At 39.6% G+C, this 72089-nt stretch overlaps 3 protein-coding genes across 3 annotated transcripts in view; 2 read left to right on the forward strand and 1 right to left on the reverse strand.

Moving 5' to 3' along the window:
• Window positions 1–1515: 1515 nt before the first annotated feature.
• On the forward strand, window positions 1516–9236 carry bag2 (BCL2 associated athanogene 2). Its single transcript, XM_039738775.1, has 3 exons — window positions 1516–1851; window positions 5983–6092; window positions 8540–9236. The coding sequence occupies exons 1-3, from the start codon at window positions 1727–1729 to the stop codon at window positions 8929–8931; spliced, it is 627 nt and encodes a 208-aa protein (XP_039594709.1). The 5' UTR covers window positions 1516–1726; the 3' UTR covers window positions 8932–9236.
• Window positions 9237–17397: 8161 nt separating this feature from the next.
• Window positions 17398–40185, reverse strand: rab23 (RAB23, member RAS oncogene family). Its single transcript, XM_039737993.1, has 7 exons — window positions 39848–40185; window positions 32957–33192; window positions 31011–31096; window positions 29692–29848; window positions 26935–27017; window positions 22350–22442; window positions 17398–19058 (listed from the first exon to the last, which is right to left on the reverse strand). The coding sequence occupies exons 2-7, from the start codon at window positions 33109–33111 to the stop codon at window positions 18919–18921; spliced, it is 714 nt and encodes a 237-aa protein (XP_039593927.1). The 5' UTR covers window positions 33112–33192; window positions 39848–40185; the 3' UTR covers window positions 17398–18918.
• A 19085-nt stretch (window positions 40186–59270) lies between these two features.
• Window positions 59271–72089, forward strand: part of prim2 (DNA primase subunit 2) — a 438807-nt gene continuing 425988 nt past the window's right edge. Inside the window, exons 1-4 of the mRNA XM_039738199.1 lie at window positions 59271–59460; window positions 61957–62145; window positions 66490–66602; window positions 69398–69483. Of these exons, the coding sequence (XP_039594133.1) occupies window positions 61995–62145; window positions 66490–66602; window positions 69398–69483 (350 nt within the window). The 5' untranslated portion in view covers window positions 59271–59460; window positions 61957–61994. The remainder of the gene's footprint in view (window positions 59461–61956; window positions 62146–66489; window positions 66603–69397; window positions 69484–72089) is intronic.

Raw genomic sequence — 72089 nt, forward strand, 5'->3', positions numbered from 1 at the left:
CCAGGAAGATTCATGGCGATTTGCTGAAAAAAATAAAATCCTCCTTCGAGTGGCGAAGGTGAGGCATTTAAAGCCAGTAGAGGATGGTTTGAAAAGTTTTGCAAAAGAAGTGACATTTCATTTTTTTCCCCAGTGCATAAAACTCATTAAAAAAAAAAAAAGTGTTTACAGCGAGCGGTTCGTAAGTGTGTAGTGCAAACTCTTACGAGGTTAAGTTTCCCTGTTCAAGGTTTTCTCAGTGTTGTGCAATGTTTTTACATTTAGTTTACTATTAAACTGCATTCTATGGTATAATTAACTATTTTTGTACTTAAAAAAAACAATATATATATATATATATTTACATACAGTTTGTACGGTCTGGAACGGATTAATTGTATTTACATACAATCTTATGGGGGGGAATTACATTCTTGTCGCAACCAAATTGGGTCGCGTCCAGAGTTTTGGAACGAATTACGGTCGTGACCAGAGGTAGGACTGTACTTCTATAAGTGACAATGTTCCGCTCTCTTTGATTTTTACTGAATTTCATTATTGTTAGCTGATTGGCAAAAACATTAAATGTATCCATTTGAAGTTAAACTTACTGTATTTCTTGTTAGCAGCTAACATTGCCCTACAGCCAGACACAAAATGGTGTCTTGCACCTTGAATACCACAAACAATTCATTTTATTGTCTTTCTGTTTGTTCTGCACACATTTGTTTATGCTTTCCTTTTAGCATATTTTATCATATTTTATATTATGGCATTTGTGTTGGCTCTGACACTGTTCCTTAATGTCACTATGCTGCACTGAATGTCAAGTTGTGTCACTGGCTGTGACTGATATTATAGTGAAGGAATAGTTTGCCTTGTAGAAAATATAGAATATTTTTGCAATGATCTTCAAATACAAAACGCTGCAGTAGTGGAAAAATGATGAGTTTTGATTATATTTCTGTTATATTTCTCAATTTGTTCATTTATATTGGGCTAGTTTTGGTAGTTTTGGGCTACTTTTTGGCCTAAGTTTTGCAAGAAAAATGCAGACCCTCTGGCAACCCGGGGTCTATGGGGGAACTAGAGTACACTCTAGCAGTTTAAGGCACGATGCAGGGTCCACGTCCCCCTCACTCTTAATTGGGCCACTTTATAGTCGCCATATAACTAGGGAATGACATGCGGGATTCCCGAATAAATGGATAAAAAAAGTCCGGGAATGGATTCCCTTCGTATACCTCTAAAAGATTTGTGAGCAAGCAGAAGAGCCCCCAGAACAAAAACTGCTCAAAGACAAGGGCCAGGCTTCATTCAGATCCCTGGTTTTCTGAAGCTGGCAGAACACCCCCACTCCAAGTTTTCCTCACGACCTTACCGGTACAAAGTTAAGGCGGAGATGTGCCAATGTGTTCGTTTTCGGGGTTCGACGGTGACGGCGACTGAGCCCGCAGCCTTCTGACCGGCGCTCGCCAGGAGTGTGGAAAAGGCGCGCGCGGGAGTGTTTAAGAGCGCGCGCGCGGGGGAGAGAGAGAGAAAGCGCGTGCGCCTGCCTTCAGCGGTCGGTGCGAGGCCACAGGCACGTGTGGCGGGTGACGCTCCAGCCCTTGTTTGGAAATGTTGGCTTCAGGCGGTCGGCCCCTGAGTGACAGCCCCCGGAGAGGGGAAAAGGACTGGAAAGATTTGCACTCGCTAACTTGGCAGTCTCAGGGGATCGGGAGTAGAGACTTCTACGCGCACAGGCATGGCACAAGCTAAAATACAAACGAAAATGCTTGATATGGAGAAGAACAGCCGCTTCAGCCGCTCCGTCTCCATGGCGGACCGCTCAAGTCAGTTACTCGAGTGTTTGGATCAGCTGGAGCTCAGGTAATGAAGAAAAAAAAAAAAAGGTGGTCGGAATTCTGCGTCCTCGGGGGGCTTCCGTGCATCTCATTGAACACGAACAGATAAACACCACATGCATGATGCCTGGACATTCTCGTCTCGCAACACGTACGCCTTTAAGACGCGTATACAGCAAATAGCGCTCAATGAGCAGGCAACAAGTGTGTGTGAGTGAGAGTGTGAGTGAGTTGAGTGTGTTTATGTGTAATTGTTCAACCGGGTCTAAAAATAGATACCGCAATTCAAGCAGCTGTCCGGATGAGTATCCCGAGTTGCTAAATATAACGAATCCGAGCTGCTCGTGACACAAGGGGGAAGCCAAGCGGGGACGACACGCCCGTTACTAACACACATTGGCACCGCGAGCGAGCGAGGCAGGCAGGCACTTTATAAAATGCCCGATACGCGTTATGCCTTTCATATGTTTAAAAGCAAAATCGGGCCGCTATTAAAAAGCAGCGATGGTTAAGTAAGCGCTAAGTGCGCGATAGCCTTCAGACCCCGCCGCAAAGCTCGTTGTTGGAGGGGACAGTCGGTGGTGTCGATAGCGCAGGTCGGAAATTGTAGGCGTGCTTTATTGATTTAAGGGAAATCCGCAACAGAATTACGCTCCAGTTTTTGAGAGACGATGGTTTTTAAAATGGAAAAAAAAAAAAAAAGTCAGAATTAGCGTGAGGCGCACACATTCCTGGTGTTTGGTGATGTAAAGATTTGCATCAAAAGGTAGAAGTCCGTAATAAGCAAGAATAGTTGCAAGTTCACATTGGAAATATGACAATGTGTGCTTCCATTTAAGTGGCATAATATTCTCTATTGTAATACAAATCAGTAATAGTTAATAGGGTATGACGTTAAACTGCATCCAGCCCAGCATGTAGGCCTTCCAACCCTCAGGGAAAAACCTGGGGGTTAGTGGCAGAACTGGCACTCCAACCGCCATAAAAAAACTCTCACTGGTTCCATTCCATCTGAACTAGTGTGGTGCTGAGGTGTCACCCGTCGCATGGCTGCACTCGGGTCCGAATCTGGGATCCTGAGGTGGTTTGTCATGTGATGGATGTGGTGATGCGTTATATTAGCTCGTGCTCCTAACCTCAACCTCAACCCCAACTCCAGTCCTGGAGAGCCTCAGTGGCTGCAGGTTTTCATTCTAACCCCTTTTCTTAATTAGTGACCTGTTTTTGCCGCTAATTAACTCCTTCTGAATTAATTTTAATTGACTTGTTGTTTTAAGATTTTTTCCCCCTGAATTTCTTCATCGTTCCTCTGAATTGTTTCATTTCTTTCCTTAAATGGCACCCAAACAGAAATGAAATGAGAAGTGAGGGAGCCAACAGAAGACCAACTAAGTCAGGGCCTCAAAAGCCAAAAAATTTCACTCCAACCAGTTGCTCAATGAGACGCAGAGTCTCATTGTTAATTAAACTTGTTCTTTATTCCGTGGCTTGTTGCTGCTTTCATCGTACAACAGCAGACATTTCTGAAATTGTTGATTTCCTCTTTTCTAAGAGCACTGCAAAAAATATTTTGGGGTCCTGAGCCGACCAGCTTTCCTAAGAGCTTCATCTTTCTTTCTTTTTTTTTGTAGATACTATATGATGGACACCAGCTGTTTTGGCTCATTTTGTATCTCATTGTTTGGCAGCTAATTAAGGAAAAAGAAACAATTGAGGGGTCTGAGTCTTCAAGAGCAAGTCAATTAAAATGATTTCAAAAGAAGTTAATTAGCAGCAAAAACAGGTCCCTAATTAAGAAAAAGGTTAGAATGAAAACCTGCAGCCACTGGGACCCTCCAGGACTGGAGTTGGGGACCCCAGCCATAGATGGTAGATCTTTAGTAAAGGATCAAAACTCAAAAATAACTTCATATTTGTAATCACTGACTAAAATAATACCCCGCTTATTTGTGTTGTAACCTTCTGGGAATGGCCTTCAAAGGGCTAGGACTATGGGTGTCATTGTGTATTAATTACCCAGGGTGCACTGTGTGGGGGGTCCTTGAAGCCTGCAATGAAATGTTTGTTGTCGACAGGAAGGGGCCCACAGAGACTGCTTATGTATGGGGCCCAGAGTTTTGTGGTACACCCCTGGCTAGGACCACCAGTAAAGAAAAAAAAAATGAAATATCAAAAATGTTATGTTTGTGATTAGCCAAAACATCCTCTGAGAGCAACTTCTCCCTACCATCAAAGAACAGTTTGGTGACCAACATGATAGAGCAAAAGTGAGAAGTAAGTGGCTCGGGGAACAAAACATTTGGGGTCCATGGCCAGAGGCGAGTGGACAAACAAAAAACCACAAATTCTGATTCTGCAAGAATGGACAACTGCCATCAGTCAGGATTGGGCCCAGAAGCTGAATGACAGCCTGGCAGGGCGAACTGCAGAGGTCTTGAAAAAGAAAGAAGGGCCAACACTGCAAATATGGACTCTTAATGTTATTGTCAATAAAAACCTTTGAAACTTCTGAACTGCTTGTAATTACATTTCAGTACACCAGAGAAACATCTGACAAAAAGATCTAAAAACACTGAAGCAGCAAACTTTGTGAACACCAACACTTGTGTCATTCTCTAAACTTTGGGCCACGACTGTATATCCTATTAGTTCTGCCATTTTTGTAGTACTGCATTTAAACTGGCATGTGTTGCTGACTTCAGTAATGAAAGTTAACGCTGAAAGGTAAAATTTAATATTGGTAAGAACACTGGTAAAGGTGCCCGTGTAATCGACTTTCTCCAAAGGAGAAGAATTCAACAGATTTACAGTAAGTTTAATTAGTACAGGACGTTCACCGGTAGAACGCTTCATCTGTAACGCAGTCACTGCCAGAATTCCAGTGAGACATCGAGGGCACAGGACTAAAATATTCTGTCATTGGGTTCTTGATGATGTCGGGCGTATTCTGCAATAGCTTAATATTGGGGTCATGTAAAAAGTGACCAAATATGGAAGAAAAAAAAAACGCTTCCCTGATAGTTTTCTGCTGAGCATTATAAAAAGTAACATTAATGAATTGTTGCAGGGTATCACGGTGGTGCAGTGGTTAGTGCTGCTGCCTCACAAGGGCATCGTGGGTTCATATCCTGCGCCTTGTCATAATCCCTGTGTTTGTTCTCTCCATGTTGATGTGATGTTTTTTTCAGGTTTTCTGTTTTTGTTCATCACCACTCAGAGTTGTGTGTACTGCGTTGGTTGTCAGTCCTATATTGGCCTGGCGTGTGCATGTGTGTGTGTTGGTGCGGTGGGCCGACACCTCATCCACAACTGGTTTCTGTCTTGTGCCAGATTTTGCTTCAATAGGTTGCTGTATCCCTGAAATAAAACAAGTTTGAGAGTTATTTGTTCATAATAAAAATCATTGTTTGGCCTCAACTGTAGCCTGCTCTTTTGTAGTGAAGGACGACCAGACCATATATTTGTTATTTCTTTCACTTTTCCTACATGTCTGATTCTAGGCAGGTAGATTGATACTTTATTAATCTCAAGGGGAAATTCACATGCAGCAGCATACAGATAAAGATATACAATATTAAAAGGTCTGGGTCACTGGAGGAACTGAAGCATATCATTGTAGTACTGATCAATGGATGTAAGCCAGGAACTTGCCCAATAATGAACATTGATCAGTTAAATACTTATTCTCATTATAAACCACTAGGACTTTAGAATATAATAAAAAAAAACAAATAAGGCAAAACTTAATGTGCTCTCTAAAAGCCAACATCGGTGTGGACCACTTAAATGTGATCTTACACTTCCACTGTAATTCACAAAGTTGTTCATTTTTTGTATTTATATTTTTGTAATTTTAATCTGACTTTTAATACTATAGTCCTTAATTGTTATACTAACCCTAGAAAATGTTAAATACATTTGGTTCATACTTTACACTGCTGTGCTGCTAGAAAATGCAGAACGACACCGAACTAGAAAAGAACAGAATTACTGAATGTAATCTGGTTTTAATAGTTAAAGTAAAATGTATTATGTAGAATAATAATCAATGTTAGGACTGTCCATGAAATAATTTAACATTTTATCTCCACTTTTTGAAGTTTGATGTTTTTCATGAGTTGAATAAACTTTGTTTACTTGTGTCTTTTTAAAACAGGGTTGAAGCGTTACGTGATACAGCTACTGCTATGGAGCAGGAGAAGGAAAGCCTGTTGGAACAAATTCAGTCTCTGCAAACAAGTCAGGAAATGCGGACCATTAGCGACGGTAGGAGCTCTCTGATGCGTTTTGCATTTCTGTTACACGGACACGACTGTTTAAACAGCTCCTTATACAGTAGAGGAGACTGGTCCTAATAAGTAATGCTACCCTTCCATAACTCACATCACCACTTGAAAAAACCAGGCTTCCAAATCTGACTCTGTCTTAGCAAAACGGATCATTATTTGATCATTCTTGGAGACATAGTTATGATGCTTTGGAGAATGGACAAAACTAGGAGGATTTCCAAGACATCTTGTCATGTCTGCCCAGAGAGGGGAGTCAGCAGTTTATTTATAGAACAGATCTTCTCATCCATGTTGCAGTAAATTACAGCTTTTTCTTTTTTTTGTTACAAACTTTGAACTTAATTATATAAATGGCATTGAATTTGTTTTTGGCAACCGTACATCTACTTCCATAAACTCAAAATAATTACAAAATATGAAAAATACAAAAAATGAAACACAAGCACAAAAAACACGTAGTTAATACAGAATGTGTGTGTATATATGTGTGTGTGTATATATATATATATATGTGTGTGTGTATATATATATATATATATGTGTGTGTGTGTGTACTCCTTGGTGGTCCTCCTTCTCCAAGTAGTGTCTGCCAGCTCCTTTTATAAGGCACCTGGAAGTGCTCCAGATGCTCGGTTTGAACTTCCAGCAGCACTTCCGAGTGTGGCAGAGGTGCTGTGCTCCAGGGCTCAGCATCTGCTGCAGCACCCCCTGGCAGCGCCCACTGACCCCAACAGGGCTGCATTAAACTCCAACTCCCATGGAGCCCTGCGGGAGTCCGAGACACCACTGTCATCCAGGGCAGCTGCCACCTTGCACTCCTGCGGAGGTAATGTTCTGGCCACATCTCCTCCCCGGCTCCTTCCAGTGTGGAGGCATCCCAGCCGACATCCACAACAATTTGTATAATGTGTTTGCCTGTGTGTGTATATTGTGGAAACCAACCCTGACACAGTCGGGCAGAGACATGAGTTCCAGTGCAGCACACGTTTACTTACAAGTAGGGAAGCGTTTTTCCCTCACTCCCCACAGCAGAACATTGCGTCGATACACAGCTCCTTTACTTCTCCTTGCTGCCTCCACTGTCAAGCTCCGTCCCTCTTCCTCCCTGAATGAAGTGAGGCGGCTCCTTTTATGTTTCACCTGGGAGTGCTCCAGGTGGCTCATCTGGGTTAACTGGAACTGCTCCCAGGTGTGATGGAAACCCAAAGTAGGGTTATACCGCTCCCCTGGTGGCTCCCATGGAATCCAACAGGGCTGTGCCAAACTCCAACTCCCAGCGTGCCTTGCAGGAATCCGTGGTGGCACAGCCGCCTGGGATGGCTGCCCTCTAGCGTCCCAGGGAAGGTAGTACCTTGTGGATGCTCTCCAACCCAGCTGCAAAAAGGGGTGTCCGTCATAATACACTGTATGTTTGTGTGTGTGAATGTATATGTATATGTGTGTGTATATATATATATATATATATATATATATATATATATATATATATATATATATATATATATATATATATATATATATATGTATATGTATGTGTATATATATGTATGTGTATATATATGTATGTATATGTGTATATATATGTATGTGTATATATATGTATGTATGTATATATATATGTGTGTATATGCGTGTGTGTGTTTGTGCACACATTTTAATACTAATTAAGTTCTTAAATTAATTCACTGATCACTTATTTATGTAAAAGTAAATAATCCTGCTTTGAACCGTATGCTTGGTGGGATAGGCTCCAGACCCCCTGACCCTACTCAGGATTAAGCAAGCTTAGAAAATAGTATGGTCTTCATTTTTTAAATTGAAACAATGAAAGTTCAATTTAACCAACAACACGTTTAGCTGCTTAGATATTTAACTGTTATTTCAGAGAGAAAAATTAAATGTGGGGTATAGAATTTTGCTCAAGTCATAACATTGTTTCCTACACTTTCATAATTATAAGAATTATTTTCAGCTTGTTTTTATAATATGTTCTGGTGAAAGACTAAAAAGATGTTTAATTTTTGACCAAAACATAAAATGATTTCTTTTTTTGCTGAAAAGAAACAACCGGAAATGCAGATTCCACCATTTCCAGCTCAGGTTAGTCTCTCTGGTTTGGGATTTGTGAGTGGCGTTTTAACCCCGTAGCGCGGTTTTTATCATCATCATTACAAGATGTCCTCTCATTCAAATGACATTTTTTTCATGGGATACGATGCTAGAATCAGATCCGAGTATTCTTGTGCTTGCTAGTAATATTTTGGAACAGTATGATTGAGATCCAAAATTGAACACAGTAATGGCTGTTCACAAAAAAGATTTGATAGTCTTCCTTTGTCATACACATTAAACTAAAACACTCCTTTGTTTGTCTTAAAGCCTTTAGCGGTATCTTAAGGTGATATTTTCCTTTCATTATTTCAGGTGAAAGAGAGGAGCTGACTCTGACTGCCAGCCGCTTGTTAGGCAGGACCCTAACTGTGAACATTTCTGTGGAAACGATTAGAAGTCCACAGCAACAGGATGCCCTGAGCAAAGCAACGGCAATCATTGATGAGATCGTCGGTCAAGTACTGGATGACTTAGAAGGGGCCCGGAAACATCTCCAGGCTCTCCATGCAGCCTGCATTTCTGATGCACACCTGGGGCCAGTTGATCAGAAATTCCAGACCATAGTGATCAGCTGTGCATTGGAAGACCAGAAGAAAATCAAGAGGCGGATAGAGACACTCATGCGAAACGTTGAAAACAGTGGAAAGACCATCAGGATCACAGATAATTATAAGATAGATGCCCAAAAACTTTGTGCCAACTAGAGCATCGTCTATATGGATGGTGTCAGTCAGCCAAGCTTCATGGAAATCGAGCATAGCTGGAAAACTTCAATAATGATGTAAACATTCCACCATTAAGGAAACAGTAACATAATTAATAGACGGTCTTAATGTATCAGAAAGTGCAATACTGCAAGGGCTGTTTCTCATTCAGCTTTTTATAAACAAAGCGGTTTCTTAACAGACCTACCCTGACATGTTATAGGTTGGGGGGCAATGTCGGTCCTGAAGAGCCGTAGTGGCTGCAGGTTTTTGTTCCAGCCCAGTTTCTTAATGAGAAGTCAATTACTGCCGATGAAGCTCTTATTGCTTAAGTGACATTTTGATGCTTCATTTTAGTGGTCTCACTTGCTAAGGTCCCCCCACCCTTAATTGCTTATTTCAATCTTAATAAGGAGCCATTAAAACAGAGACTGCAGCTGTTTAACAATAAGATGTAAAGGACAAAGCGGCCAGCAGTTCACCATCTCGTTTCTTTCGATTTACATCTGTGTGTGTTCATCATGCACTGTTGGATTTAATAAAACAATGAATAGAAAAGGTGACAGACTGAAAATTATCCGTTTTAGGCTTTAAATCATTTGGATGATATCCTTGGAAAGGAAAAGATCTAAGATATAAGAGCCTTACATCACAGACTAACAAACCATAAAATTAAATAAGGTCTGAGATTGGCAAGGATTGGTTTCTAATTAAGGAATTGGGTTGGAATGAAAATCTGCAGCCACTGCGGTTCTTCAGGGCTGACATTGCCCACCCCGTTATAGGCAATATGGTTTTTTCTGTTAAAACACAAAATCTTACAATCTTAGCATGTACTAGGTTAAATATTAACCAAAATAAATTTCATAAACCCACAATATAAGTGAAGATACAAGTTTGATTTAATATACGGTAAGATTTCCTGCAAGAGAACAACATAATGTCCCTAAATAACACATCTTGATGTACCTAAAGTGTTCAGATTAGCTGAAGGTGTGTGTGCTTTTACACAAGGGTTCATTTAGGATCAGTATTGACTTAAAATAAATTCATTTATTCTTTATTTAGTGTAAGATTCTTTTATAATGTTTACTTGATGTGGAAAAAAAAACTGTGCCTTATACTGTATATTTGTAATAATTAACATTTTGCTAATAATTCACCGGCTCATTAAATGTTTAAAGTAATGCTTAACTTAAACTGGCACCATTTTCAAGGCAGGTTGCTGTTGAGGCATCATACGTAGGTTAGGTAAGTGAACACGTTTGCACAGAAAATTAGTTTTGGTTTGCATTTGCTGTACAAAAAGTTATTTTGCATATCAGTGTGGGTTTTTTTTTTTGTTTCTTATAAATGATTTTAAAGATCTACAAAACATCACAAATATCTGTGCTTGTTCACAGGAGTACATTGCTCTAACAGAGTTACCACGTCTTAATGCAAAAGACACAGACAGGAACCTGTGACTGACAACACTCTGAGAATGTCTTCCACTATTTGTGTCACACACGCCAGTTGCTTTGTGTGCTGTGAGGGGTGACACTGCTTTAAACACATGGGTAGCTCCTCAGATAACAAATTAGTGATTAGAAATGTCACTTTCATATTAGACTTGGAAACTTTCAGCACATAAAATGCACTGTTTGGTTTAGTGTAAGTATTTAAGGAGTGTCATACATTTATATATACTGTCATCAAATAGTGGTGTCTAGGGATGTTAATGTGACTTAATTACTGGGATGGAATAAACATAAGCACTTGAGACCATAATGCACAGTGTATGTTATACACCTTTCATAAAAGGTCATTTTCATTATGCACCTCTTAATTGAATACTCTGTGATGTAACAGATAAACCCGGCTAGTATAAATAAAATAGAAATGCTTTATTTTCTTCTTTTTGGGACAGAATGTTAATTTTAAGCCTAACTAACCAGGTCAACAGTCCAGAGTGGGAGATTAGTACTGCTGGGGTAAGGCGGCTCTAGTGCCCCACAACTGTAACTAAACTGTGTGTGAAGAAAATACGGCATAGAGCACTGAAACAATGGCAGTGAAGTGACAGGTGGACAAAAAATAAATATATACATGGTGAGTCAAAATTGTTAACACTAATGGATTATTTTTCTTCGCCATATAGACGTACACCATGGGTGACAGATTAACACTAGAGCAAAGAAGAGTGGTTGCAAGCTTGATGGAAGTCAATTGATAGTTTGCTGACTGAAGTTCATCAAAAGTTTGCGGAACGATTTGCAGGATGAGACCCGTCGAGCCGTTTAACGATTTATCGTGGTTACAAAAAGTCTGTGAAGACTGGATCGGTAGCAGACAACTACAAAGGAAATGTGGAATGAACCAGAACAATTAGAAATGAATTGAACACTGCTGTTGTGCAGCAAGCCATATTGCAGAGTCCATCAAAATCGACCAGACAGTGTAGTTTGGAAACGGAGATTCCACAAAAAAAAAAAAGAAACGTGGGCTTTAAATGGTACTGTTGCTTATTGTTTTTGTGTGTTGAACATGATGGCGAGCAGGTTGAGAAATTCCTGTAAATTATCTTGCACATATGAAGTATGTATTGTGAATAAAGTGTTTCTGCAATTCAAATGTTAACATAATTTTGACTCACCCTGTATATATATATCTATATTATTATTACCACATTTTAACTTCACCTGTTTGTTGTCTGGTACAAATCTTATAAATGATATTTAACCCACTTCCTATTGTCCAAATGACTTGAAATTTTGCACACTAACTCACTTCCGATGACAATACAGTGGAACCTCAGGTCACGAACATCTCAGAACACGTACAAAGCAGGTTACGACCAAAAAGTTTGCCAAACTTTTGCATCTGTTCACGACCATACACTCTGGTGACGAACAAGCCAGTTTCCCTTCCGGTTCATACGCGCTGATGATTTCCGCACGTGTTCAGTCTCTCCCAGTGCATTCGCTGTGAACTCTTTGTGCTCCATTTCGTTTCCCTTCCGGTTCGTATGCGCCGGTGATTTATGCACATGTCCTCTACAGTACATCGTTCTCGGTCAGACGTGCATCGCACAGAGGGACTTTACCTCAAAACTGTAACCTCCTCTCCACCCAGGTTCCTCCTCACTTCCTTCACGCCAGAACTCGAGTCATGCAAGGTTAGTTTTCTTGGTTGTTTATGGTTAGTTTTTGTATAAATTATGGATTTTTCAAATGTTCATTTTTTACCCTGTGCTTAAAACTCATTAAAAAAAAAAAAAAAGTGTTTACGGCAAGCGGTTCGTAAGGCGTGAACTCTTGCAATGTTAGTTTTCTCTGTTGTTCAAGGTTTTCTCCGTGTTATTCAATGCTTTTACATTTAGTTTACTATTACACTGTGCATTCTATGGTGTAATTAACTATTTTTGTGCTTAAAAATATTTAAAAATATATATTTACATACAGCTCGTACAGTCCAGAATGGATTAATTGTATTTACATACAATCCTATGGGGGAAAATTACTTCAGGTTGCAACCAGAGTTTTGTAACGAATTACGGTCGTGACCCGAGGTTCCACTGTACATGAATCAATAATCACTTTCACTAATTTATCAATTAATCCATGTTAATTAAGAAACAAAATTTTCATGAAGAATAAATATTTCACCAATAGATGGCACTAGTAACTGATAGGGATACTAAAGGAAGTATTAAAATATTGATTACAAAATTATACTAAAAAACCCAAGACTAAAAAGTTGAAAAAAAATATATATATATATAAAACGCTTTTCAAAAACCACACTTATATTAAGTTAAAAAGTAAAAAATAAGTCTCTCCTACATCACTCGTAAAATAAGTGTGGGCGCTTTTGCTAACATTAAGAAGTGTTTTTTGAATGTTGATTGATGAAAAGTGCCCACACTTATTTTACGAGTGATGTAGGAGAGACTTATTTTTTACTTTTTAACTTAATATAAGTGTGGTTTTTGAAAAGTATTATACAGGGTGGGCCATTTATATGGATACACCTTAATAAAATGGGAATGGTTGGTGATATTAACTTCCTGTTTGTGGCACATTAGTATATGTGAGGGGGGGAAACTTTTCAAGATGGGTGGTGACCATGGTGGCCATTTGGAAGTCGGCCATTTTGGATCCAACTTTGTTTTTTAATAGGAAGAGGGTCATGTGACACATCAAACTTATTGGGAATTTCACAAGAAAAACAATGGTGTGCTTGGTTTTAACGTAACTTTATTCTTTCATGAGTTATTTACAAGTTTCTCTTTGTTTACAGCCATTGACATGTCGCAGAGGTTAACACGTGAGGAGCGGATAGAAATTGTGTTGATGTCTGGTGAACGCAGTAACTGGGTCATTGCAGCAGATTTCAATGCAAGACACCCTACGAGACCACCCATCTCCCATGCTACAGTTAGCAAACTGCTTGCTAAGTTTCGTGAAACTGGTTCAGTGTTGGATTTGCCAAAATGTGGACGCATGAAAACTGTCACTAATGAAGAAACATCAGTGGCTGTCCTAGCTTCATTCAGCAAGAGCCCACAGCGTAGCACTCGCCGCATGTCACTGGAGAGTGGCATTAGTCGAACATCCCTTCGGCGGATATTAGCTACTCACAAATGGCACCCTTACAAACTCCAGCTACTGCAGCATCTCAACGAGGATGACCCAGATCGGCGCACTGAATTTGCAGAATGGGCAAAACAAAATTGGAACAGGACCCTCAGTTTACGCAGAAGATTTTGTTCAGTGATGAGGCAAACTTTTATGTGAATGGTGAAGTTAACAAACAAAACCACCGCTATTGGTCTGACACTAACCCACATTGGATAGATCCCTCCAAGACTGTTGGAACAAAAAATTGATGGTATGGTGTGGTATATGGGGTACAAAGATAGTGGGGCCATTCTTCATCAATGGAAACCTCAAGGCCACTGGATATGCGAAATTGCTACATGATGATGTGTTTCCCTCTTTATGCACTGAAGCTGGCACCTTCCCTGTGTTTTTCCAGCAAGATGGTGCACCACCACATTATGGGTGTCTGTTCATCTAGGAATGCTCGGACCTGTTTCCTGGAAAGTGGATTGGTCATCGTGGGCCAGTTGAATGGCCCCCAAGGTCTCCCGATCTGACCCCCTTAGACTTTTATCTTTGGGGTCATCTGAAGGCAATTGTCTATGCTGTGAAGATACGAGATGTGCAGCACCTGAAACTACGGATACTGGAAGCCTGTGCTAGCATTTCTCCTGCGGTTATGCTATCAGTGTGTGAAGAGTGGGAGAAGAGGGTTGCATTGACAATCCAACACAATGGGCAGCACATTGAACACATTTTATAAGTGGTCAGAAACTTGTAAATAACTCATGAAAGAATAAAGTTACGTTAAAACCAAGCACACCATTGTTTTTCTTGTGAAATTCCCAATAAGTTTGATGTGTCACATAACCCTCTTCCTATTGAAAAAACAAAAGTTGGATCCAAAATGGCCACTTCAAATGGCCACCATGGTCACCACCCATCTTGAAGTTTCCCCCCTCACATATACTAATGTGCCACAAACAGGAAGTTATATAAGGCAGTTCTGAAGGCGAAAGGGGGTCAAACACCATATTAGTATGGTGGTCCTAATAATCCTTTAGGTGAGTGTATACACACACACACATATATGTGTGTGTGTGTATATACTCACCTAAAAGATTATTAGGACCACCATACTAATACAGTGTTTGACCTTCAGAACTGCCTTAATTCTACGTGGCATTGATTCAACAAGGTGCTAAAAGCATTCTTTAGAAATGTTGGCCCATATTGATAGGACAGCATCTTGCAGTTGATGGACATTTGTGGGATGCACATCCAGGGCACGAAGCTCCCGTTCCACCACATCCCAAAGATGCTCTATTGGGTTGAGATCTGGTGACTGTGGGGGCCATTTTAGTACAGTGAACTCATTGTCATGTTCAAGAAACCAATTTGAAATGATTCGAGCTTTGTGACATGGTGCATTATCCTGCTGGAAGTAGCCATCAGAGGATGGGTACATGGTGGTCATGAAGGGATGGACATGGTCAGAAACAATGCTCAGGTAGCCCGTGGCATTTAAACGATGCCCAATTGGCACTAAGGGGCCTAAAGTGTGCCAAGAAAACATCCCCACACCATTACACCACCACCACCAGCCTGCACAGTGGTAACAAGGCATGATGGATCCATGTTCTCATTCTGTTTACGCCAAATTCTGACTCCACCATTTGAATGTCTCAACAGAAATCGAGACTCATCAGACCAGGCAACATTTTTCCAGTCTTCAACTGTCCACTTTTGGTGAGCTCGTGCAAATTGTAGCCTCTTTTTCCTATTTGTAGTGGAGATGAGTGGTACCCGGTGGGGTCTTCTGCTGTTGTAGCCCATCCGCCTCAAGGTTGTGCGTGTTGTGGCTTCACAAATGCTTTGCTGCATACCTCGGTTGTAACGAGTGGTTATTTCAGTCAAAGTTGCTCTTCTATCAGCTTGAATCAGTCGGCCCATTCATTCTCCTCTGACCTCTAGCATCAACAAGGCATTTTCGCCCACAGGACTGCCGCATACTGGATGTTTTTCCTTTTCACACCATTCTTTGTAAACCCTAGAAATGGTTGTGCGTGAAAATCCCAGTAACTGAGCAGATTGTGAAATACTCAGGCCGGCCCGTCTGGCACCAACGACCATGCCACGCTCCAAATTGCTTAAATCACCTTTCTTTGCCATTCTGACATTCAGTTTGGAGTTCAGGAGATTGTCTTGACCAGGACCACACCCCTAAATGAAGCAACTGCCATGTGATTGGTTGATTAGATAATTGCATTCATGAGAAACTGAACAGGTGTTCCTAATAATCCTTTAGGTGAGTGTATATATACTGTATATTTTATATATATATATATATATATATATATATATATATATATAAACACTGTAGAAAATTCAATTAAGAGAAAATCTTAGAAATAGTCAGAACCTCCGCTAAAGTGGAACCAATTAAAGTTTACTAGTCAGCAGGACAAGCTGTATTATTTGACTAACAGGAAGGTCATATTTTACAGAGGAAATTATTACGACTTATCCCAAATACAGTAATCCCTCGCTATATCGCACTTCGACTTTTGCGGTTTCACTCTATCGCGGATTTTAAATGTAAGCACATCTAAATATATATCACAGATTTTTCGCTGGTTCGCGGATTTCTGCGGACAATGGGTCTTTAATTTATGCTACACGCTTCCTCAGTTTGTTTGCCCTGTTGATTTCATACAAGGGACGCTATTGGCGGATGGCTTAGAAGCTACCCAATCAGAGCATGTATTACATATTAACTAAAACTCCTCAATGCTATAAGATATGCATCCCGCGCGGAGCTTGATTGTTTGCTTGTCTCTGCCTCTCTCTCACCCTCTCTGACATTCTCTGCGCCTGACGGAGGGGCTGTTTGCTTAAAAGATACTGACGATCCTCTAAAAAAATGCCGCTTTATTGTGGTGCTCGGCATATTTAAAAGCACACATATTGATTTTTTGATTGTTGCTTTAATCTCGCTCTCTCCCTCTGACATTCTCTGCTCCTGACGGCGCTCCTTTGAAGAGAAGATATGTTTGCATTCTTTTAATTGTGAGAAAGAACTGTCATCTCTGTCTTGTCATGGAGCACAGTTTAAACTTTTGACTAAAAGGTGTTATTTCATGTCTAGAGGGCTCTAATAATGTTAACAGTGTGGGAGAGTTTATAAGGGTTTAAAATATATAAACTACACAAACATATGGTTTCTACTTTGCGGATTTTCGTCTATCGCGGGGGGTTCTGGAACGCAACCCCCGTGATCGAGGAGGGATTACTGTATTTGGCTGATGTCTTTATTCAAAGCGACTTACAACATTCAGTATAAAATTACAGTTCTGTGGGTTTTTGAAGTGAAATGACTTACTCAGGGTCACACAGGGCCTCAGTGACACTTGCTTTCCCCCCCCCTTCTCCGAGCATCTGTATGGGTGGGCAATGTAACACAAATCAAAATGTTAAAGTACATGATGCAGCTATGATATGAAAGCTTAGGTGGAAGAGCTGTGCATTTGTACTGGTGAATAAGAACAGCATGAAACACAAAGCCACTCTGGACGACCCCCAGGAAAGGGGTCCAGCTGCCGTACTAGACAGACACAAGGCCACACGGTGCCCTTAAAAATCTCAGGTCTGGTTTTAAATGATTTATTAATTACACAGAACGTACAGTTGCTGAGTTACAAAGAGAGTTCCAATCCGGGCTGGTGTGTGGCACATCTCAATATCTCGATACACAGCATGTAAACCCCCCTTCTTTATTTAGCTGCAGGGAGTTTTATCATTGGGTATTTCATACATTTCTATTGTGCCCACTGTACAATAGAAAACAATTTTTTTTTATGTAAAAGGTACATTCAGCATTCACTTAAAATCAAACATTTCTATTTTTATTAAAAAATAAAATGTCATTGTCAATAGTTTACAATTTGTATATTAAAGTACATTGCAAGAAAACAATGGCAAAAAATTAGTGTATGACTTAAGACTTACTAAACACTTTTTTTGTATGTGCGAAGACAACTGAAAAATTAGTAGTTGGATCATAATGGTTAACATTAAAAGAACTAGAAACAAAAATTAAAATAATAAGGTTGGACACTTGGTCAGTATATATTCAGCTTTAAACTTTAAACGCAAAATACTCATAATTAAATATTTTATTGTTACAACCACTAAATAAACAAAAGGTAACCCAACACAATGTTTAAGGTCGATCATGCAGTTAAGAGGTTTTTAAAGTCCGTTAGGAGTGTCAGTGGCCTGCTCCGCACGCGTCACACGTGTCCACAAACAGCCCATCTAAAGGGGTCTTTAAGGCCTGGCTGTCTGTTCACCCTGCTGCCCTGTTCAAGTGTTATGGTGCTATACCCCCCTCAGTGTGCTTATGTATTTTACAAGGCATTTTACAAATATTCCTAGTCATGTTTTTGGAACTTGCAAACCTCAGAAGATGATGCAACAAGTAGTGGTGTTACTATCAGCTTGAGAAGGTGTACACAGATGCTGAATTCAATGTGTTTTTAAAGCTCAATTACAGACTTAAATCATCAAATCTACAAATATCTTGATGTTAGGTTAGTTTTCCTTTAAGACGCTTTTTTTTTTTTGCCAGTTCCCAAATAGACATTTCTTATTTAGCTGGTAAAGCTGCATGAAAATCACAGCCCCAGATTTAGACTGAAATAAAAAATGGCCACCTTTTGCATACTAAAGGAAAATATTGCACTGTAGAAACTTCATATACTGCAATATGCAATACACAAACATCCAAATATCTACTTTAATGAAAACAGTGCTGCAGATTAATTGCAATGTGTTTTATGTGCCGACAAAAATACAGCAGAACTTAAAACGTCATAAAAATCAAAGACGGAGAGGAAAAAAAAAAAATTACGACGTGTGTCACAGGCTGAAGATGGAGGCGAAGGCCGGACTGATTTGGCACTGCGTACATTTAAGAAGTTAGCCATATACATTCATCGGCTACAGTAAACAGCAAAATAAAACCATTGATGCGGTATGGAATATGAGGTGGGATTAAAAAAAGCAAAGTAAAGCACTTTTTATATTAACTGCCAACACCAATTATTATTCATATGGATGTTCTGATCGTAACGATTTTGTGTTTTCTTTAAGGTAAAATGGTGCTGAACGAGTTAACTTTGAAAAGTCAAGTGAAGAACATGTGGAGTAGTACAGAAGAGAAACACACAACTTAAAAGCGCAGGTAGAATGGCTATAGGACAAGTGGTCACTGGAGTCACAGATAAAGCTTCCTAAACCAGCAGCAGAAAGTTGGCGAGTTTCCCCGACACAGAGGAGTAGCCATTATGTCCCAGAAGCATCACAGAGGCCACAATTATTTTGCAAAAGAAAAAAAGGAAATCTAAAGAAGGCTGCAGCTGCTGAAAGGGCTTTTATTTTTCTTGGTCCTCTGTTTATTGGGTCGAAGATTAATGACTTCTCCGCCATTAAAGTTGCTGTAATTTTGACATTCTTGACTTCCAATTGGCGAGTGAAACACACCTGGTATTGAAAGGAAACAAAAAAAAGTGTTGTCTGTTAAAAACATCAACTAAAAAAAATAAAAAAAGGAGCAACTCGCCTCTAACTGCAGTGCCTTCAGACGGAGGTCGGGCATCTTCACTTGTTTCACGGTTTGTTGTGTTGCAGCCTTGTGCTAAAATTATTTCAGCTTACCAACTCTACCCTGAACACATCAAGCAGCAGCCAATATCACAGCATGACAAAACAAAAGCGGGACTTCAGAAACGATCACATATTTATTAAAAATACAAACCTAAAACCTCACGCAAGTATTGAGATACTTTACTCCAGGCCAGAATCCACCAATTCCCGTGTATTCTCACGTCACACATCACAAGCTTCACACACCTCATTTGGAGATTTCCTGCAATTCATCTCTGCAGGTCTTCTCAAACTCTACAAGGTCGGGATGGAGACGGTCGGTGGTCTTTCCAGACACGTTTCAATGGGATCAAGTCTAGGTTCTTGCTGGGCAAGAGTTACCCCCTCACCCATACCTGTGTGGTCTTTGTTTTGTGCTTGGGGTCATTGACCTGTTGGAAAGAAAACTTTCAGCCCAGTTAGAGGTCCAGGTTTTCCTTAAGGAGATTTCCATAGTTTGTTCTGTTCAGCTTTCCCCTTGACAACCTTCTAGTCTCTAAAAACCAAGCCCAAAAATCATGTTGCTCTCACCACCAGGCTTTACTATTAGAATGGTAGTGCATGGTTGATGAGTGGGGCCTGGTTTCTTCCAGACCAGTCTGAGAGACCTTTTAGTGCCTTTTTGGCAAAGTGGGCCTGCATGGGTGCTTTTTCTTTTATTCTTAGGAAAGGCTTCTATCTGGCCCCTCATGGTGGTTTTTCATCTGGTAGTTTCTCCTGCCTACCCACTGATTCTCTGGACCTCAATCAGGTTCATGGAGGTCTCTCTTACGTGGGCCATTCTTCCAGGATTGCTCAGTTTGGTTCAAAGAGCACCGTGGTTGTTCGGCCACTGTGTTCTTAAGTATCTTCAATGCTGCAAAAAATGCTTTGTAGCCTTCTCCAGATCTATGACTCAACCCAGTCCCGTCTCTGAGCTCGGCAGGCAGTTCCTCAGACCTCATGGCTTGCTGGTTGTTGCTCAGCTGTAGGATCTTCTACAGATAGGTGTGTACCTTTCCTGATCAGTCCAGTCATCTGAATTGATCACAGGTGGACTCCAAAAGAATGTGCAGAAATACCTCAACAATGATCAATAGAATGGAATAAACCAGAGACAAGGCAGACAGTCTGAACACTTGTGTCAATGGGATATTTAAGCTGTTTAATAAATTTGTAAAATTCCTAAAATCCTTTCTGGAATATTAAAATGTTGGTTGGTAAAGTAAAAATAAATTAAAATGATTTTAGCACCAGGCTGCAACATAGCAAAATGTTAAAAAATAAATAAAAAATGAACAGGTATGAATGCTTTCTGAAGGCACTGTACATGTGTGACCAAAAGAGATAATCCATTAGCTAAACTGGTAAGTGGTCATCACAGCAAACAACATGAGGTTTATGGAATGGCAAACACACAAGGTTGGTATAAATGGCTTCAGCCTTCTTCGCGTTCAAGTTACCATCTCCATTTTCTGCTACCTTAATGCTCTGTGGGGGGAGGGTCTTGTTTTTTGGTACATGTGGCATTTTAAAAGCAGGGATAAAAAGTGATGAATGTGTGCCACAGTGTACACTCCGAATCCTTGGTTTACATGCCAATAATGGCAATCAGTTTGTTTCTCCTTCTCCACTTTAAGCCCATCTGGGAGTACCCCAAACACAGCGGTTAGTGGATCAGGAGGGATTGTGACACCGAGGCTGTCTGAAAGGCATTTAAAAATTTTTGTCCAGAATGATGTTAATTTGGTGCAGGCCCAAAGCATGTGACCCAGTCAGACTAGAACTTGATTGCAGCGTTCGCAGGTTGGATTTTGCCCTGGGAACATTTTGGACAATTTTAAACGAGACAGATGTGCTCGATATATAATCGAGTTGAATAATTGGATGCTTTGCACATACAGAGCTAGACTTCTCTTGCTCAACTGGAAGAATCCTGACTCTTGCTATTCTAAGTCAGTGGGTAACTGATGCTATAAACTATTTGAAATTGGAAAAAATCTAATTCTCACTTAATGGATCTGTGCACAACTTTTTCAAAACCTAGCAGGATCTGATCAACAACATTTTAGAATAAGCTTTTAAAGCACTGAGGAAGCAGATTCTCTCCCCATTTCTTTTTCTTCTCCATTGATCTTTATTCACTTATTAAATTCTTCTATTTACTAATTTTTTACTAGCTTTAAGTTTTACGCTGCTGGCCATGCTCTCTTTCTCAGGGGTGGGGGTTGATTTGTTTTCAATCCCACTTTTGTAAAAATTTATCTATTTGTATGGAATGTTGTGTGATACAATAAAAGCAATACAATTTAAAAAAAAAAAAAAAAAGAATACTTGGTTTAAAGAGGACAGCTCAAAAATACAAGTTAGATAAACAAAAGGAGGCCATTCAGGCTGTTAAACGTGTTTGGTTAGCTAAAACCTAAAGACAGTGTCACTTTAACACAACTTTTCCAGCGATTTTCAGTCACAGACCTCATTAACAGAGATTCGGGGGATTGGAGTCCGGGCGTATTAGCTGAAGCTTGCTCTCCTAACTATTAGTCATGTAGTTTGGCATCCCCAGTAACTCAAATCAGACCCGTCTGTGACACACCTTGACACAAATCAAAAGTTGTAAGGGTGGGCTTGTGTGTGGGTGTGTGCACAACAGCTGGTACCCAAAGAGAGTGCTTGGCCAGGAGGCAAAAAAAAAAAAAAAGAAATGCAGGTGCTTTGAACCACACAAACAGAAAACGAGGCTCATCTGTCTGATGGCTCATGCTTGTTGCATGTGACAGAATTTAAAAACAAAAATAAAGGGCTGAGGCTGTGACTGCACTCGCCATACCTGGAAGGTCTTCATACACAGTGCCAGCACATTAAACTGGCCGTCATCAACCTTGTAACACTTTGGACATTTGAAACTGGGCTGAAATTTTCGCTGAGAGAATTGTGTAATCGGTCACCCCCTGCGATTCCTAGTACTGTGATTTGCAATCCTCAAAGCAACAAGACCCAGCAACTGCAGTAATTAATTCTGAGAGGCTCACCGACTACAACGTGTGTAGTGAGCTGTTGGCTTTAGGTTCACATGTTAACCAGCAGCCCTGAGTTTGTAAAGCTCACAGCTGTAACTGCTAACCAACGCAGAATATGAAAGACACTTACCTATTTTATTGCTGGTTGAGTGAACTATTTCAGGCTCTTCTGCCGTTTGCCGTTTCAGTCGCTGAAGGTACTTGTCTGCCAAGTACTTAAACACTAAGCAAAACAAAAAAGGTTCAGATATTTAGAAGAATAAAAAAAAAATGAAGTCTTCATAATTACAAGTAGGGTAGAGACACTCAAATCTTGAAATGGTTTTAACTTTCAAATGCAATCCCCGCCCCATAAATACAAGAACCAAAGTCTTTATTGTGTGTTGATAAAAAGGACAAATAACATCTCCTTAAAATAAAAAACACAACAAAAACACAAAGATAGACAGCAGACTAACCAATGTTACTCTAGCTCGGGGTGGGCAGTGTCGGTTCTGGAGGGTCGCAATGGCTGCAGGTTTTCTTCCAACTCAGTTCCTTAATTAGAAACCAAATCTTGGCCAATCTCAGACCTTATTTAATTTTATGGCTTGTTAGTCTGCAATGTTAGGTTCTAATATTGTAGATTTTGATATCCTCCAAAATGATTTAAACCTAAAATGGATAATCTCCAGTCCATTACATTTTTCTTTTACATTTTTTATTAAATCAAACAAGTGCATGATGAACACACACGGATGTAAAATTAAAAAAAAAAAGAAGGTACAACTGCTGGCTGATTTACATCTTATTGCTAATAAGAAGCCATTAAAACAGTGAATGTAGCTGTTTAAGATTGAAATAAGCAATTAAGGGTGGGGAACCTTAGCAAGTGAGACCACTAAAATGAAGTATCAAAATGTCACTTGAGCAGCAAGTGCTTCTTCATCAGCAATAACTGACTTCTCATTAAGAAACTGGGTTAGAACAAAAACCTGCAGCTCTCCAGGACCGACACTGCCCACCCCTGCTCTAGCTGTCCAGATCTCAATGACGATGTATCACCTTGATGGCCATGATCGAGTGTGACTAAGACGTTTACCACTGAATGTGACGAGTCCAAGGCTGCATCCTATCCCTGAAAGCTCCCATTGCCAATCAGAACAGAAACGCTTCCATCGCACAATGTCCAGTGTAAGAGAAGGCCGGCAGCTTAGCCCGGCCAGGACACCACGGGAATAGAAGGATGGGGGAAGGCAGCTACTTTTGGACACTGTCTCCCCCAAGATGCTAGATGGAAGCTCCCCTGGAGTGTAGTGGTGTCCTGGATTCCCACTGGGCATCCTGAGACTTGCAGTTTGGTATCTCAGCCCTGTTGGGTGCCATGGAAGGACCTGGGGAGTCACGTTTCCCTTATAGCCTGGAAGTACTAGGAAGTCATGAGGATGGAAATCCCAAAGTATTTCTGGGCTGATTAAAGAACTTGAATTCTCCATCTGACCCGGAAGTGTGGCAAGTCACGTGGGAGGAAGAACAGAAGCACTTCCAGATCAAGGACTGCTGAAAACCCACCAAGTGAGCCAGAGTCAGGTGGCAGTGGACAAAGCATGCTGGGAGGTGTGGAAGAGAAAGAGAGAGAATATTGTGTATTTGTGCTTAATTACTTGCCCGTTTATTGTGGCCGTGGTGCTGGGAGGGCACTGTTTAAGAAGGAAATAATTAAACACTTATTGGTGTTTTAACCCCATATCCTGCATGTCTGTCTGTTGAGTTTAAGGGGCAACAGTGAGCCCCCTAGCGTCCATGCCAGGACCACTCAGAGCTGTTCAGTAGGTTTTGGCTTGGACTTCAATGCAGTAGGCCTGAAATCTGCCAAGTAATGGCACCCTTCACTGTCTCCAACAACTATACTGGTCTACAGATTACTCTGGGTGTGCACAATGCCTAAAATTATGTCAGAGCTCAGCTTTGTACAAAAGATTTTGAGCCCACATGCTACATAAACATTTACAACAAAAACAAACAAGTTTTTTGCTCAGACTTTAAATAAAGATTTAATAAAAATAAAAAAGCCTAGTTAACAGTACTCTAATCCAGGGGTCACCAACTCCGGTCCTGGAGGATCACCGTGGCTGCAGGTTTTCATTCTAGCCCTTTTGTTAATAAGTGCTCGGTTTGTGCTGCCAATTAACTTCTTGTGAAATCATTTTAATTGAAATGCTTTTTTAAGATTTGTTCCCCTGAATTCCTTCATTATTCCTCGGAGTTGCTTCATTTCTTTCCTTAAATGGCACCCAAACAGAAATGAAATTTGAAGTGAGTGAGCCAACAGAAGACCACCTAAGTCAGTGCCTCAAACTCCAACCGATTTCACTCCAACCAGTTGCTTAATGAGGAGCCAATTCTCATCATTAATTAAACCAGTGTGTTAATTCTGTGGCTGGTTGCTACTCTCGTGGTGAATTAGCAGACATTTCTGAAATTGTTGATTTTCTCTCTCTTTATTTTCAGAAATTGTATGATGGACACCAGTTATTTTGGCTCATTTTCTATCTCATTATTGTTTTGCTGCTAATTAAGGAAAAAAACATTTAAGGGGTCTGAGACTTCAACAGCAAGTCAAATAAAATTAGTTCAAAAAAAGTTAATTAGGAGCACAAACAGGGCACTCATTAAGAAAAGGTTTAGAATGAAAACCTGCAGCCACGGTGGTTGTCTAGGACCGGAGTTGGCGACCCATGCTCTAATCTGTGTTTTGATTGGCTGATGTGAAATAGGAAGGAAAAAAAGGTGCACCAAAAACAATAGGGTCTCAGAAATCAAAATAAATCTCAATGGGTGTGGATGCAGACATGTAGATTGACAGATTAAACAAACAGAAGTTGATGTGATTGAGTTGATGTTACATCAGACAGGCTTGAAGAGAGCAGAAAGCTCTTTACCCAAGAGTGCTACCCAGAGCATGGACAGCAGAACAATGCAAGTGCGAGATAATCCAAGTGAAATACGGTCACGGCTCAGTTAATGCCAAAGCTTCAATAGGGATGCGATAAACAGTGTAGAAATGCTGTCCTAAGCAGTCGTAATACAGTATTAATTATTACTGTACTTCAATTATTAATTTAGGTGATGGATGTATTATGGTAATGTTTGGTTAGGGTAGATTACGTCAGGTCAGGTGTATATTTGACTTGTCATCACGGCGAGAATGACACAAAGGCACATCCCTACACACTGCTGATGTGCTTCTAGGCTTTAGCCACACACTGTGCAAGGAATGAAGCGATAGACATGACACCTTGTACCCAGTTAGTGTGGCAAAAAATGACATCAGACACAGACACACGTGTCTGCCCCTGCCACCTTAATAAATTACGTCAACATGCTTTGCAACCACACGCGGTCGTTAACAGAGACACAACTCTACTCATTTGTGTGTGTAACCTTGCTCTACTGCAGCAGTTCTCAACTGCCGGTCCACAAAAATCAGGTAAGGGTTCGACTTTTAGGGCAGTCACTTTCAACTGCTGGTCAGAGAAAAGGCAGGCAAGTCATGCTGTCGGTCTGCAGCACTCCCAAAGATTAATAAATCCAGAAGCTCAAAACTCCTATGGTAAGCATTCATCCAGAAAATCCAAATCCCAATGGCCCCCCTCAAAAATCTAGTTTTAGCTAATTTAGCTGAAGGATAACCCCAATGCACATTTTGAATGCTAATTAAATGTAGATGCACACAATTTAAATGGGAAAAACATTCTTCTTTATAAATGTTACGTAAATACAGACATACAAAACTCTATAAAGGGTTGTGAGGAATCTCTTAGAACAAAAGAGTCTAAAAAGGCTGAAACCACCGCTCTACACCAGCTTAACATTTGCTCAGCCGTACGTTTGGTCATTCTACTGGCACAATATTTTTCAGACTTTATGGGTGGTGATGGGCACCTTGAGACTTCTGGCATGTATATAATCTGCTGATTGAGTTTAATGTAACAATAAGGTTCTGGTGCAAACTGGCACTGGTTATATGATGAACCATGCACCAAATGGTACAGAAAATTGTTTGATGGTATTCTGATTTCCCATTTCCATATCTCTCTTTTATTTATTAGCATGTTACTATTATTTATCCTTTCTATACTTTAGCATCAATGTTTTGTTATGTCATTTTGCTATACTTTTGACTGTTCAAGTTGTACAGAGACATGGGTACATATGCTTGGCCACACACAGAAACAAGCAATGATAAATAATTACCAAAAATATCTAAAGTTTGCTGAATGATGGAGGAAATGGCACATAAATATGAAGCATGAAAAGAAATGCAGTGTTACTGTTATAAAAACACACACACATCTGCATAAGCCTTAAAATCTGCATTCTGTACACGGGCTGACCAAACTGGGGTTTCTGGTGTCTGTTACTATCTACATACTCTATTCATTATTTCCATATGTCACACAGTTTTATGCTACACAGCTTCTGAATATACACACAAGATTCAAATTTGGGACATCTAAAGTATCATCCATGCGACGTACAAAAATACATATGGTATCTTTGTGTGTATATTCCAACTCCCCCGTTGTCCCAATTCATAATACTTTTATTTTCATTTTTATGTTATCCAAAATATCCCTCCATATTTAGCTATTTTCTGTGTGGGAAGTTTGATGTTAACTATAGAGAAAATAAAATAAAAAAATGGCACAAAACGCCTCATTATAAACCCTTACCTTCATTTACATTTAAATCTTCTTTAACAGAGGCTCGGTAAAATCTTAATTTTAGTTTCTTTGCCAGTCCTTCTGCCTCCTCACTGAAGATTGTTCATAGTCAATGGTTTATATAAATTAAAAAAAAAAAAAAAAAAAAAGTAAATGAGGCAATCTGAATAAGGAAGATCAATACTGAAATATTCCAAAGCTTATCTAAGATTGACTTATCTTGAATTAAAGTGATATGAACAAAGTATAAAATGTTAACACACATACACACTAAAAGTGTGAATAATTCCAGACGGACACGTTTATCCCGAGTGAGTAACCAGTGACTCGGCCTCGTCATGCACTGGCACTGGCTGCAGCTGAGGCAGCAGTCTTGTTATTTGTAGTCCAACGCGTTTAACCCATAAGTCTGCTAAATTCGCCACCACTGACTCACTGCATCTTAACTTGCCAACTAACCAGGCGAGGTAGTAAGAGGAGATTCCTTTCAGTGTATGCATGAATCTCTCAAAAGCTTAAAAAAAAAAAAAACACAATTCATTGTGACCAATATTGAAATGTGACAAGCGTGAGACCAGACAGAATACAACTGAAAGCAGCAACTGGCCAGCACAACACAGACAAAAACTTAATTATTAGGGTTAAGTTACTTCATTTTTGGGCATCTCAATCATCTTATGAGAGGGTTTCTATCCCGGTTTGTTTCAGCTAACAATGTAGCTTCTCAAAGGAATACTCCACCCAAATACTATTTTTTTAATATGTTATATCTACCTCATGTGATTTGTACTGATAGGCAAGAAGATAAAGTTTGACATAATGGGAAACTATGGTGACGAGGGTTGCATAGTATGCTGGTACTGACCCCATTTTTAAAATGGTATGGTGCCAGCAGTTCTGGAAGTTTGGTACTGGAAGTAAATGGTAGGTTTAACACATTGATTGCTGGACCATTTATTGCTAGGATGCTACAGTACAGGTCTATGCATAATATATCATAAATAATGAACTCTATCAAAACTCATAAAAAATGTAAAGGAATGTATTAGAAAGCAAAAGGTTTTATCATCAACAGTTAACTCTGTCAAAAATGTAAAGAGACTTAATGACTTTATTTTCACTAGTAACATGGAAAAAGTCTCCATTTAAATGCAAGTCCCATAGGCATTGCATCACAAAGAGTGCAGGCTTAGAAGCACAAGTGCCATAAATAGAACATCTTTATTTGCACTGTCCCAGCTGGCTACGCAAAACACATGTTCAAGTTGGTGACTGTTTGTTCTCAATGGGTGGCAGAATGTCTATGTACTACTGTCCCGACGGTTGTGACAAGTCAGATGCTTTGTAAAAAACGCAGCCTAGAGATTCTATATTGTCCAATTGAATGTCACTCTCTTGATCACGGTCATTATCCAAATATTCATCTCCTAACAAATCTAGTTGTTTCAAATCAGCAGCAGCTTTATACCTTTTAAAAAAAACAAAAAAAAAAACAAAAACACACACACCTATTGACTGTCTTATTTATAACAATAAAATTTTCCACAAGCTGTTACCAGGGGGAAAAAAAAAAAAAAAAAGAATATTCTGTGGCTATCTAACATACAACATGTGGCAGCAAGGTGGCCAAGTCTATAGTGGTTGTATACAAGACATACGAGTTTTATTTCACCACTTTGTTCGTCTGCTCTCTCGATACTCCATTAAATAAACTCCCCAGCCCTCCTCCAATTTCTTTGATGGACTGGAGGCTCCACTGGAGAACCAACCCCTCTCTTTGGCATGTGGGAGACTCAATGAGGGCAACTCTTTACTGGATGGAGACTCCAAGGGACACAACCCAAACCTTTAAACCTGCTGGAAAAATTCAAAAGGAGAACCACAGAGTGTGGCAACAGAAGCAAGCTTCCAACTGTGTGGCATACCGAGGAGGCTAAAGTGAGACAAGTCTATCAGTTACTTGCTTCTGTACTGGTACGGCGCTCAGAAAGCTGTTATTGATACCAAAGTCAGAATTTTAGTAACAATCCAATACAATGGCAAACAATATCAAAAATGTCCATGTTCCATGAGCCACATGTTAAGTCATCTAGTGATATGCTCACAAATGTCTGAAACAAGCATCTTTTGACTAAAATATTTTTAAATAAATACCTCCTGAAATTAAAAGATGTCCACAAAGAAGAAGTTCATTTACATGGGATTGAAGATGGGATTTCTGTGCAATGAATGAGTGGGAAGAGGTAGGCCTTCATATCAAAAGCTTGATTCTATTTGAAGGTGCTTCACTCTGCATGCAATACATCCAATTTTCTGGAAATATTTATTTAACAACATTTTAGCAAAAAAGTGTATGCGTTTTACCCATTGTAAATATAAAAGAATGACTTAACATATAAATTATACAAAACAAGTTATTTAGGACTTTTTTCAATGGACATTTTTGATATTGTTTGCGGTTTTCATGTGCTGGTCACCATAGGCTCCTTTTCTGTTAGAAACTTTGTTATATCCATTCTTAACGAATGCAGATACATTTTTCTCAGCAATTGCTACAAACCATGTAGGGTAGGCAATATATTATTATTAAGAGATAGATATATACAGTAGATAAAAAAACCATACACATTTTTGGTTGGAGTATCCTGCAAGTGTAAAATCACAACTTGTATCAGTCTGAGGAACAGTGTGAAAGGTCATCGTTTCCTAAATATTTATAACTGGGCTTAAACAATAAACACTTAGTAGTTTAAAAATGCTTCTTACTTTTTAATTACCGAATCATCGAGGAGATCAATTTTGTTCTGTACCAGGACAGTAGGAATGTCACCAACTTCAGCTTCTACCTTCTCTTTCCAGCTTGGAATGGCTTCAAAAGATTCCCTGTCAGTGGTTGAAAACACCAGCACACAGGCCTGGGCACCTAAAAAAAAAATAAAATCCACTCTGCACAATCTCCTGGTATTATACTATATTTAAAATGCTAGATTGTTTCAAAAGGCCTGCTAGTAATTGTGTATAGGAGATTTTACATTATGCCAGAATGAATTCTCATCAATATACAGTATAATAAGAGTTTGTCCACTTACTTCACTGCCAAAACTTAACTCGCATACAATAAACCTGGATTTTTTTTTTTTTTTTAAAACAATGTGAAGATAAATGGTTGCTAATTAAACATGGATCAAATTTTTAAATTTACAGCTAATTTACCTTGTATATTTTTACAACGTCCCGACATCTGTCAAAATGACAAGTGAAGATTCAATAATTAACAACTAGTTACATTTACATGGTGCTTTTTATTTTACTCAAAGTGCTTAATGATTGGGGGGGTGGGTTTAGACTTCAAACTCCAATGTCCAGCATCCACATGGATGATATGACAGCAGCCAATCTTGAACAGGTACGCTCACCACACATTAGCTAGCAGGTGGTGAAGAGGAGCGAGAGTGAATTAGGGACAGGGGATGATTAGGAGTACAGAATGACTAGGCCGTGGTGGACAGCAACTTAGCTAGGACATCGGAGTGCACCCTACGTTTTACAAAAAGATGCCCAGGAATCATTAATGACCAGAGAGTCAAACTCTGTTTTACATCTCATCCAAAAGGCCGCACCATTTTTACAGTATTGTGTCCCTGTCACTGCGCTTGGCATTAGGATCAACACACAGTCCACAGGATAAGTGCATATAAAAACACATTGGTTTGCTGAAACTGTTAGCATGCCATCATAAGAAAGTTCACAAATTAATAATAAAGGTAATTAAAGGAATTCCTCCACAAAGAGTGTGTAGACTTTGTCCAGTTTTTAATTCTTTTGTTGGGTAGAGCTTTACAACTTCATTTCTTACATTGCAAGAACTGATTATTGGAAGTGAGGAGAGAAGAGGAGGAAAAAAACACAATCCAGTGTTGGCTAACTCAGGAGGTAGACCTATCAATTAATGCATCAAATAAGAATATTCTGAAAAGGACTAATTGCCTCATCAGAATCAAACTCCATTTTGAGTATGTCACTCCTGAAGAAAAGTGGAATGGAAACTGGCCGTGAATCCAAACCCACAATTACAATTCTCTTACCTCTGTAGTATGCCTTTGTTATGGCATCAAACTCCTCTTGACCTGCAGTATCCCACAACATCAACCTAACTTCCTCATCATGGATTCTGTGAAATTCAAAAGTTGATATATTTTTTTTAAACAACTGCCAAAAAATATATAGGGTGCAACAATCAATGGCCTACAAATAAACATACACTGTAGTAAGTTATGGTCTGTATGGAAAAACATGGATACAGGCAGGAAGGACAGGAAGAGTTATGGATTTGTCATTAGATGCAAGATTCTGAAAAACCACAAAAGAAGCAGATCTAAAATTCTGACTTGAGTGCTGGGGTCAAACAGGGTCCTCGTAAAACTATGGGAATAGAATTATAGTGTAGGCTGCACAAACTGGGAAACAAGGCCTGCATTACCTCTACTGCTGCACAAATGGATACAGGAAGAAACAGTGGAGACGGGAATATAAAGATACTATGACAAGGAGGAGAGGACTGGAGGAAATTCAGAAATCAGTGGCATAGTACCAGTGAGTTTTCATGATTACCGCCTTTTGTAATATTTGTAATGACAACCTGTAAGTCAATGAGAAAAGAATGGCATAAATATAAAGAAGAATGAAGGCGGGATGATAAAGTGTTTTTAAGGGCAAAAATACAAGGGTAAGGATTTCTAGAATATGCATGTAAGCTCTATAAGGCTGCTAGGATAGATACCACGTTCCTATGTCATAGAACTGGTAAAGTGGGTTTAAAAATGGATGCTTTTTTGACTGCAGCTCATAGAACTATGAAAACTGACAGCCCGATTTCAGAACTGATCAGAGATGGAAGGTCAAGCCAGAGATGCCACAAGCAGTAGCCCAGTCTCAACCATCAAAGAAAAACAGGCTGTAAACCAACCTATCTACTCTGGAAGGGTGGCCATCAGTCAGCATTACAAAACTGACACATGCACTAAGTGAGCAAAGGTTACAGTCGATTCAGAACGTATTGAGACGCCATCACTTTCTGCACACTTTTACTTTAAAGGGATACATATGATGTTTTGCCCAACAATTTACACTCCATAACATATAATGACAAAGTGAAAATGTGTTTTCAGGAAGGTTTGAAATAAATAATGACAAACTGAATTCTCTCATTTCTAGAAGCATTCAGACCCCCTTTGCTGTGGCACACCAAATTGTGGTCTGGTGAATCCCGTTTGATTTAAATTCTCCTTGAGATGCATCTAGAACTTGATTGGAATCCACCTGTGGTTAACTGAACTGATTGGCCATTAATTTTAGAAAGGCACACATGTACCTACATATAGAAGGTCCCAGAAATCACACTGTATGCCAGGAAAACAAACCAGGCCATGACATCCAAGAAACTCTCTGTAGACCTTGACAATCAAATTGTGGGGAGGCAAAGATCAACACAAGGGGATAAAACCACTTCTAAAGCTTACAGCACACACACTCTTCATTATTTAAGTCAAATAAAAATGTACCAATTACATAAATTATGAAATGATCACATTGCAGAAGGCACAGTGGTAGCACTGCTGCCTCACAAGCAGAAGACTAGGGTTCATGGACCAGGTGTACCCTGGGTGTAATTTGCATGTTCTCCCTGTGGCCACATGGGTTTCTACCAGGTGTTCCAGGTTCCTCTCACAGTGTAAAGACATGCAGGCTAGGTGAGCCAGCATTATTAAATTAGGCCTTGTAAGAATTGTTCTTCACACTGCGATAGGCTGGTGCCCAGTCCACAGTTTGTTCCTGCCTTGTTCACTGTGCTTGCTGTGATTGGCTCCAGCCTCCCCATGAGCCAGTACCAGGTAAGTGGGTTAAGAAAATTGATGGATAATCACAATAGTTAGGCAAAAAAACTTCCCCAAAAATATTTTCCTGATGATTTGGAAGTAGTAAAACAGTTAAAACACACACAAAAAAAAAAAAAACACTGATTAATACTTACTGAATCTGGCGTTCTAGAAAATCTACCCCGATAGTCTTTTTGTAATCTTTTGTGAAAATGCCCTTGCAGTAACGCTGGATCATACTTGATTTGCCAACAGCTCCATTACCAACCACCACCACCTTAATGGCCACTTCCATATCCTCCTCCATCATGACTGCAAGCTGAAGTGTTGTTCCCCACGGTCAGGCCTCAACAAAGAGGGGTTTCTTCACAGAAGATGACTTAAACACTACCTAAAATAACAAACAAACAGACATTTTCAAGTTACTACTTAGTTGCAGATGGATTCATCTTGCCTGAAGAAGGGGCCCCGAGTTGCCTAGAAAGCTTGCATATTGTAATCTTTTTAGTTAGCCAATGAAAGGTGTCACTTTGCTTGACTTCTCACTACATCTCTGGTCAAACTTGTACCACTTGCAATACACATTTAGGTAGACATGTCCTTCTCAGTATTAATGATACTGTACATAAATTGTGTGGGGAAAGAAAACAAAATGCCACTTTAATTCTGTATGCTATATGGATAGGAGCTCTTATATCTTAAAATGAAAAACAGAAACCCTACAGTAAGAAAAAAACATTCTAAAATGCTTAAATGTTTTGAGTAAATAGTGCTAAACTAAGGGGGGAAACAAAAATAAATCTCTTCACAGTGTGATCTTGAAATCCATATTTAACCATTTCACCTTAAAAAATTCCTTTAAAACGTATTAACTTTACCTACCTACTCACATGCTGCTCAGTGTTACAGCACAGGAAGGGCCTTGCACCTAAGCCTGGTTAATTTTATGTACTGGTGTAATGCTCTCAAAATTAAGGGAAGAATTATCCAGAAATAAACAAATCAATCAAAAAATAAACTAATAACCTGCCATAGCAATTCTGAGTTCACTTTGTAAATCTTTCTAATACACAATGTACAGTGGGGGAAATAAGTATTTGATTCCCCTGCTGAATTTGTAAAGTTTCCCCCTACAAAGAAATGAACAGTCTCTGATTTTTACAGTAGTTTTATTTTAATGGGGAGAGACAGAATATCAACCAAAAATCCAGAAAAATCAAAAGTTCTAAATTGATTTGCATGTCATGGAGTGAAATAAGGATTAGATACCCTACAAGCCAGCCAGAGTTCTCTCCCACAGATTGGCTGTATGCCACAATCGTAGCACAAAGGCATTTATATGGACTGGCACTTCGATCATCACATATATTATTTTTCTGCATATTTTTTGGTGGGCAAGAATAAAAAGACTAATCAGGGCAGGGCCACTTCAAAAAGAAGCATATTACCAATAGTAAAACGGGCCTACCTGCCATGATTTTAGATTAACAATTTTAATTGGAACAAACGTTTGTGGATATATTAGACCAATGCTAGGAGTGGTATTTCTGGCAATTTTTATTCCAATTCAATTAAGCGTTCACACTTAAAATCCACAATTCTGTCTTACTGGATGTTATACTGTAATAATGTTAGGCTTATTTTTAGATTAGTAGGCTGTGTTGTCACAACACTAAGATGTTACTATTACGTTTGCCAATATTCACATTATGAAAGATTTACAACTGTGATATAGAAAATTGCCTTTGTTAACAATAATGGTTACTATCTTCAAGATATAATCGGCTGAAACAATCTCTAGGTTACAATATGGGGGATTTCCTGTAAATGGGGAGGCATGGAGGCACAATGATTAGTCCGGTTTCTTTACAACTCCATGGAAACAGTGCTATATTCCTGGCAGCTGTGTGGATTTTGTTTTACCGGTGTCAACCTATACTTCACCCCATTCCAAATATAGAGCAGTTAGATTGACGGACAGCCCTAAATTCAACCTGTAAGATTATTGGGGTGTGTGTGCAGGACTACATCCAGTGATTGATTGGTACTCCAACCAGACCTGATGCCCCAGCATCTGATCGGTTTGCAAAAGGCTCCGACTACCCTGAATGTCAAGAGTAAATGAGATTTCACTTGGCAAGGTGGTCACCTGATCTGAAATACTCCCCCTCCACTAGAGGTTCTTCAAAATGTCCTCAGAGGAGGAGCCCTTACCCCGACTCCACCTCTTATTTCCAGGCCGGACCACACACACACACACACTTCTACACGTAGACGTTTATATATAAGATTTTACATATACTGTAGAGTATTGCATTATTTTTTTTAAATTCCACAATAGCATAAATAAAAACTAAGGACCACTACTTAGCATCTTTTTTGTTTGCTGCAGTATACCATCTTTAGGAATATAAAAGCAACATATTCGCTAGTGCTTGCCTAACAGTGTGCGCTGTTTGGACAGATCCACAGATGGCACACTGGAAATGCCCAAACTGATAGCTCTGTCAGCATTACATATTTGAGTTCATTATGGCTTTTACAATGTTACATGGAAGAGAAAACTTAATTTGAAATATGAAATTTGTAAGTAGTTTAACACACACACAAAAAAAAAAAAAATGCTACTCGATTACACAACATACTAGTTAGTACCATCTGTCCAACTAAAGGCCACGTCACATTTCACATCTTTTCCAGTAAAGTTTAGTCATAGTCTTCATTTACATAATCTTGCTAAGTCGGCGGTGTGCTCCCATGAAGGCCAGTCACCTCATTCGGCATACCCATAAGAGTCCATGACTTATTCTGACAAAATCCAACAGGCTGGATTGGGTCTAGTTGTGGGTGCAGGCTCTGTGGACAACCAATAAATGTTTGTTTAAAAGTGCAATGCACTGAATGCAGCGACAACAAATAAGAAACGTGGGATTTCTGGACCTTACAAACAGAAGAGAAGCCCATCTTTCTTATGTCTCATGCTTTATGTACCACAACAGATGAGGAAGGGGTCAGATACTGCAGCTAAACCCACCCTACCCGTTTAGCCTTCATACAGCACCAGCTCTGTCAGGCACCACACTACTGGATATCATAAAAAGGGGCCAACATGACCGTGGTAGGAAATTGGCATGTAGTGTCTAAATTTCACATGATCCTGCGACAAGATCAACTGCCCTAAGCAAGTCTTGAGGGGCACTTAAAGGCAGATTACCACTGAACAGAGAACTCTTCATGTGCACAAAACTGCTACAAAAAAAAAAATAAAGAGACAAAGAAGAAACATCAAAAACAGAAAATTTTAATTTTGTTTCATTTCTAGTTTGGTTATCATAGTATCTGTTGGAATATCACAGGTGAGGGGGGTGTTGTTGAGAAAGCATCAAAAGGACTACAGTAGCAACAGGGTACAGTAATTAACATGGCGGTTTCTCAGCTCCTCGAGACTTGCTCAAAAGCCAGAGTTGTTCACGGTCTGTGTAGAACTTGCATGTTCTCCCATCTTTCTACGTGTTTAACATCTTCCAGCATTTTAATTGATTTAAAACATCCCAAAGCTATGCAGGCAAGACTGGTTGCTGGTTGTGAATAGAATTAGTATGCGAATTGCAAGAATGTGCGAAATTACCCACTGATGGAGTAGTGCACGGTCCTTAAGCACAATGCAGCCAGGATAGGACCCAAGTCCTTGAGATCCTCAAATTAATTTAAGGCAATTTAATTACATTGATGAACAGATAGAAATGAAAGACCACTAAATAAACTCAGTTAAAATGTCAGGGGTCTTTGTCTGGTTATACAACTACTGCTAGACAAACAAAAAACCCACAGACATGAATTAAATAATTAAACACTTCAATACATTTTAACACACTATTTCATCCTAGCACCCTGTGCAGGGGTTGCTCCTGCCTTGTGCCCTGTGTTGGCAGGGATTGGCTCCAGCTGCCCGCCCCCGTGACCCTAAGTTAGGATATAGCAGGTTGGAAAATGACTGACTGACTTACACTATTTCATCCTCGCACCCTGTCCAGGGTTTGCTCCTGTCTTGTGCCCCAGGCTTACTGGATTAGGCTCCAGCTTCTACACAACCCTACTTAGAAAAAAAAGTGTTTTTTAGAAAATAGATGAATGGATTTCATCCTAGTTAGAAAAATTTTGATATTGATTCCATTTTCATTATTTAAAATTATTATAATTTGAAAAAGTACCTTTGGACAAAATAAAAGTACAAGAATATTGCCATTTAAATATAACCATTGCCAGAGCAGACACTCAATCCCAGTGTGTCAGTGGTTAGGAGTAAATATATGACTATGTCTCACAGACAAATTTATTCTAAACTAAGTGATGAGCTCATCCTCACAGGCCATTGGATTTAGGCACTTTGTGGATTCTGCTGTAAAACTGAAATTAGTACCAAAAAAACAGATGTTAGAGAAGGTGGTCGGCACAGTGACTCAATGGCCAGCTCCACATCCTCACTAATTTTAGCACTCAACACCCAACTGTAGTCAGTGTGGAGTTCTTCCCTGGGGACTCCAGTTTTCTCCCAGTATACCATAAACAAACAAGTGTATGGGCACAGGTACTTTTGTCTGGACCTTGTATGGAGTACAACAGGCCCCAGCTCTCCCTGAACTTCAATTGCATTAAGCACTTTGATGGGGAATTATTCCTACTTGTTAAAACTGTAAAGCATATACATGACTTTCATTATTGTAATGACTTGTATGGTCAAGTGAGGAACAAGAAAGTCCAAATGATAAATGTTGGAGCACCAACCCAGTCATCACATCAAGAGCGAATAGAAAATAAAGGCTTTGTAACCTAGAAATTGTAATAAGTTTGTATTTAGTTCTGAGCTTTACTTGTTGTAACCAATTTTGTAATCGTATCCTGAAACACTTATTCCCAACCAGTCCCACAAACTGAAGATTATTCAAATCATATTGACCTCTTTTGTAAGTCACATTGGATAAATGTGTCTGCTAAGGAAAAAAAAGATCTGAATTTGTGTAAGCAGTGGGGTGTTCAAGTGAAATATAACGATTTACTTCATGAGACAGAAGTACATAATAAACATTGCATCCAATGTTTAAAATATTAAAATTTGTGTGTCAATTTAAGTGTTTAAAATCGAAATATTAATCAATTGCAATAGCAAATTGTAATTTTTCACTCTCTAATAGAGGTCCATAAAGGAAAAGATCCCTAATAAAGTATCAAAAATAACATTATATTCATATTGGTAACCTTGAAATAGTCCAAAATGACACTCCACATGCTTGAAATTTAAAATTTTTAAACTTTCTAGGAGAGGCTCTTAGAGGGCAAGGACCACCAGTAAAGAATCAAATATTAAAAATACAATCATTAACGATCGGCAAACTCAAAATAGCATAGTGTGACACTCCATGCGACTATATTACTGATCTCCACCATTTCAGATTTTTGTTTAAAGGAGTAACTTTGCCTTCTCATATCCTCTTACAGGATGAACCCCTGGGGTCAACTGATGCACAGCTTCAAGTCCTTCTGATTATTTTTGTTCGAGACACCGATTGGTTTACTCTTTATCATCATTTCCTGCACAAAGTCAAAAAAAATTACATTTTATTTTAAGGTCTAGTTGGCCCTTGTGGGGAGACATCCTGCATAACTTTGGCACTGACAGACTGAGGAGATCGTTCGTCCCCCACACTATGCGACTCTTCAATTCCGCTAAAATTGTTATTGTCTGTTTTTACATGCATTTTTATTACTCTTTAATTTTATATATATTTTTGTATTAGTATACTGCTGCTGGATTATGTGAATTTCCCCTTAGGATTAATAAAGTATCTATATATCTATTTATCTAAAGGCATGTCAAAAAGCATATATATGGGGGTTCTCTTTTTACCAGTGAGACAAGTGGCACAGGACAAATTAAAAAACTGCAGTGATTTCAAAGCATTCGTAACTCATGTTTTTTTGGTCATCCACTGCGATTTGATGTTATCATCAGACTTACTAGACACTTAAAAAAAAAACAAAAAAAAAAACGCTCTAAATACAAGAACCCTATTTCTCTATTAATCACCTATCCATCTTATGTATGTAATATATTTATTATTCTTAATTTGCATTTACTTTTCCTTGCTTGTAACCATTTCTTTGATACCTTTTAACACACTTTGAACCACTTCTGGTGTATAAAACTGTGTTATACAAATATATGTTGTTCTCTTATGAACACAATAAATGTAAATATATTCATTCAGCACTTTGTGGAAGCCCCTTTGGCTGCAATTCCAGCTGTGTGTCTTTTTGGGGAAGTCTCTACAAGCTTTGTACACCTGGATCTGTTAAGTTTATTAAGTGCCCCCCTCAGAATATAAGGCTGCGAGTCACCATTTTAATAAATAGCACGAAAACAGAAAACACGACGATAATCAGTTTTATTTGTTTGGGGTGCACACGTGAGGGACATCAAGGGTTTGATATTCACTACGCACCCCCAGATCTATTTACGTGAGGCGCACCGCCACAGTTTCAAAGCCTCTACTATAACGTAACATAAGCCAAGGTATGGCTAAAAGTGCATCAGTTACTATAGAAAGTTGATTTTTTAACATAGTGGTCATGTTTGCTTTGTGAATTGCAGTGATGTGATAAAGGCTAATAATGGCGATATATTTAGATAAAGATTGAAAACTCGCCTGACCGACTGCGTTCCTAGTATCTGTACCATTCTCGCTGACGTGTAACTAAGGGTAGCTAGCATCAATGTAAATATAAAAAGGTTTCATAACAAATTCGAACGTCTTCATTAGCCACCACACAAGAGATGCGAGAGTGTTTTTATGAGACATCGTCCACGGCAGTCAACTGTCGGGCGGTGGTTTACGGAGCGAAGAGTTCGGCTTCAACATGACACGGCGGCAGCGGCTCCGTCGCGTTCCTCATCGCCAACGCCACAGCGGTGTGCATCCCAATCGGTCGTGACTGCACTCCCGCCCCCCCCTTCACTGCTCCAGCATATCAATGAGATGACGGCTCACCTGCAGCCACCCGCCAGCATGACGATGGCAGATCCTACTCCCCTGTTCCCAGTGGGTCCACGGCGTGCCTCTGGTCGCCCGGGCGAACTTTCGCTCAGTTTTTCCTTTTACTTCAATAGCGGGGTCCGCGTAGTTAACGCTCCTTGTATCTGTACGTAGGTATTTAGCTTCTTGCGGGCCTCGCCACCTTTCACCGTACCCCACCTTCTGGAAGCGGCCTTCCTGCGCCAAGTGAGAACAGGCAACCCTGCCTCACATCTCCTCCGTGCAACGCACCCGCGCTCCCCGACACGCTAATCGCCGCCTCTCGCGGTTGCTATAAACGCACCGCGCTTCCGGTGGTAAACAGGACGCGACAGGAAGCGACGTCATTTCGCTTCCTTGGCAGCTGCCCGCCTTGGCGTGGCGTCACATACGGTTGCCAAGACCGCGATTTCCCCGCCAAATCGACTAGTTTTTAACTTGAACCTCACTTAAAGAAAATGTTTATATGAAAATGACGAGAACGACTTTATGAGTTTCTGTTTCTCAGTAAAGGGCAGCATTCAGCCCTGCTCAGTTTCTCATATCTGACAACCCGAGCTCTACTATTTTAAGCTCTACTTAAAATACTTGAAAATTCATTTTAAGGTATCGTTCACACTGCAAACGTTCAAGCGAACTAAACATATTGTAGGGCCAGCGCCGAGCTCCAGAATATATTGTTTTGCTTTTTACGTGTCATTTTTAGGTGGTTCGCTATCCTTAAAAGGACTGCTTGCCATTGCCGCACGAGTTGGATTTCTGTCCGCCACTATTCAGACTTGCCGTTTGTGGGACCCATTCACACCTAAAACAGACAGATAAACAGATAAATATGATGGATGGATTCGATTAGATTAGAATAAAGTTTATTTATCCCATGGGGAAATTCAGATAGATAGAAAAGACATTACATACTTAATAGATGATAAAGCCACTATATGAAAGATTTGTCACTAGACAATATTAAAAATTCACTACTAGATAGATAGATAGATAAGTTGCTATATGATAGACAGATAGATACATTGCTATATAATAGATTGATTAGTTGCTATATGATATCTATCTATCTATCTATCTATCTATCTATCTATCTATCTATCTATCTATCATATAGCAACTAATCAATCTATCTATCTATCTATCTATCTATCTATCTATCTATCTATCATATAGCAACTAATCTATCTATCTATCTATCTATCTATCTATCTATCTATCTATCTATCTATCTATCATATAGCAACTAATCAATCTATCTATCTATCTATCTATCTATCTATCTATCTATCTATCTATCTATCTATCTATCTATCATATAGCAACTTATCTATCAGTGAGAGCAAAATAAATAATGACCTGCCATTATCCTGTAGAAGGGGTGTTCTCGCTCTGCTCCCAAAAAAAGATCTGTCCGACCTCAAGAACTGGCGTCCTGTTAGTCTTTTATGTATGGATTACAAGATTCCGTCCAGGGCTCTGGCTACTCGCCTGCGCAGGGTAATGGGGTGCGTCATCAGATCAGATCAGACCTACTGTGTACCAGACCGCTCCATCTTTGATAATATATTTCTGGTGCGAGACCTGATTATGACTTTGAAGCTTCTTGGTTTAAAGGCAGGACTGATCTCTTTGGATCAAGAAAAAGCTTTTGACAGAGTGGATCACAAATATCTGTTCAGAGTCTTACAAGCTTTTGGGTTTGGGTCCTCCTTCTCCAAATATATTGAGATGCTTTACACAAATGTATTTGGTGTTCTGAAGATTAACGGTGCCCTGACAGCCCCCTTCTCTGTCACCAGGGGTATTGCCTGGGCTGCCCCCTCTCAGGGATGCTCTATTCCTTATCAATTGACCCCCTCCTAGAGCAGCTCAGGCTTCGTCTTTCTGGCCTCAGCATCCCAGTTTGCCCCACTACATGTTTTAAGATTGTTGCCTACCCAGACAATGTGACTGTGTTTGTGTCTTCTTCATCTGAGGTGGACACTTTAGTCAACTGCTTAGATGTTTTTCAAAGACTGACGTCAGTGAAAGTCAATTGGCTGAAGAGCAATGCTTTCTTGGTGGGTGACTGGGGACTCACATCTCCTCCGGCACTTCCTGAGACCCTCCAATGGAACACAAACGTGTTTAAGTACATGGGGGTGTATTTAGGCAAGGGTGGCACCACTGTAGACAATTGGGTGGGGTGGACAGATCTGATCCAAGCAAGGCTGAACCATTATAAGTGGCTTCTGAGGGACATTTCATGTAGAGGCAGGGTGTTAATTCTGAATAACTTGATTGCCTCCATGTTTTTGCACAAGCTCAGGTGTGCTGATCCTCCAGTAGCCTCTGATCGAATCCGTACATAGGATCACCCTTGACTTTTTTTTGGGACAGTCTGCACTGGGTCCAGAGAGGTGTTTTGCACTTACCAGTGGCAGAAGGAGGACAGGGAGTGATTTACACCAAGAGTAAAATCGAGGCCTTCAGGCTCCAAACGCTGCAGAGGGTGTTCTATGGTCCAGACAGCCTACTGTACCTTGGAGAGACCTGGTGTTTGTACTTTTACACAAAGTGAACGAGTTAGAATTTGACAAACAGCTACTCCTCTTAGATGTTTCTAAACCAATTTTATCATTTTTGCCAAAATTTTATCAGTCCATGTTGCTTACTTGGAATAGTAAGTTTATGAGATCTTGCTTTGTTTTTGCCAATCTTCATTGTTTTTTGGAAGAACCTCTGATTTGGAATAATGTGCTGAAATCTCCTCTGCTCTGCTCATATCATTTCACCTCAGTCCTTATTAAAAGCAGAATCACAAAAACTGGCCATCTTTTAAATAACCACACTGGCACATGGCACACTTCAGCACACCTCACATTGGTCCTGGGCGTGAGGTCTGAACGGTCCATACACCACTTTCTGTGACAGTTTAAGGAGGCCTTGGTCATCTTAGGCGCAGGGTCACTATGCCAGAACGTCTCTCCAGACAATCCGATCTTTGACTCAGATGTGAAGGAGCTCGTTATTCAAGTCAAGCCCAACGTCACAGACTGCATTGACCGGCCGGGCTCCATTCTGAGATTTGGCAACTTTAACTTTAAAAATTAGCTCTACCCGGTGTGTGTTAAGGTGACTTTTTACAAGTTACTCAGAGACTTGCCAGACACATGGTGGAGACAAGAACTGCATGTTGGAGTGAATGAAACTCCAGCGTGGAGAACCTTTTACAAACAACTACTGCAAAAAAGAATTGGCGACCTGCAATGGAGGATTCTTCATGGGGCTCTCTCCTATCTATCATATAGTGCCTTCCATATCCTATCTATCTAGTTATCTATCTATCATATAGCAACTTATTTATCTATCTATCTGCACACTCTCGGGACGCGAATATTTATTTTAAAACCTGCACTTGCACCACGGACCACTCATCAGAAGAACACACAAGAGGTATCAACAGCCCTTATCTTTTAGATTGATGGGAGTCTCTTATTGATAATCCCCCAGGACACAGTGCAGATGTTTTTACACATGTTCCACTAGTATACTACGTCATCTAGAAGTATTGTTTTTGTTAGCTACTACTGTCACTAGTCCATGGGAGACAAGAACATAAAAATCTCATAGTGTATAAACACAACAATTAGAATCATGCTTCCCAAATGGGACAGGCTCCAGCTGTCCCACAACCCTACCCTTGATAAGCATGTTAGGAAGGTGATTGGATGGATGAATGCATAATGAACATTTGGGTCAGTACTTGGTAGGCATAAACTGAACATTTCAGGACTGACCTGGCAGCTTTTTGATCTTGTTACACACGTGCGATTAGGAGGCAGTCAACAAGCCCAGAGGTGAGTGAAATATCATGAGACAAGGGGTTGATACATGGTAATAATGCCTCTCTCTCTCTGTCTCTCTCTCATCAGATAAAAAGAAGAAATATAAAATACCTCCAGTACTTTCAGGTTCCCAAGATGGCAACCAAACGTCACGTCCTCCTCTGATTCCCAAAGACAATGTCACTTCCGGGACCCTCATCATAATGTCACTTCCGGTTCCATCCCGACGACATCACTTCCGACTCCACATCACTTCCAGCTTCCAAAGATGACGTCACTTCCATCTGACAGCCACAACGTCATCTCCAGCCAACTCATTTCTGTCCACCACTTTTTTCCTGCATATCAACGCCATTCTTTCCCTTGTGCTTTGTCAATTGCTAAACAGTATTTTGATCCCAATTTCTGGTCTTTTTTCTTCATTGTCCTTTGGACATTATACAGGGATGGGTCCCCAACTCTTTTTTGTTGTGTCACAATCTGTTTCTTTTTACTCGTGCATAGTTATAGCAACAAATACTCATTTACTAATGTAAGCTTCACTAATTTGTTACTAGTTCTTCTGGCACTGTTTGTACAACAGTGCTGATAAAACCCTGAGATAAATAAAACCGTTGTGTTTCTGATGAGTCACTGCAAGGTGACAAATGTCAGCTCTTAATAGGGTGACCTACTGTTCGCCAATGGCTCAGCATTAGACAGTTTAAGTAAATGTTAATTAAACCCTAGGCAATCAGACAAACTTGCTGTTAGCAGGATATTAATCTCCACCCCACCCCGCCGCCACGTTAAATTAAACAGATACAAAAAGTCCCCTGTGAATTTGTATGTACTGCATAAGGCTTCAGGGCTTCAAATAAACCTGCTCATTACAATTAACCTTAACAACATTAGACCCTTAGGGACGTGAAGCAGTTGAAGAAATAAAAAATGGTATGGACACCTATATACTAGCATAAGAAATACAAAGACAAAGCATAAAGGGTTGGGGCACTTTCATGATCCCCATATAATTGAAAAACAACAAGAAAACAAATAGCAGTGAGTAAATGTCTTCCAGACAGGGATCTGAGATCAGACTGCCATGATGTGGTGTAGGACGAACAGGAAGAGGCGGGTCCAGGAGGGCGTTTGACAGTGACATCAGAGGTGCAACAGGAGTCAATCGTCTGTCCTGAAGAAAGAAGAGGAGAAAAAGCATTAGGCAACAGTACCAAGCCCTGGTCCAGGGGAGAATTACAACCACCAGAGACCTTCAACTTCCCCAAAACACATGTATGTGACAATATCATGGATTCTGAAAGTATTCAAACCTCTTCACTTTCTTCACATGTTGTTATGCTATAACCTTATGCTAAAATCATTTAATCTTTTTTCCTCATCAGGCAACACTCAATGCCAAAGAGTGATAAAGCAAAATCAGGGTTTTAGGAATTTTTGCAAATGTCTCTCTTTTATAATAAAAAAATCCTGGGATGAGATGAGACTTTTTAGCCTGGGACGAGATGTGACTTTTTCAGAGAGATACTTTCATGTCACTTTGTGCCAAGAGATTTAACCATGCCCGGGGCCGGAAGTAAAAGACAGAGTAGATGTCAAAATAGAACGTCGTAAAGAATTCAAAAACTTTTGTGCGATAGACATGCAGAACAGGTTAGAGATAATGAAGTTACTAACATTACTAACATTTGAAAGTGTCAAAAAAATCATAGTGTGGTCCCCGGCCGGGACACCCAGGAGGAGGAGAGGAGGGCTTGTGCCTCCTCCAGACCGCGAGGGGGCATCCGTCCTGGTTATATTGGGGACCACGGGTACAGGGCTTGGAAGCCCAGCCCTGTAGGGACCCGTGGTCACCGCCAGGCGGCGCCCCGATGCCGGTTTACCCCGTGTGGTCTTTGGCCGGGGATGGAGCCCGGCCGGGACGCCTTGGAGGACCAGAGGAGGGCGTATGTCTCCTCCAGACCGAGAGGGGGCGTCCATCCTGGTTATGCAGGAGGCCTCGGGTAGGGGGCTTGGAAGCCCAGCCCTGTAGGGACCCATGGCCACCGCCAGGCGGCGCCCCAGTGGCTATTTATCCCGGCCAAAGACCACACGGGGTAAACCGGCATCAGGGCGCCGCCTGGCGGTGACCACGGGTCCCTACAGGGCTGGGCTTCCAAGCCCTGTACCCGTGGTCCCCAATATAACCAGGACAGACGCCCCCTCACGGTCTGGAGGAGGCACAAGCCCTCCTCTCCTCCTCCTGGGTACCTGGAGCCCGGCCGGGGACCACAATAATAAAGATTGCATTAGTGCAAACAAATGGAAATTATTACTCAGTGAAATAACGGAACAGCGAAAAGAGATCCAATAGATTGTTCAGATTTACACTTTAAGTTGGAGACTTTTAGATCATCTAATTCATGTTGCCATCAGAGAAAAGTAGTGTTCAAGCAGCAGAGATGTGAAGTAACTGGCGCGTAGAGCAGGTAAGGGTGGTTGGTGAGCGAAGCGAGCAGGGGGCAAAGCCCCCTAATATTAAAGATGTAAAAATGCAATATCACATTGCACAGGTATTCAGACCCTTTACTCAGTAGTTAGATGAAAACCATAGGCAGCAATGACAATCTAGAGCAGGGATTCATTACCTGAGGTCCGTAGACCCCTAGGGGGTCCATGGATAGGTTTCAGGGGATTTGAGAGGGTCAGATAAAAATTTACATTTATATGTATTATACAGGCCGGTACTGTTGATTTTTCTCACGTGAACTTTGTCACATGATTTTTCTCGCATGGTATGTCTCTCACGTTATTTTTCTTGCAAGTATTTATCTCACCTAAGCCTAATTTGTGAGTTACCTACTCGGGAGAAAAATAACACGCAAGAAAAATAACGTGAAAAATCATGTGAGAAACATCACATGAGAAAAATAGCGGTCACCATACAGCCTATACATACTATCCACCCATCCATTTATTATCCAACCCGCTATAGCCTAACTACAGGATCACGGGAGTCTGCTGGAGCCAATTCCAGCCAACACAGGGCACAAGGCAGGAAACAAATCCCAGGCAGGACACCAGCCCACTGCAGCTATATATACTAGTTACCTTATAAATTTACTTTAAAGTTTAATAATACTTTGTGTATTTCATATATGTATGAGACAATCAAATCTCGATAAATAAAGTACATTATATTCATTGCATGCAAAGTTGTGTTTATGTTAATATTTCTGGGGAAGGGGGTTTATAGCTTTCATTCAGATTCCTAAAGGGGTCTGTGACTCAAAAAAGGTTAAGAATCACTGGTCTAGAGTCTTCTTAGGTTTGACTTGACAAACTTCACACACCTGGTGGAGAAGTTTACCCTGGATGCCACTGATTCTCCAGGCTGGTGGTAAGGCTGTCCTCCTGGCATTGCAAGCAATCTTTGCTTCTATATGGGAGATGGGCATCATCCCAACTGACTGGAAAACGGGCTTGTCATCCCTATCTGGAAAGGGAAGGGTGATTGCCTGGATTACGGCAACTACAGGGGGGTAACACTACTCTCTGTGCCAGGTAAGGTCCTTGCTAGGGTCATTCTCAATAGGAGCCGTGATCACTTGTTCACCTACCAGCAACCAGAGCAGTCTGATTTTACGCCTAAGAAGTTGACCATCAACCTCATCTTGGCACTGAGGGTTTTCATGGTTTGCAAATGCGAATATCGGCACAGTTTCCTTGCAGCCTTTGTTGATTTTCATAAATCATTTGACTCAGTTAATCGAGTTGCCCTGTGGGACATCCTGAGACTTTGCTGGATCCCCTCAAGATTGCTTGATGTCATGGCCGTCCTGTACATTGGTACTGTGAGTGCTGTGCAGAGTGCAGGCAGAACCTCTGTGTTTTTCCCAGTTGATTCTGGGGTTCATCAGCGGTGTGTTCTGCTCCTACTCAGTGTGGCATGGACTGGGTGTTGGGCAGGGTCATGGGGTCCAGTGGCTGTGTGACATCTGTTGGCGAAGAGAGATTCACTGATCTTGACTTTGCAGATGATGCTGTGATCTTCACAGATGCTCTGATTGGGGCTGTTGAGAGATTGAGCAAGAGGTCTGAGTGTCTGGGCCTTGAAGTGTCCTGATAAAAACCAAGAGCAAGGCCTTTAATGACCTCATAGACATAGCCATCAGCAGTGTGTCTGTTTGTGGAGAGAGTGTCGACCTCATCGAGAGGTGTACTTACCTGGGCAGTGACATGCATGTCTCTGGTGACTCTTCCTATGAAGTCAGTAGATGGATTGGGAGAGCATCGGGGTGGGGTCATTAGGTAGCTGGAAAGGGGTGTGTGGCACTCCTGATATCTCTGCAAAAGGACGAAGGTTCAAGTCTTTAGAGTTCTGGTGCTTCCTGTCTTGCTATATGCTTGTGAGAAATGGCACTTTTTTATAAGGCCTTTATTGAATCCATTGTTACATTTGCATTTATCTGTTGGTTTGACAGCCTCAACAATAAGAATATAAATCTTCTTAACAACATTTAAAAAAACTGCAGTAAAATTATTGACTCACAACAGACCTCTATCACTAAAATGTATTTCAAACAGGTTAGAAAGAAAGCCAATTCAGTTCTGTCAGACAGTAGCCATCCTTTTGCTCTAAATTCCAGCTGTGGCCATCAGATTTGGCTTTTTTGCCCTCCATTTTTAATGCTTGTTTTGGTTCTGGTAATTACGGAAGCATATTAGGGCCACGGAGAAGAAAAAAAAAATATGTCCAGAATGAAGAAAAAAAAGTGTATGTCCAGAATAAAGTCAATATGTTGACTTTATTCTCGTAGTTTACTTTGTCATTAAAGTAGAATGTCGTAAACTTTATTTTGAAATCAATGTTTAATTTACTAGATTTTCTCAAACCCCATCATAAGTAATGTAGCACATTAAATGCTTTGTGTTGTGTTCCCCGACCCATGTTAATTGCTACGTGCTTCTTAAGCTGACTTCCTTTTTCACTGAGAGGAGGCGCAGGCAGTGATCGCCACACATAATACATTCATTTTATGATATTCCTGCTCCCTGAACATTTAGAATGCTAAGATAAATACTTTTAGAACATTAGAACATTAGAACACTCTAGACGAGAACAGGCCTTTTAGCCCAACAAAGCTCGCCAGTCCTATCCACTTGTTTCCTCCAAGAAAACATCAAGTCGAGTTTTGAAAGTCCCTAACGTCTTACTGTCTACCACACTACTTGGTAGCTTATTCCAAGTGTCTATCGTTCTTTGTGTAAAGAAAAACTTCCTAATTTTGTGCGAAATTTACCCTTAACAAGTTTCCAACTGTGTCCCCGTGTTCTTGATGAGCTCATTTTAAAATACAAGTCTCGATCCACTGTACTAATTCCCTTCATAATTTTAAACACTTCAATCATGTCACCTCTTAATCTTCTTTTGCTTAAACTGTAAAGGCTCAGCTCTTTTAATCTTTCCTCATAATTCAACCCCTGTAGACCTGGAATCAGCCTAGTCGCTCTTCTCTGGACCTTTCTTGTGCTGCTATGTCCTTTTTGTAGCCTGGAGACCAAAACTGCACACAGTACTCAAGATGAGGCCTCACCAGTGTGTTATAAAGGTTGAGCATAACCTCCTGTGACTTGTACTCTACACATCAAGGCGCTATATAACCTGACATTCTGTTAGCCTTCTTAATGGCTTCTGAACACTGTCTGGAAGTTGATAGCTTAGAGTCCACTATGACTCCTAAATCCTTCTCATAAGGTGGACTCTCGATTTTCCGACCGCCCATTGTGTATTCAAACCTCACATTTTGACTTCCTATGTGTAATTCTTTACATTTACTGACATTAAATTTCATCTGCCACAAATCTGCCCAAGCCTGTATGCTATCCAAGTCCTTCTGTGATGATATAACGGATTCCAAATTATCTGCTAATCCACCTATCTTGGTATCATCTGCAAACTTAACCAGCTTGTTACTTATATTCCTATCTAAATCATTTATATATATTAAAAATAGCAGCGGCCCTAGCACTGACCCCTGCTGGTCACCACTCTTAACATCGGCCAGTTCTGATGAGGTTCCTCGCACCATCACCCTCTGCTTCCTGTGTCTGAGCCAATTCTGCACCCATCTAAAAACATCACCCTGAACTGCCACTTCTTTTAACTTGATGCCCAACCTCTCATGTGGCACCTTATCAAATGCTTTCTGAAAGTCCAGATAAATAATATCATAAGCTCCACTTTGATCGTATGCTTTTGTTGCAACCTCATAGAATTCCAACATGTTAGTAAAACACGACCTCCCTCTTCTGAACCCATGCTGACTGTTCAGAATAACTCCTGTCCTTGTCATGTGTTGCTCAATCTTATCCTTAATAATTCCTTCCATTAATTTTCCTGTGATGCATGTTAAGCTTACTGGCCTATAGTTGCTTGGATCTGCCCTGTCACCCTTTTTATATAATGGGATGATATTTGCCATTTTCCAGTCCTTCGGAATCTCTTCAGTGCTCAGTGACTTCCTAAAAATATGTGTCAAGGGTTTATATCTGTACTCACTAGCCTCCTTAAGAACACGAGGATAAATATTATCTGGGCCTGGTGATTTGTTTGATTTCATCTTATTTAATCTGAGCAGCACTTCTCCCTCTACAATTTCAAATCCCTCAGTACCTCCTTAGTAGTCCCTGTTACCACTCTGAGGTTATCCACTTGCTCACTTGTAAACACCTCAGAAAAATGTAAGTTTAGGGCATCTGCTATTTCACTGTCTGTATCTTTTAATTCCCCTTTACTATTCCTGATGAACTTGACCTCCTCCTTAACTGTTCTTTTACTACTAAAATACTGAAAGAATCTCTTGGGGTCTTCTTTCGCCTTATCTGCTATATTCCTCTACAACTGTCTTTTAGCCTCTCTGATATCCTTCTTAATGGTTCCCCTCATGTTCTCATACGCCACGATTCACTTTGCAGTCATTAGTCTTATATGCCTTATACAGCAGTTTTTTCCTTTGCAACTTCTTTTTTAAATCTTTATTAATCCATCGTGGAGTTTTTCTTAGTTTCCTATTAATTCCAAATTTAGGTCTGTATCTGTCCTGCATTACATGTAAAACATTTTTAAAATTTTTAGACTTTGTAATACTTGATATCATTTTCATGATGAAATGCATTAAACCATGTATTAAACACGTGGGGCACGGTGGCATGGCGGTTGCGCTGCTGCTGCTGCAAGGGGGTCCCGGGTTTTCCCTGCCTTGAGTTTGCATGTTTTTCTGGTGGGTTTACTAGGCGTGCTTCAGTTTCCTTTCAAAGTCTTGTGGGATGTGGGGTTTTGTTATACTAAATTGACCTTATTTAGACAATATTTCAATTAAGTCAGTGCGATACCCATTCATTCATCCAGCTTTTTTGAGCCTCGTCACACCTGCCACAAAGTTCTCTACACTGAACATACACCTGGGGACCTGTTACTGCAAGGGAGCAGCACTACCACCACGCTATCGTGCCCCCACATGTTTAATACGTGCTTTAATGCATTTCATCAGGAAAATGATATCAGGTATTTATCTTAGCATTCTAAATGTTCAGAGAGCAGGAATATCATGAAATTCATGTATTCTGTGTGGCGATCACTGCCTGCGCCTCCTCTCAGTGCAAGGGGAAGTCAGTTTAAGAAGCACGTACTGAATAACATTGGTCAGGGAACCAATAACAAAATAAACTACTAGAAAAAAAGTTAACACATCGGGTTTAATGGAGAGAATAAAGTGGAAATGTCGACTTTAATCTTGACATATACTTTTTTTTTCTTCTCAATGGCCCTAATACACTTCCATAGGTAAGAGTAATTAAGCTGATCACCCAGTTTTGAACTTTTTTTGTTTCTGACTTCACCTTTTCTGCCTGTCACTTGTCTAAAATGTTATCATAGTTTGCTAGTATACCACACGTGCTGAGAGTAATGTATTGTTGATTGTTACATGCCATTAGTCGAGGTGTATCAACCTCCATGTGTCCAGGATATTCTTGGAGATCAAGTTGTGTTAGGGTTTAGGTTTTATCAGGGGACACTGTGAAGGTGTGTCAGCCTTTGTGTTGAGGTTAGTCTCAGGGAACAAGGAAGCCTTTCGGTCTACAACTGGGAACACCTGTGTGTTGTTCTTATTAAAGCTAGTGAGACACTATGAGGGGGACTGAGAAGTGATAGACTGTGCAGGCATCATTTATAATCAGTACTTAAGTGGATAGTGTCTGTGTGTGTGTTAAGCTAACGGTGCACAAGAGCAGGCCTCTCTGTTATGAATTTGGTGAGCTTCTCTCATAATCCATCCATCCATCCATCCATTATATAACCTAGCTACAGGGTCATGGGGGTCTGCCGGAGCCAATCCCAGCCAACACAGGGCGCAAGGCAGGAAACAAACCCTGGGCAGGGTGCCAGCCCACTGCAGGCGCACACCCACCCACACACCAAGCACACACTAGGGACAATTTAGGATCTCCAATGCACCTAACCTGCATGTCTTTGGACTGTGGGAGGAAACCGGAGTACACGGAGGAAACCCACGCAGACACGGGAAGAACATGCAAACTCCATGAGGGAGGAACCAGGAAGCAAACCCGGGTCTCCTAACTGCGAGGCAGCAGTGGTACCCACTGCGCCACTGTGTCGCCTCTCCACGATAACACTCCCTAAACCTAGAAATGACTTAACATGGCCAGTCTGAAGTTCACTTGGCACACACATGGCTGTTATTCCAAAAGTCTGCTTCTGCTAGGTGTGGTTTAAGCATTTTCATTTCAAGGCCATTTTTTGGCAGAGATGGGTCAGTAGGGGAGGGTGTAGTTGCACTTGAGGCATCCACGTGCTCTGCGCAGCTGCAGTTTATTTAGAATGGATTTCAGATTTCCACTGTTGAATGTGTCCGTCCCAAAAAAGTTCCAAACTTGGGATGTTAATAAAATATATTTAGATGGCAGCCCTTTATACCCCCAATAAAAAGAATTTAGAAGGTCAACAAAAACATTCCAGCTGATAAACAAAAATAAGTGAATAATGGAATGAATGCAGAGAGAACACAAAGCACTAAACAAATAAAGGAATCTCTGGGACTGCCTTAAACAGCTGTGAAATCCGTGTCTGTCTCCCTGAGTGGCTTGCTCACTTGCCCACCATGATCCCTCCTCAGAGCATTCCTGTTCTCACCTCTGGGTTCCCTCTCATTCTCTCTGGGCCCAAGCCTACTACTATCTATATAATGACTATCTATCACTATCTAAATAACAGTAAATGAGCTTCGGACTATCTTGTGATCACTTCCTGCCAAGCCTTAGTATTGTTTTGGAGTTTGGGGTAGTATTATTGTGTATCCTGGAAGGATAATAAATAATAATAATAATAATAATAATAATAATAATAATAATAATAACTAGGGGGCTCTGCCACCTCTCGCTTCGTTGGCCAACCCTTGGGCAGGCGCTACACACTAGCCACTTCATGGATCTGCCACTCGCGCATGGTGATGCGAATGTACAATTTAAACAGATTGTTATTTTCATGGGAACTGTTACATATGTATAATAGAACTAACTATTTTACATTACAGCAGCGAGTAATTAACCATAGTATAAAATAGTAAAACGTAATAAATCGAAAGAAAATTATGTTTCATGTTGCATTAGAGGTATTCGTTGCGTAATACGATTTTGTTCTGTTTTGCTTTGAAATTAACACGCAAATATTTTTTAAACTTACATTTTTACTGTAAAACTTCAGTAAAAATATTTTTTTCAATTAACTTTTCATCAATATCGTAATGAATTTTGATTCCGTGTTTAGACTTACATCATGACAATGCAACGTATAACTGCCCGTGAGTGAATATCGTTTCTTTCTCTCTAATAAATAAAACGACTTTATTGAATATTTGTCCCTGTGATTTGTTAATTGTCATATAGCACAAGCTATTCTAATGGGAAACTGTTAACGTTTTAATACGAATAGCATATCAAGATCTCCTTTGGTGTCTCATGTTATCCCCTGAAGATTATTACATTACCTTTCTTGTCACCTGTTAAAATTTTACATGTCAGAATTGTTCAACCAATTTTGAATACAATTAATCTAGTTCTATTGCATAGCCTATCACTCAGACATAAATTACGCAATAACATTACAATACGTCCTTCTTTAAACAGTATTTCGGCCGGTGGAAGACCAGACGGTGTTAATGGTTGTAGATATTCTGTGGGATATTGTAAGCTGATGTTTTCAGCTTCTGCACCATCACCACCAATTGTTTCAGCATAGTCTATTGATATGCATTTAACCAATTTGCTCTGTAACTGATCGCCGGTTTTCGTGTTAATTCGTTTGACTTCATTGTTTCTCGGTGCTAGGATTGCCCGTGTACTCATTTCTTCTGTTGACAACCCTTCTGGATGAATTTTTTCAATAAGATTTTTATTGGGAACTTAAAGTGAGGAAAACGTAAAAATTTATAAGAGCTGAGAATACAGGAACTGTGTCTGACAAAAGCATTTACATGAATGAGAGGTAAGAGGACCGTGGGAGTGGGCCGTTAACCGGAAATGGTGGAAAGGAAAAAATCTCTTGGCAATAGTCTCGTCTCGAGATTTTCTTTTGTAATAGAGAGATAAGTTTTATTTATGTAGCGCCTTTCATACACTCAAGGACACTTTACAATTGAACAAAAACACATTAACAATACAGTAGAAGTTACATACAAGAAAACGAATAATACTCATTGAAAAGATGTGTTTTTAACAGGAGTTTGAAATGATTAATAGATTTTTCTTTGCAAAGACTGAGAGGGAGAGCATTCCAAATTTTAGGGGCCATCACACTGAGATCTCTGCCACCCATAGCTACTAACCTGTATTTAGGTACAGTTAGTAAGTTAGCATCCGATAATCTTAATGCACAGGCAGGAGTGTAAGGAAGCAGTATTTCAGACAGATAATGAGGGGCTAAATCATGAAGGAATTTAAAGGTGATTAGAATAATTTTAGATTTCATTATTGAAGAAACTGGTAACCAATGCAAATCATAGAGGACAGGAGTGATGTGAGCAGATTTTTTAGTGTGTGTAAGTAAACGAGCAGCACAATTCTGAACATATTATAATCTATTGATATATTTAGTCGGGAGGCCATAAGACAAAGCATTGTAATACCCCAGACGGGTAGTGATGAAAGCATGAATTAGTGTTTTGGTGTCTTTCACACTGAGAAAAGAATGCAGATGAGCAATGTTGTGGAGATGAAAAAAAGGATGGCACCATTATAAGACAGAAAGATAGAGAGAGTTAGTTAGTTCTGATCTGGTTGGAAGCATGTAATGTACCTCATGGACAAGGACACTGGTGCCACAATCCCTCTAATTATTCAGGTATTTTATATTGACCACTTAATGTCACAATCAACTTTATGATTTTTAGTCACATTTTTTTTCAAATATTCCTTGGCTTTTACAAAATTGGGTTTTGAAGGTCAAGGAATCTATTGGTACTGGAATCTATTTACTAGTATTAACATGATTGATGTTCTCCCAATGTGCTATTTGTTTTTTTAAGGGTGTCGACTGTTATGAACTTGGTATCCCAAAGCACGTAAGTCCCAATAATTTCCAAATGCACTTCCAATAATGCCCATTAGAGGGGGATGTCACTGTCAAACCCTGGCTAGTAATATGAGCAAGTACCAAATCTTTATAAAATAAAAAGTTTTATTTCACAAACAGTTCTATAAACATACCCTCTGAAGAGTGTGTTCTGCTCAGGTTTTGGACCTTGAGGTACTACAAGAATTAACAAAGACTTCATATTGCTTGTGCTTTATTTTGTATTATTGATTTTAAGTCCTTTGTATTTTTGCCTTTGATTTTTGGTACATATTTTATCTTTGGTATTATGATTTTTCTGTTTTCTTTGTTGAATTTCCATTTGCTATTGATTACTCCTTTTAATTGGCCTTTCATTTAGTCCCAATTTTTTTCATTCTATGCCACGACAGGGTAAATGATCCCAAAAGAAAAAAATTTGGGCTTGCAGCATGACACAACCAACCGTTAAAGAGGAATGGGCAGCTCAAGGTTACAGGGACATCAGAAATCACTAAGGAGAGGGTTGGCCGCTCACAATCCTTGACGCAAACATGCTTCTCTCACTTTATCTTTCTCTTTCTTAGGATTTGAGTCCACAGCCATGGTTAAGAGGGTGAAGGCATCTAAAAACATTCACAAACAAGGCCATCTGACCCGAAACTCCACAGGCTGGATTCACCTTACTTATACCTAAAGGGGACTCTGGCTTTTAAAATTCAAAATATTTCCAACATATCTAAAAATGGCCTTCTAAGAAGAGTGGCCCAAAAAAGCCTAACAAAGGCAAAGCCAAAGCAAAATCTTTACAAATAAAGATATGCATTTACATAAAAGCAAATAAGCACATTGTTTAAGTGCAGCAGTACAATATTTGTCATAAGGACCACGGTGGCTTTATGCCTTGCCTTCTTTATCTTACTTTTTTATAAATCACCTTTCATGGTGAGCATTATAGTTTGTACTTTGTGTATAGTTTAACACAGCTGAGAAACATACTGACACATTTAGAATAGGCAAGCTACATGACATGGCCAGCGTCACTGGATGTGGTTAACTCATGGCAGCTTCACTTCAGCTCCCTCAGTGGTTTTCCTCAAAAGGAATACATAACAGTCTGCAATTGGCAAGACATCCTGCCTCATGAGGGATGATGTATGCCAAAAGGCATGAGTGCATAAAACTGGCTAGAAGACATCACCTTCTTTCCATTTCTGAATGCTTTTAAAGACCCTGCTGCTGGCTTACATACCTCCTTGTTAATGTTTACCTTCCACTAATCTGAGCCTCACCATATTAAAGGAGAATTCTTCACAGTGCCACTTAGTCAGCTCTGGGAATTTTTTGTTAAATCAGTGATGTGGTGGCTATGACTCACCGTGTTACTTTAACTCAGTCACTTTACCAGCCTGGACTCCAGTTTATGCAAAATGGAAACAATTGAAATGTAATTGTAATTGTAATGTGCCTGTAAAATTCTTTGGGATATTATCAGTTACTAAGAGTTAGTAGTAATAGTAGTATCTGGTTTGTACAACGCTATATACTGTATACCCTGCCATTCTTTCTTAAACTCTGTGAAGTGCCTTGAGAATGGGAAAGGCACTATATAAATAAAATGTATTATTATTATTATTATTATTATTATTATTATCACATAGGAGTAAGGACTGCAGAAGATTTGATAAATCATTTGATAGATTGATAGTAAGAGAGACAGGTGGGTAGATCAGAAAGGTAATATATGATAGATAGGATATGGAAGGCACTATATGATAGATAGATACATAGATAGAGAGATAGATTATGAAAGGCACTATATGATAGATAGATAGATAGATAGATAGATAGATAGATAGATAGATAGATAGATAGATAGATAGATAGATGATTAAAGGGGAGACAGTGGAGATGGTTCAGCAGTACAAATATCTGGGAACAATCATCGATAACAAACTCAACATTGATTTTAATGCAGTGTAAATCTGTAATAAAGGGCAGTCACAACTTTTCTTTCTTAGGAAATGCAACTGTTTTAAAATGGACAAAACCATAATGACACTTTTTTATAAGTCCTTTATTGAAGCCAATGTTACATTTGCATTTATCTGTTGGTTTGAGAACCTCAGCAATAAGAATATAAATCATCTTAAAAACATTATGAAAACTTGCAGTAAAATTATTGATTCACAGCAGACCTGTATCACTGAAATGTATTTCAAACAGGTTAGAAAGAAAGTCAATTCAGTTCTGTCAGACAGTAGCCATCCTCTTTGTTCTAAATAGCAGCTGTTGCCATCAGGCTGCAGATTTAGGTCTCCTAAGGTAAAGAGGAACAGGTTTAAGAAGTCTTGCATTCCCAAAGCTATAAGCATTTTAAATTCTGTTACTAGTAGGAATGCTGCTAAATGTTAAATTCTGTATTATTATTGTGTGTACTGTTGAAAGTAATTATTCTTCTTTGCATTGCTCTTGAGTGTATGTTTATGCAATACAATTAATTGTCAGTTATTGTGTCTGTGTTTATCTGTTGGATCTCTGTTACAATGTCTTCTGCTTTAGTACTTTCCTGCTGTAAACAAATTTCCCTCCTGGATAATAAAGTCTACCTAACCCAACCTAACCTAGACCTACAGAAAGACATAGTGTCATAAAATAAGCCTTGAGAGCCAAAGGAGTGTTGAGGAACCAGAAGCCCCCATTTAATGCTAGAGCTGGTTTTGTGGGCAAAAAGATCCGAAATAAAGAGCAATCATGGGTGTTATTGAGGTAAAAGTAATGACTGACTCTTCTGGTGCTTATTGGTTGGTTTTATATCGCTTATTCTTGGAAAGGGGCGGGACTTACTCGTGAGAGACCTGAAGTCAGATCGCTTGATATCTGACTGACATCCCTCTGAAATGTGAAAAGAAAAGATGCTGAATCAGAAAGAGCGTCCCCTTTTGCTCTGCTGGCAGTAATTTCGCTTACTTGTCTGGAGCCCTGAGGATGCCACCTAGTGAAACATTCATGATAGATAGATAGATAGATAGACACCTGTTACTCAGGATTTGGGTCATCTTACCTTTCCACTTGACCTGGAATGGAGGAGCACAATCCATCACACTTTCCCATGCACACATTCACCCAAGACCATTTAATTAAATGCCAATTATTATTACTCATTATTTGGTTGACACCTTTATTGAAGGTGAATTATAACGTGATGTTCACTTATTTTGCTGTCCCGGTGGGAGCACAGGCTGGTGAAGCGACTTGCTTATGGTCATTCAGTGTCAGTTTCAGGGTTTGAAGTAGGAAGCCTTACACCACACTGACTGAGTCCCACAAACTCCTAACGCCTCCTAATGTGCAGGTCCCTTCCTTTCATTAACTGCCAATCTTTTTATCGACAACGAAGTACAGTACTGATGAAAGTGGGACGAACGAAAAATAAAGTCTCAGTTCACTTAATCTTTAATATATTGCAATACCGTTACACATGCTTAGTCAGCTACTTTCAAATGATTATTTCAACAGTTTTATGCTTAAGACATGATTTAAAAGTGTGTTCACCCTGCTATAGTCTGGCGTCCTTTCCAGGGATCATTCCTGCCTTGCGCACGATGATAATTGTTGGGCTAGGCTCCAGCTTCCCCGCTAAACTGCCCCGGATAAACGAGTTTAGAAAATTGATTATGTTTATAATCTAGGTCTACGATAACAGAATCAGTGTTATGATCTCAAATCAACATTGTCCGGCCTTAGTGGGCGGTTTTAAACACATGGGAACAGGAGGCTTTTTAGTACGGACGGGCAACACGCCAATCAATAGTTTTTCACCAATTACTATTGGCTTTTAGGACATTCCTCTAGATGATTGGCTAAGTACAAATGACTGACGCGCACACTTCCTTCACTCATCTTTCCCATTGACTTCCTGAAACAAAATGACAGTGCATATCAGAGGCGGGCACTGATACCATAGAAACTCTCATTTCGCTTCGCAATTGGTTTGCTGCGACCACGTCACTTCCTCGCGCGCCAGTTGGATGCGCGTGTTGGCGGGTTTTGCAGGGAGGAAGGTCGGCGCAGTGTGCTCAGCCGCGGCAGTAGCAGTCAGTGGGACAACGCGTTGTGCTTCTAGCTTCACATCATATTTTTATACCGAGGTAGGTCTTTAATGCTTTTATGCACCCTGGAAAAATGGGGAAAAGTTAATATTTTGTCTCTTGCTTATGTTGCATTGTGCTCAAGGGATAACGGAAACGTTGATGTATTTTAAGTTTCTTACCTGAGTTTTTCGGATATCTCTGAAGTAAATACTTCAGAGATTACTGATTTCCTTTTAGTTAAATGGATGCAGATATCACAGATTTATCAGCTGTAGCTTACATCAGTGGTTCAATTGAATAATTATTATTGTAAGCTCGAATTTAAAAACAACTAAAATCACACAAGAGTATACATTTGGAAACTATTAGCGTAATATACACAAAAGTACCACTGCTAATTTATACATGCAAGAATAATAATAATAATAAAAAAGCACGCATAAAAGAACTTTAATATCTCTTAGTAGCAAATCAGTGTTTCTAACCCACTGTAAAGAGAATTTATATCAGCAAAGCGAGTGTGAAAACAATGCAAAGCTGTACTTCTTTACAGGACAACTTCACAGTAAAATAATGACTTTCTGCTTTGACAGCTGGAGCTTTTTAAATAATATGCAATACTACATTTGTCAGACAAATTTACTCAAGGGGACCCAAAATGGAAAACATCATTAGAGTGCACTGCAAAACAATAATTAATTAATCCGGAGTGATGATAATAATATGAATTATTTACATAGTATTTCTCTTAAACCTAAGATCACTTTTCTAAAATGAAGTTACAAATAGGTTTATGCAAAGCTGAAGTAAAAAAAAATAATAATAATAATCAAGGTGAAACAAACACAACAGCTTAAAAATAATTTTAGGAATTTACAGGTTAAATATAAAGCAGTAGGATAGCAAGCAGAAAAATAGCTATGTCCAGAGTGTTTATTAGCTCCTAATAAAAGTGTGGAAATATTTGGTGAATTGTTGGAACAGAGAGTCATTTATAGTTGCAATAACAATTCCTAATGGTAGGTGAATGTGAAAGGATGACATTATTTTAGGTGTGTCTTTTCAACTCAGTCAATTGAAGGTTGCTGTAGATTCAGGTTTTCATGGCAGCCAGGCTCTCGATAAGAGGAACATTTTTATTCTGTATCTTGTTGAAGGCACTGTTTAATTTGTTTTCATTTTCTAAATGTACAGTGGGGGAAGAAGTAATTGATCCCCTGCTGAATTTGTAAGTTTGCTTACTTACAAAGAAATGAAGAGTCTCTAATTTTATGGTAGTTTCATTTTAATAGAGAGGGACAGAATATCAACCAAAAATCCAAGTTATATCAAAGTTATAAATTGATTTGCATGTCATTGAGTGAAATAAGGATTTGATCCCAAACAACCCAGCCAGAATTCTGGCCCCCACAGATTGGCTGTGTGCCCATGTGGCACACAGATTACAATCAGTCAATCAATTACATGTGCTTTATACACATAACGAGTTGAGATCAGGAGTATCTGCAATTGATTGATTTTCTTTACACAAAGAATGATAGACACATGGAATAAGTGACCAAGTAGTGTGATAGACAGTAAGACTTTACGGACTTTCAAAACTCAACTTGATGTTTTTTTTTTTTTGGAAGAAACAAGTGTAGAGGACTGGCAAGCTTTGTTGGGCTGAATGGCTTGTTCTCGTCTAGATTCTTCTATTGTTCCAGTACCCCTTAATTGGTACTTAGTTGAAGCCCCTTTGGCAGTGATTACAGCCTGAAGTTTTCTTGGGTATGACACAAGAAACTTTGCACACTGAGATTTGTCAATTTTTTGCTATTCTTCTCTGTGATTCTCTCAAACTCTGTCTGGTTTAATGGAGACATCGGTGGACAGAAATTTTCAGATTTCTCCAGAGGTGTTTGATTGTGTTCAAGTCCAGGCTCTGGATGGACAACTCAAGAACATTCCCAGAGTTGTCCCTAAGCCACACCTGTGATGTCTTTTTTCTGTTGGTAGGTGAACCCTCAGCCCAGTCTGAGGTCCATAGCACTCTCCAGTAGGTGTTAATTCATCTCTGTACATTTCTCCATTCAGTTTTCCTTCAACCATGTTTAGTCACCCAGTCTCTGTCACTGAAAAATAACCCCAAAACTTTTTAAATCGTGTAACTTTGTTACTGTAATTGTTTAATTGCCTTATTATCAAAAATTTGATAAGAATAAGTTTGGAATAAATGAAACTTTGATAATAATAATAAGTAAGAATCTCATTGTACTGTGTGTGCATGATGATATTCTTGAACTGATACATTAATTTCTCCAGCCTTTGGAGTTTTTTTTTTGTTTTTTCTGTCCACCCTGGCCATCGGACCTTACTCTTATTCTATGTTAATTAATGTTGACTTATGTTTATTTTTTATTGTGTCTTCTATTTTTCTATTCATTTTGTAAAGCACATTGAGCTACATTTTTTTGTATGAATATGTGCTATATAAATAAATGTTGATTGATTGATTGATTTACTTGCTAAAGCAAAATGATGATCTCTTTATTATTGATTTTAATTTTTCAGTGTTTTTGAGGGATATTTCCTTTTCTAAAAGAGACATCATGCAGTTTTTAAGAAAACAGAGGATTTCACGTCTGAATGGAGATCGCCAGGCTGATATGTATCCACATAGCTTGCAGTTCTATGGACAGCCACCGACTGAAAATATTTCCCTTGCCGAGTTCGAGACATTTGCTGTTGACAGGTTAAGACGTAAGTGGTGTTATGATAAAGGTTTTGTATTCATTATTTCTTCTCATGTTTACTTCAGAAATCTCAATATTTGTACTTGATTTTGTTTGCCTTCTGTGACAGCTTTTAGCTCTGTCTTTAGAGTTGTTCATAGCCCTGTTAGAAATTATAGTGTTGTAATATAATTCAGAGTAGTGCTATAGTTTTATGAGAGATCATTTCCTAACAGGCCACAACAAAATGATTATTTCAAGGTTGTTGTACAAAGTATAGATGATGTTATGACATTGCCCCAACCCCATATTTTTTTGTAGCACATTTGGTTTCCTCCATTCAAAAAAAAAAAATGCTTAGCTTTATTGCACAGTCTACCTTTTTGATTAACTTGATAGATGTAATAGCAATCCTACATAACACAGAATAATATGAAAATATGCAATTGGACTGCATGTTGGAGTAAATATTGTCAACATTGTTGGCTGTCTTATGATAGTCATATGGTTTTATAACTAAATGCTGCTTAAACAGAAGAATTATTGTTCATTTAATGTACGGGTAAAACAGATATCTGATTGTTGTAAGAAATGATGTTTTTATTGCTTGATTTAACTTCATTCTCTTTAATGAAAGTAGTATATAGTTCAGTGATGTTAGGGCTGATGTCTTATGCATTTGTGTCCTATAAATCATACAGGAATGTGAGCTGCTTACAGTATGTTTCCCACCCTTTGCACACACATTTTTAAGGATGATTATACCTCGTGATGTGAATGCTGTGTGTGAGAGAAAGGTTGTAGATGTTCTTATTTATTTGATGTTTGATTTTTATTGTTGAGTCTATTATTAGGCATGCACACCATTGACATTGTACAAATATCTATATATATAATTCACTAAGGCAAGATGACCATGGAAAGCATGCCGGAAGGGGTGTGGATTCATTAAGCCCCCGACAAGTTAGACACCTATGGCGCACGCAGGAAGGAGCCACGCCCACCAACTCCAAGACCATTGGATACGACGACAACTCGCAGAGCCACGCCCACCAACTCAGACGCGACACAGAAAAATGGCGTCATTTATATTCGTCTGTCGTAGAGGCAACATGCAGCTCCGACCCACGCTGACTGTTAATAGAGGCATGTTTCTCGCTGAGGTGAATCGCCATATGCAGCGTGTAAAACGGTTTGCGAGGGGTATCCCATGGGATCCTTAAAACATTCCTTTACAACTGAGGTTAAAACACAATAAAGTAAGCAGTCTTTAAAAAACAAGTTTTCGGTTACGACGCACGACCGCGTGCACCCTGGCAAACTGTTTTACACACTACATACAGCAATTCGCATCCGCGACAAACATGCGTCTTCTTAGATGCTCCTGCACTTTGTACACACACCCCTCCCACCTCGCTACTACCGTGGTTGGTTGTCTTGGTGGATTATATATAGAAAGGCAGCCAAAACCGCACAGAGCAATGAAAAGTCTACGTGAGTCACAGGTGCATCTGGACTGTATAAAGACGACAACGACTTGAGTGACGAGTTGGAGGTGGGCACATGAGCAGGCAGTGCATACTGAACGAGAAATCAGCAGACTAGCGTGATGGAGGGAGCGGAGTGGATGTCCTTCTCCTCTCCTCCCGTTCCACCCTCCGCACCACACGGACGATTGCGTGTTGGTTCGTTCCGTGCATTGGTTAAAACCCAATGAAGGAAGCAGTCTTTAAAAACCAATAAGCCCTGTGCCTCTGTTTCATTACCGTCTCACCTGCTTCACCAATGCAGGCCCCGCAACAGGACAGCCAACCGGGTAACCAAAGTCTTTGGGTTCAGGGAGGAGTATGGTTACAAAGCTGAAACTTAAAGGAATTGACGGAAGGGCACCACCAGGTGTGAAGCCTTTCTCTTCATTTGACTCAACACAGGAAACCTCACTCGGCCCGGACACGGAGAGGATTGACAGATTGATAGCTCTTTCTCGATTCTGTGGGTGGTGGTGCATGGCAGTTCTTAGTTGGTGGAGCGATTTGGCTGGTTATTTCCGAAAACGAATGAGACTCCCACCTGCCAAATAGTTCAACGACCCAACAGCGGTCGGCGTCCAAATTCTTAGACGGACAAGTGGCTTTCAGCCACGTGAGATTGAGCATTAACAGGTCTGTGATGCACTTGTATGTCCGGTACTGCACGCGCGCTACACTGAATGGATCAACGTGTGTCTACCCGGCGCGGGGAGCTGTGCGTAAGCCGTTGAACCCCATTCGTGATGGAGACCGTGGCTTGCAATTGTTCCCCACGAACGAGAAATTCCCAGTACGTGCGGGTCATACGCTCGCACTGATTACGTCCCTACCCTTTGCTCGACTTTTGCAGACACGTTCATGATATCAAAAGTCTCAGCGCTCTTTGGAGGTAATTCATATATTATATATATAGCAAAATACCCGCTACCGCAGCGGAGAAGTAGTGTGTTAAAGAAGTAATGAAAAGAAAAGGAAACATTTTAATAATAACGTAACATGATTGACATTGTCATGAGTGTTGCTGTCATATATATGCCTGCCTAAATAAGTCACCCTCGCTTTGCTCTTACTTTTTACCGCTCATTTAATCATGGCTAGTGGCGGAAAAATTATAAAATGGAAGGAGGATGGCTTTACCAAAACAATTATTGATGGCTTAATCGATTATTCATAAAGCTTGAATTGGTGATCTGTTTTTCTGTTGTAACCTCATATTTTTTCATACTTCTTCTCAAACTAAGGTGGTGCGAGGGTAAAATGAATCGGGATGCTGATCAATGTAATCGGTGTACCAGGAAATCATGCATTGACAAAAGCTCCCTTTGCTTGTAATGCAAAGTGTGATTAAATGCATTATTTTTAACGTTATGGAGCACATGTATCGAAGCTTCTCAGCTGTGCTTGTGCTAAGAAAAGGAAAGATTTTAAAAATAACGTAACACGATTGTCAATGTGACCTTTTGTAAGTAGTGCCTGGAGGATTCAGTGTGTAGAAACTCTAGAGACAGCGTGTGTATTAACTTGTGGATTTTTCTGTGAGTATTTGGTGGCAGTCTGACGAAGTTGCTTCGAAGACGGCGTTAGCATGGAGCTCAGCTCAGAGCGAAATAAGATGAATGGGAGGGAGATGATGACGTGACTCCCCACCGCCTTAACTGTCAATCCCCACAAACACAGTCTCTCGAATTTGCATAAGCACACCCCTTCACCTACAATTTTAACTTAGTTACAAAGTGATCAAAACTCTCGCTTATATCCTCGCCCTCTCATTAAACTTGTATCCCGCATTACCTGTGGGCATGTGAAACGCCAGCGGTAGCCTGTCTATGAACTTAATTAAAAGTTTAGGTTTACACCTTGCTTTCTTTCCGAGGTAGCAGCACTCATGAATATGGTAGTATATGTCACTCGCTCGCTTCTTATTGTTTCTGCCTTCTCAATTATATAATGCATGTTTTCTTAAGCGCTTTTGGAGGTCTTCCTGGTTTTCTACTCACTGCGTTGACAGTCAGTTCACGTGATTACGTGGGAGGCGTGATGATGTCACACCTAAACTCCCCCCCGCCTTTCCAGCTCAACTCTATTACAGTTAATGGAGAAAAATACCTTCCAGTTATGACCATTAGTAGAATTTCAAATGAAACCTGCCCAACTTTTGTAAGTAAGCTGTAAGGAATGAGCCTGCCAAATTTCAGCCTTCTACCTACACGGGAAGTTGGAGAATTAGTGATGAGTGAGTGAGTGAGTGAGTGAGGGCTTTGCCTTTTATTAGTGTATATATATATATCTATCTATCTATCTATCTATAGATAGATAGATATATAGATAGATAGATTGATAGATAGATATAGAGATATAATCTCACTCTCTCAGCAGACCATGTCAGTTTACATGCCTAAAGACTAAAGATGCAATCAAACCTCAGTGATTTTTGTCTCAAAATTGTGGACTAGTTGCAGTGAGTCGCTGTGTATGTCAGACTAGAGAACTGGGCTTCACTGGAGCAACCCTACCGGCCGACTCAGATTTGCTAAGATTGTGTAAATGAAGGCTATGGCTGGAGAAGTCATCTAATGCGACATGGTCTTTGCTTGAGTTAAAATGCAATACTTTTTGGCTAGCATTGCTAAACAAAGTCACATTTAAGAAAGAAGCACACTCATTATCTAATTTCCATGGTTTAGTGAAAATAGAGTGAATATCAAAAACAAATCGCCATTTATCAGACTTTTTTTTTCCAAATACAACACCCTTGTTATAAGAATATTTTGATTTTATTTATCTGTAGTTAAGCTTCATGGTTCAATTTTCCTAGTAAACTAATATATGCCTTTCTGTTTCAGTTCTTAAGACAATTGAGAACATTGGAGTAAGTTATGTAAAAACAAGTGAACAGTACTCTAAAAAGCTGGAAGGTGAACTACGAAAGTTGAATTTTCCATACAGAGTGGATGTGGTAAGTTTCTGTTCTGCTTCTTTTTTTATTTTATATTTTTTATATATAATAATACAGTATCTGCCGAAGAATACATGAGACATGTTTCGCCCTTATTGGGGCTCATCAGGTGTATGCACTTTTGTATCCCCTTGCGGGGATCGAGCCTCAAACGTCAGCACCTGAGGCAGACTCTTTGTATTACTTATATCTTTGAGAGGACGTGGTGAATGTTTATTTAGGTAGGCAACCACCCAAATAATCTGCTTGCAAGTCAGAACTAAGAATTTAATAGCTATATATATTTATATATATATATATATATATATATATATATATATATATATAATGGACCACCAGGGCGCGTACAGCTGCCCTAACCTGAAACAGACAGGCAGACACGAGTTTGCCACACAACACGCCTTTTATTTACACAGTACACAGTTTAGCTCACACGGCAAAGAGCAACATAGTCCTTTTTCCTCCTTCTCCTGTTTCTTCGTCGCCTCCGCTCCCATCAAGCTTAGTCTTACTTCCTTCTGACTCTGGCTTCCTGAATGGTGTGAGGCAGCTCCTTTTATTCAGGGCCCAGCAGCATTCCAGGTGGCTTATCAGTATTACCTGGAATCACTCCCAGGTGTGCTAGGGGTCAACTATAGGGCCCTGCAGCTCCCCCTGGCAGCCCCCACTGACCCTAACAGTGCTGCACCATATTCCAGCTCCCAGCATGCCCTGCGGGAATCCGTGGTGCCACTGCTGCCCAAGGGCAACTGCCTTCTAGCGTCCCATGGGAGGTATTGCCTCAGCAATGCACTCTCCCCTGTCCTTCCATCCAGGTGAGGTCACCCGTTGCTTATATATAATATATATACTAGCCATGCAACCTGTCAGAAATGGTAAATATTTATGAATTATTCTATTACTTATCTCTTGCTCCATACGTGTGCCATTCCTCTGTATTTGCTTGCGTGAACATCTCTTAACTGGAGCTTCCTCTCTTGAGCACGTTTCTGTAAAGCCTGTTTCTCAGACTCTATCCTAATGTTCACGGGACCTTTCTCACCTCCTGTCCGTGTTTGGCACTTGTTGTCTTTGAAGGTGACTCTCCCAGCATGCCTCATACTTCTTTACTCCTCCCCGGGCATCTTGCACTCACACCCCTTCCTTTGTCGTGTCACCAAAGCCAAAATGACCAGTTAGATTGCTTAGAGGGACTTAGTGTTTTATTATGTAGTAGATGCAGTGTGTATATCCAAAACAAAAGATGGAATGGACTCAGATGGAAAATGTTTGTGGGTGTATTTTTCTTTGTTTTTTTATTCTTCTTATTTGCGTTGCTTCTTCAGAACATTTTTGTTTATATTCAAATATCCTTATTTCTGTGTAAACAAGGGCTTTTATATTCTGGAGTTTTTTTGATGAAAACTGATATTTTTAAAATTTTTACTTTGAAGAGATGAAACTGGAAGCAGACTACAAGTAAAGCAGTAAACAGCAAAACAATTTAACCCAATGAAATAACAGATATCTAACAACATCAACTGCAGAATATAAGTCGTGTTGATATGCAGCATGCAGCGTAGTATCTAAAATTCAGCACACTAATTAGCATGGTCTGTTGTGTGTGGTTGTGCATCTGTAATAAACTTATTTTGTGCCTGTTACTTGCTGGTATGTGTTTCAAGTCCCTGCCATCCTGTACTAGAATAAACCAGCCCAGAGAAGGCGTGAATTACACTTAAAAATTTTATTTTCAATATTCCGCTCTTTTTGTACATTTAATGTAAATTAAAAAAAAAAAAATCACACATTGAAAGAGAATGTTACTATTTCAAGAATATATTTGAAAAGTGATTGTATGACTGCCTGGAGAATTTTAGTCCGTGTCATATATTACAGTAGCATAGTTCTTAGCTATCACCAAACTTGTATTCTGTGCAAATAGAACCACCTTGTGGTATTTTTAGGAATGACACCATTGCAATAACTAGAGCTTTATGTAGTGCAGTGGTTCTCAATGTGTGGGGCGGGCCCCCCTAGTGGGGCGCGAAGTAACAAAAAGGAGGGCGCGAAGATGTAAAAAAAAAGAAAACAAGAATCAAACACATGAAAAAAACATCTGTTGAAACCAAAACAAATTAACTTAAACTAAATGATTCTGATACTATAACAATAAATATAGAGTTAGATAAATGTCGATAAAAGTTAAGTAGGTATAATAAAATATGCATCTACATTTCAAAAAAATGTTAGGGGGGGCGCGATTAAAACTGTTATGAAAACTCGGGTCGCAAATACTTAATGCTTGAGAAACGCTGATGTAGTGGAAGATGCCAACAGATTAAGAACTGCAGTATTTACAATAGGTCATTGACGTGAGAAAATTGTAATGTAAACTACATCTCTTTCTGGATGTTATGAACAAAATTGTGTAGAATGCAAACTAATTAAGGGCTAGTACACCATTAGTTTAAATATGAAAATAATTCTATGTGTTAAGCACCCTGGGGTGACGCTTAGAAGCAACAGATCGGAGTAAAAAGTGTTTGTTCCAGCAATTGGGGTTTCATGCTAGTAAATGAAAACTCATTTTGTGCCTGCTTTGAACAGTGCTTTAAATATTACTAAATTAACTATTAGAGAATTGCTTCTTCTTGCTATAGAAATTTTTGTCATTAAATTAATCTATATTAAAATTACATGGAGGTATTGCAACGAAATGATTGTAGTTTGCTGTTTATAACTTAATTTTGTGTAAGTGTAATTATTTATAGAATACTGTTACTTAGCAGTCAGTCTTATTTTACAAATTTCAGGATGAAAAAGAATTGGGCAAAGAATATGAAAAAAGAAGAAAAGATCACATCTCCCATTTCATTTTGCGACTGGCCTACTGCCAAACGTGAGTTTTGTTTCTAATATTATTTTTATTTTAATTTTGGATTACTCCCACTAGAAAATAGTTTAGCTGTGTTGCTGTCTACTTTGATGCTGAATATGCAGTTGGTTTCATTGGTGGTCTATCTGGCTAGTTCCTATTATATAAATAGTTAATATTTTCTTTGTCTCCCAGGGGTTCTTTCTGCTCTTCTGAAAATCGATACTCATTAGGCTAGATTAGATGATGTTTTCATGCATGGAGATATGCTGGTTTTGCATATGAATGGAAAAATTATAATCATTCCAATTACAGTAGTCTTTCATAGTGTTTAACATGAGCTGTTGGTGATACTCCTAAGGCCAGGTTTATACTTCACACGACACAATGCATGCTCCAGTGGACGCTCCTGCTACTCAAGCATTTTACTGTTTATACTTGCGCACATACTTTACGTAAATCTGGAAGAATCCACCAGGTGTCAGTGCAAGATATTATCACGGTGAGAACAGGTTCGGCTTTGCTTTGTTGTGAATTGCCTGGAACAGCCATTAAATTCCAATGACACCTTACCACAATATCTCTGAAAAGGATGTTTAAAGATTAAATCCATCAGTCCAGGGATGTGTCCATTCCTGTAAGCATTGGGCACGAGGCAGAAACAATCCCTGGACGGGGCATCAGCTCATTGCAAGGTGAATACAAGCACTTGCATACACTTGCATCATTTTAGTGTAACCAAATCTGCATATATTTGGTAGGAAACCAGAGCACACGGTGGAAACCCAGCAGGAAAAGAGGCAGGGAATACCAGCGACGTGACTCCCTGTAAGACAGCAGTGCTACCGCTCCGCCACTGTGTCACCACCATGTGTATACTTATTAACGGTATTCATTATTTAAACAAAATTAATGGTTTATCTGTCAAATGTAACATACATACTTTAATGCATTTCATCATGAAAGTGATATCAAGTATAAATCTAAGGATTCTAAATGTGCAGAGAGCTGGTTATCATACATTTAATGTGTTCTGTGTGGTGATTGCTGCTGTCAGGTCAGGAGGAAGCCCCAGAAAAAAAAGACAGCACAAAAGATGGTGTGTGAGGCTTTTAAAATGTATCGTGTCATTACGATCAGGAATATGCGACGCTTGAATAGAAAAGCACCACGAATGCATCTGTATGTCGCCATTTTGCTTTGCCATGTCGAACCATACCAAACATCGAAGTGCGCACATTGATCCTGGAGGATCCTCAAAGCAGCTTTCTGTCACATGTAGATAGTAAACAGAGACTCTGACGTCACATTCCGACTTGATCACACTGCGCCCCCCAACTTTTTGCTGGTAATGCAGCTTGTGCACATGTTGCATTAATTTCTGAGGACCTGCTCAGAGGACGCGTCAAATGAACGTTGGGAACGTGTGGCAGCCATGAGTATAAATGAGCCCTAATTCTGACAGATGAACAGAGATGCACATTTGTGTTAATTGGTGATAATGTCTAACATGTTTAAAAAAGAAAAGAAAACACTGTTTGTCATCTTTGGCGTTACTACTGTCAAAAACTAACATTTCATAAAGCACCCTAGCTTTAGGTTACTCTCTGTCAAATGATTAGGCCCTTTCAGATGAATAATATTAAGATTTTCATGCTGTGGCAGATAATATTGTAACGCAGTGTCCCAGAAAGTACAAAATACAGCAAAGTGTCATCAATGTGTGCAGTTTGGTGGAGGGGAAAATGCAACATCACATTTTAAAACCTGACATCTACTTAACTGTGTTGATATATTTTAAACGTCTAGAGACCTGTTGGATGTTAAAGCCAAAACAATTTGGATTTGGCACTGCTATTTTTAGCAACAGAATGCGACTGCACCAATTACATTCAGTAATAATGAGAGTATTGACTGCTATAACATTTAATTTTTTTAATAGTCAAATAATTTGTGTAGGTAGAAGACAAAGCAAATTCCTTAAATGAAAGTGTCAAATATTGTTCATTATTTACTTCAATAATAAAAAAGGTCTTGCTCGTATGGATACGATAACTAAATGTCTGTATTTATAAATTTCCCTGTTCAAAAAGATAGATTACAGGTTAATAAGCTTATTGCAATTTATTTTGATTTAAACAGAAAGCAAATGTGAGTTGCTAATCTCATTTTAACCTGTCTTTAAAGGACAATATAATTAACATCATTGTTTTAAAGGGCAACTTCCTGCTGGCTTTGTTCATGGCAATATTAATGATCAGTGGATGGTGGAATGTGCTTATTTCAAGCGGTGAAACCAAATTCTGTGCCGTACACTTCAGTTAAATCCTGACACTTATCCTTTTAAATTTTTAAAAGAAATATTAACCATGTTAACCTCAGCACTGTGATTATTATAAACACATACAGTAAACATGGCAATTTATAGTTGATAAAGTTTTAGTTTGAATTGATCAGTCTCTTGTCTTGCTTACTGTCTATCTTAGGTACATTAGTGGGATTAAAATTCAAAGCTATGTTTTTTAATTCTCATTTACAAACAAAGAGCATGTTTAAGGAGTCATTGATCAGTTAGAATTCAGGGTGTTTAAACAACAGAGAAGAGAGCGTCGCTAAATGAAACATTTACT

The sequence above is a fragment of the Polypterus senegalus genome, chromosome 16 (assembly GCF_016835505.1).
Source record: "Polypterus senegalus isolate Bchr_013 chromosome 16, ASM1683550v1, whole genome shotgun sequence".
Lineage (NCBI taxonomy): Eukaryota > Metazoa > Chordata > Cladistia > Polypteriformes > Polypteridae > Polypterus > Polypterus senegalus.

Coding starts and splice junctions, on each gene's coding strand:
- bag2 (XM_039738775.1), top strand. CDS start 1,727: ATGGCACAAGCTAAAATACAAACGAAAATGCTTGATATGGAGAAGAAC. Junction 1,852..5,982: donor TTGGATCAGCTGGAGCTCAG/GTAATGAAGAAA, acceptor TTTTTAAAACAG/GGTTGAAGCGTTACGTGATA. Junction 6,093..8,539: donor AATGCGGACCATTAGCGACG/GTAGGAGCTCTC, acceptor TCATTATTTCAG/GTGAAAGAGAGGAGCTGACT.
- rab23 (XM_039737993.1), bottom strand. CDS start 33,111: ATGATGGAGGAGGATATGGAAGTGGCCATTAAGGTGGTGGTGGTTGGT. Junction 31,097..32,956: donor TTTCTAGAACGCCAGATTCA/GTAAGTATTAAT, acceptor TGAATTTCACAG/AATCCATGATGAGGAAGTTA. Junction 19,059..22,349: donor CTCAACCAGCAATAAAATAG/GTAAGTGTCTTT, acceptor TTTCAATACCAG/GTGTGTTTCACTCGCCAATT.